The sequence below is a fragment of the Somniosus microcephalus genome, chromosome 9 (genome assembly GCF_052327205.1).
Source record: "Somniosus microcephalus isolate GS21.2 chromosome 9, FLI_Smic_1.0, whole genome shotgun sequence".
NCBI classification, from domain to species: Eukaryota; Metazoa; Chordata; class Chondrichthyes; order Squaliformes; family Somniosidae; genus Somniosus; species Somniosus microcephalus.
This window is the reverse complement of record NC_140995.1, coordinates 80,802,357-80,874,281: the sequence shown is the minus strand read 5'-3', so window position 1 is coordinate 80,874,281 and position 71,925 is coordinate 80,802,357. Positions and strand designations below refer to the sequence as shown.

The 71,925-nt window shown below is 45.0% G+C and overlaps 1 protein-coding gene across 4 annotated transcripts; it reads left to right on the top strand.

The window, feature by feature from the left end:
• The first annotated feature begins 24,636 nt into the window (after positions 1-24,636).
• LOC147112502 (peptidyl-prolyl cis-trans isomerase FKBP1B) lies at positions 24,637-53,809 on the top strand. Of its 4 annotated transcripts, none has more exons than XM_085996805.1 (5): positions 24,637-24,814; positions 25,453-25,500; positions 50,124-50,236; positions 50,863-51,020; positions 53,375-53,809. In XM_085996805.1, exons 1-4 carry the CDS (start codon positions 24,778-24,780, stop codon positions 50,989-50,991), a joined length of 327 nt encoding a protein of 108 aa, XP_085852931.1. In that variant the 5' UTR covers positions 24,637-24,777; the 3' UTR covers positions 50,992-51,020; positions 53,375-53,809. The 4 variants fall into 4 exon arrangements, with proteins under 4 accessions (XP_085852931.1, XP_085852930.1, XP_085852932.1 ...); XM_085996804.1 differs by lacking the exon at positions 53,375-53,809 and adding an exon at positions 52,578-53,068 and having other exon boundaries at positions 24,639-24,814; XM_085996806.1 differs by lacking the exon at positions 53,375-53,809 and adding an exon at positions 52,578-53,068 and having other exon boundaries at positions 24,663-24,727.
• Positions 53,810-71,925: the final 18,116 nt, after the last annotated feature.

Genomic DNA, 71,925 nt, shown 5'->3' with positions numbered 1-71,925 from the left:
ACCGGCCGCATGGAAGCCGCCGGAACGCAGGATACGTACGCCCGGGAAATGTAGAGGCGGTCGATTCTGGACCCTCCTCCTCCAGACCTCACGTAAGTGAAGGCGCTGGAGTCGGGATGAAGGTTTCGCCAGACGTCCACCAAGTCGAAGGACCCGACCAGGTCCCTCAACTTCTCCATCGCCGGCGGGCATCGCGGGGGACCCGTACGGTCCCTCGCCTCGAGGGTACAGTTAAAATCCCCCCCGAGGATGACGCACTCGCCCACGTCGATGGAGCCCAGAAGAGCGGACACTTCTTCAAAGAAGCGCACTTGCTGCGCACCGGCCTGAGGAGCATACACGTTCACTAGATGGAGCGGCACGCCCCCCAGGCGAACAGTGACCTGGAGCAAGCGGCCCGGCACGTGCTCCTTGACCCCCAAGATCTCCGGCTGAAAATGCAGGGCCAGCAAGATAGCCACCCCGCTGGAATTATTGGAGAGGTGACTCATGCTGACCCCTCCTTGCCACTCCAGGAGCCACGTGGCTTCGTCTCCCGGAACAGTGTGGGTTTCTTGCAGGAAGCACACCGCATACTTCCCGTCCCGAAGGACCGAGAAGTTATTGAATCTGCGGCGCGCCTCCCCGCTGCCGTTGATGTTGAGGCTGGCTATGGTTATCTTCATGTCAGAAGCATAGTGCAACCTCCACCTACAACTAACGGGGGGAGGAAGCGCGGCCGCTAGTCAGCCGCCACCTCCTCAGCAGCCCAGTGAGAAGTGTTCTGAGCCGACGCAGCTCAAGTGGGTTCACACCCTCGTCCGCATCCATGGTCTTAACGGCGGCGCGGACGGAATCAATGAGCAGCGCCAGCTCCGACCACCTGTCGAGGGCCAGCCGGACCTTCCCGCGCCGACCCAGGCACGTGGCCATAAAATCCCGGAGTTCCCTTGCGGGAATGAGGGGAGACTCGGCAAGGGGCACGAGGTCGTCCACCGCCTCGTCGGCGCCGGAGTCCGACTCGTCCTCCGTGCCCATCACCGAGTCCCCATCCTCCTCCAGGGGGTCATCACCAGCGGCCGACCCGCCCACCGCGCAGTGCGCAGCGGACGGCTCGGCCGCAACAGCCGGCCCCGCCTCCGCCCGGATCCCACCCCCAGGATCGGTGGCGGAGGAATTCTCCCTGGGCTCCTCCGGGGGCGCCGGGCCAGAAGACGGCGGCGGCGGTTCGGAGCCCCCCTCCGCCCCAGACGCCAGATCGAACGGAGAAATCGGGGAGAACACAAATCCGAACTCCCCCAGGACGTCCGGCGCCCGAGACACAGCCAGAGGGCCTTCCTCTTCCGCGCCACCGGCCTCTGACCCGGCAGATGGGACGTCTTTGGCTAAATCCTCGACCAGGCCGAGCAGCCCCTGGGAAATGACCGGGCCGCTTTGGGCGAGCTCACTTTCTTCGAACTCGCCCGACCCAGACCCCGACCCCAGGCCGCCCGACCCGTCGAGGGGTAACGGCATCGATAAATAGTCTATTTCAGCCGCGGGTTGATCCGCGACCCCCCCCACGGGCAGGGCCTCGTCCTCATCCCCGGGAGGCACGTGCTGCACAGACACATCTGCCTCAGCCTCCCGAGGGACAGGCGACCCCTGCCGATCGCCGGTGATGGTGGCAGCGGTGGGGGGGGCGCAGCACCCGCGGCGGGCGACGACTCCCCCTGTTCGGGGGGACCCTCCTCCTCCTCCCGGTCCTCCTCCTCATCCAGGGTGTCGCGCCTTCTTTTTAGCGCGGAGGGAGCGAGGGAGACCTCCATGTCTGCAAAGGCCTCCTCCTCAACTCCCTCCGGCGGAGCAGGTTTGTCGGGTTCCTCGGGCCCGAGCCCAGCCGCAGGTAATGGCAATACCGCTGCGGCGGTTGCGGCCACAGGCTCGGGCACGAGGCCCCTCCCGCTCGCATCTGCCCCGGTCAACTCCGCGAGGAGCGCGGGTGTAAGGGGCTCAAGGGTTCGCCATCCACGGGGGGACCCGCCCTAAGGTGTTTATTCTTTCCCCGCGCCTTTTTTCCGGCCGGACACGCTCCCTCCCCCCCGCCGGAGGCCTTGGTGGCATCGGCCCCCGACGTCAACTGCGCATCAGACGTACTTGACGCGCGGGCAGACCCGGGGGGAGGAGCAGCGGCGGCGCCAGCCTCGGCCGCACGAGATGATCCGGCGGCCTTGGAGGCAGGGCAGTTCCTCCTGATATGCCCCACCTCCTTGCAGGCGTGGCACCGCACACCGTCCAAAAGACGCGATAGGCGGTCCCCTCGTGGAGGACGACGAACGCTCCGTCAGTGTCCTCCTCCCGCGCCAGCTGGATAAACAGCTGGCGCCGGAAGGAGAAGACGTGGCGAAGGCTGGCCTCCCGGAAGCCGAGCGGGATAGGCGTGATCCCCGACCTCACCTCCCCAAGCTGACGCAAATGGGGAAGGAGGAGCTCACCGGGAACATAGGGCGGGACGTTAGAGATGACAATCCTCTGCGCGGTGGCCTCGAGAGGATCCACCGGCAGGAAGGTCCCGCCCACGGTGAGCCCCTTGGTGACGGCCAGGGACACCGCCCGCTCCGACCCCAGGAAGAACACAGCCTTCCCGTACATTTTCGAGGCCGCGACGATGGCTGAGGGGCCGACAACCCCAGCCATGGCTTTGACGCAGGCCTCGATGGTCATAGTGGGGTGAGTGTAGCTCTTCACCCCAAGCTTTTTCGTTATCAGTTTAAATGGTGACGGGGCAGCAGAAGCAGCGGGAGCAGCTGTGGCTGTGGCTGCTGCTCCCGCATAAGTCTTGCCTTGCCCCGCCACCGGCGATGATGTAGTCGCCATTCTGGGGTGCTTTAAGGGCTACACTCACCCCAAGTCACAGGCCTGAAGGTATTAATGGCCTCAGGTAATATATATATTTTTTTGTCCTCTATTGAGCAGAGGGAGCTGATTAAAATGAGGACACACCTCTCCCCTTACTGAATGAAATTGGGGGAGGGGCCCTCTCCCCTCTGCTCAATAGGCAATTAATAAAAGGTGATGGGACTGAGGTGCCTTAGAAAGACAGGCAGAGAGAGATAGAGAGAGAGAGAGAGAGAGAGAGGGGGGTAGGAAGGAGGGAGACCACAAGGGCAGTGTTGCCACTCAGGATGGTGGGTGGGTGTTGGCAGGGGGGCACTCTCTGATGTAGTTTAAAAGTCTTTGGTGATGGTCTTCTGGCAGGGGGAGAAGATGTCTTCACCTGGAAAAGCTGGAGAAGCCCAGGCTTAGTCCTGCAACAGGTCTTAATGATGTAATTAATGAAATTAGAGACTTCACCTGGTCAGCTCCAGCTCACCCAGGCAGGCAATTGTAGGGGTGCTAATTAGTGGTGTGTGTGGCCTAGCTTTTAACAAGAGTCACACACACACACACTACACCCCTTGATGGTCCGGCCTTGCTTCTTCTTTTCTCCCCCCACCTAAAATACAAAGTCTTGGGAGAGTGCCCCAAATAACACCCACCTGTAGATGTTTCAAACGAGATGAATCTTCCCTCCTTCCAAACAGTTGGTGGTTTTTTTCCGATGTTTCTCTCCCCTCTCTCCCGAAGTGGAGGCCAATTTGGGGAGGCAGTGATAGAAAAGGCCTCTCCCCGGTTGATGTTGATATAGGCCTCCTTTCTCCTTCTCCTCCTCTGCCCAATCTCTCCAGGCACCTCAGTTGTTTGAAGATGTTGGAGGAGGTGGAGGTGGTGATCTATCTTTCAGCTACTCCTCTTCCTGGTCAGGAGACCACCACTCTCCACTCTCTTGTTTTGGCAGCTCCTTCTCCTCTTGCTGCTTGAGACAGCCAGAAAAGCACACAAGTCTTTACTGGTTGGAGGTCGGGACTATCTGAGATACAATCTTACTACACAGTGCTTATATACCGGTGGTCACCACCGGTATTACGTATACAGCAGCCAGAGAAAGTAGTACATCTCTTAAGGTGGAACAGGCTTAAGTTCTCTTAAGGTGGAACAGGTTACATACACCACACCCTCAAACTCTCCTTCCAGGTGAAACAGCGATTTACTTGTACTTCTTTCAATTTAATATGCTATATTCACTGCTCACAATGCGGTCTCCTCTACATTGGGGCAATCAAACGCAGATTGGGTGACCGTTTTGCTGAACACCACCGTTCAGTCCGTAAGGGTGACCCCGAGCTTCTGGTCGCCTGTCACTTTAATTCACCGCCCCCTCCCACTCTGACCTCTCCATCCTCGGCCTCTTACACTGTTCCAATGAAGCTCAGCGGAAACTTGAGAAACAGCACCTCATCTTTTGATTAGGCACTTTATAGCCTTCTGGCCTCAACATCGAGTTCAACAATTTCCGTTCATAACCACTGCTCCCACTTGTTCGGACAGTGGGTGCTGGTAATGAGCCTGCTGTTGCCATTTACACCACCTCTAGACCCATCTTTTGTATCTTTACTTGTCCCATTACCATCTCCTTTTGCCTTGCACCATCATCCCTTTTGTCATTGAAATCTCTCCACCCTATCACAGGCCTTCCCTTTTGTTCTTTCTTCCCCCACCCCTTTCCCTGCCCCTGCACTTTAAAACCTGTTACATCTCTAACATTTTTCCGTTCTGACGAAAGGTCCCAGACCTGAAACATTAACTCTGTTTTCTCTCTCCACAGATGCTGCCTGGCCTGCTGAGAATTTCCAGCATTTTCTGTTTATATAGTAAGAAATTCTTGCAGTGTTATAACAGCAAGAGGGTGATCAAAGAGCAGAAACCCCCAAAACATGTGAACAGGATTCAAACCGATGTGAAACAAAAAATAGTAACCAGACTGAATGATTGCTTCCTGGAAGAAATTAGTAGCATCCTTACCATCAAACCTGAATGTAAGGACTTTGATGTCCTAACCATTTTGGGATATCTAAAGGGCAGCTAGTTAAGTACATGAGGGAGAAAGGAATTGAAGGATATGTTGATAGGGTTAGATGAAGAGGGGTAGGAGGAGGCTTGTGTGGTGCATAAACACTAGCATAGTTGACCAAATGGCCTGTTTTTGTGCTGTGCATTCTATTTTGTTTATAAAGGGTTATATTTACAAATTAAGGACAACAGAAGAAAATAGGAAATGCAGGAGGATTTTTTTTTACTAATTATGTGGAACAGATGACCAACACAGGAGGAGGAATAAGAAACAAGAAACCTTAACAGGATTCACGAAGGAACTAGAACGGTTCTTGTCAACAATTCGGATTCAGGGTTATTAGAAATGCATCAAAGGAATACTGTGGATAGGTGGGCTAGATGGACTTCTGTCTAAAACTGTTACTATGGGAGCGATTTTATCCCTGCCTGCCTGGTGGAAGCTGGGTGGACGGGCAGCTAAAATCTACTGGGAGACTTATCCACTGATGTCCCGCTCCCTTCCTGCAGCCTTCATTTTAACCTGCTCTTTTGATGTCATTCAGGCCCAACTGCTATTTTAACTGGTAGCCTGGGTGAGGTAACCATTGTGATTTAACTACCAGGTGAGGTTTGCAGGTAAAAGAGCCCAAAAAGGTACATTTTTTAACTTCTTTTTACTTTCCTTGTTGAATATACTTGTGATGCTGTGGCTAGTTGTGGTTTAACTACCAGGTGGGGCCAATTAGGGACCAAAAAGGAGACCTATACATGGAGGCAGAGGGTATGGCTGAGGAACTAAATTAGTAATTTGCATCTGTCTTCACCATGGAAGAGGATGCTGCCATAGACATAGTGAAGGAGGAGGTAGTGGAGATACTTGATAGGATAAAAATTGATAAAGAGGAGGCATTAGAAATGCTGGCTGTACTTAAAGTAGATAAGTCACCAGGAGCGGATGGGATGCATCCTAGGATGCTGAGGAAATTGAAGTAGGTACTGGCCATAATATTCCAATCCTCCTTAGATACGAAAGAGCGGATCTGGAGGGAGTACAGCAAGAGCGAGAGCAGCGCAGTTAAAAGGAGCGGCAGCAACTCAACAGAGGCAGTATTTGAAAAAGTGATGTCAGAGTAAAAAAGTGACATCGGCACAAGGGAAGGAGCTGATTGGTGAGTGGCTGCTGAGTGTATTTTTTTTTAAGTTTATCTCTGCTAAGTTAGTTAATAGCCTATTAAATAGAGGGAAAGAGCTGATTGGTGAGTAGCTGAGGAGTGTTTTTTGTTAAGTTTATTTCTGCTGGGTTAGTTCTTAGACTATTAAATAGAGGCATGGCAGGGCAGCTTAGTCCCGTGGAGTGCACATCCTGTGCCATGTGGGAAGTCCTGGATGCTTTGCATAGCCTGGATGACCACATGTGCGGGAAGTGTCGCCAACTACAGCAACTCGAGCTCCGGGTTTTGGAGCTTGAGCTGCGGCTGGAGTCACTGCGCTGCATCCATGAGGCTGACAGTTACGTGGATAGCACGTTTCTAGAGGTGGTCACTGTTAGATCCGTGGTTCAGTGGATAAATAATTACACGGATGCTGTACATAAACAAACAACAGGTCTTTACTGGAGGAGGGTCATCTCTAGACTGGGGTACAGAGGCATGCGCACAGCTTATATACCGGTGTGGTTACTGCCGGTACTACAGTATACAGGAGCTGTAAAAAGTAGTTCTGACTTAAAGCACATACACTACAATTCCTCCCTTTTTAGATTAATAATACCCCCTTAATATTCAAATAACAATTACATTTTTACATGTACATTTAATAACAAAAGTCCATTTATAGATTCAGTCTTTGGGGCGGCTTCCTGACCTTTTCGGGATAGCGCCTTTCCGGAGGTTCTTGTTCTTGGTGCAGAGGCGATTCTGACCCCTTTTCATCGGGTAGTTCATCGGGTTCCACTGCTACTGGGTCTGAAGTAGATGCTACCGGTATGTCGGGTTCATCCCCAGGTACTCGAGACATGGGGTCGACGCCTTCCTGTGACGCTAAGATCTGATCGACGTGGCGTCTCACAATGTTCTCCCCGACATCCACTGTGTACATTAATGGCCCCTGCCTTGTACATATCGTTCCGGGTTGCCACTTCTCTGTTCGATAGTCATGGGCCAAAACTGGTTGCCCTACATTGAAGCTCCTTGTCGGCTTCTCGTTGATGTGCTGGAATTGTTTGTCCTCAACATTTCTTCGCACATTTGGTCTGAGCAAGTCCAGACGAGATCTCAACCTTCGGTTAAAGAACATCATGGCCGGGGTCTGGTTGGTAACTGCATGTGTCGCGTTTCGGTAGGCTAATAAGAAATTGTCCATCTTATGCTGTAGTGGAATTTCCTCGTCACACATGGCATTTATCGCCTTCTTAAAGGTTTGTACGAACCTCTCAGCCAATCCATTGGTGGCTGGATGATACGGGCGGATGTGTAATGCCTTACCCCATTCCTTTTCATGAATTTTTGGAACTCGTCGGACACAAACTGTGGTCCATTATCAGAGCAGATCTGCTCTGGCAAACTGTTTCTGGCAAATATGGTCCGTAGGACTGCAATCGTTTTCTCTGTAGTGGTTGAAGACATCTTTATCACCTCAGGCCACTTTGAATGAGCATCCACTGCTATTAAGAACATTGAGTCCATGAATGGACCAGCAAAATCAATGTGCACCCGTTGCCATGGAGAGGAGGGCCACTCCCATGGGTGTAGAGGGGCATGTGGTGGTGCATTTTGGACCTTCTGGCATCCTAAGCAGCTCTTAGTTAGGTATTCAATTTGTTGATCGATTCCCGGCCACCACACATAAGCCCTAACAAGGCTTTTCATTTTCACTCCCCCCCAGATGACCTTCATGTAGCTCCTTTAGCACTCTCTCCCTTAACTTGGGTGGAATCACCGCTCTGGATCCACACATCACTGTCCCCTGGCATACTGACAGCTGTTCTCTTCTGGATGAGAATGCTGGCAACAGTGAGTCGCCATGTGTTGGCCATCCCCTCACCGTCAATTCATATACCCGTGACAGCGTCGGATCATTGCGGGTCTCCTTCTCTATATCCGCGTTTGTTACTGGCAATCGTTCAATTATCGACGAATAAAATATCTCGATAGGGTCCACTGCTGGTGCTTCCTCCACCGTAGGCAGTGGCAGGCGCGATAGCCCATCAGCGTTCCCATGCTGTTTCGTGCCTTTATATTCTATTTCATATTGATTTGCCCCTAAAAACAGGGACCATCTTTGTAACCGCTGTGCAGTCATTACTGGCACGCCCTTCTTAGGATTAAAGATGGAGACAAGTGGTTGGTGGTCAGTCAGCACGGTGAACTTCTGCCCATGCAGATAATGGTTGAATTTTTTTACTCCCCATACTAGGCTGAGGGCCGCCCTGTCAATCTGGGCGTAGTTGCGCTCGGCTGAGGTTAGTGACCGAGACGCAAAGGCCACTGGCCTCTCCTACCAGTCTGGGAATTTGTGCGACAGCACCGCTCCAATGCCGTAGGGTGATGCATCACATGCCAAACGAATTGGTAGTGCTGGGTTGAAATGGGTCAACACCTCCTTTGATGTGATCAATTCTTTACACTTCTGGAAAGCTCATCTACGTTCGTCATCCCACTTCCATGGTACCCCTGTTTGCAGTAGGGTGTTCAGCGGGTGTAGTACCGTCGACAAATTTGGTAAGAACTTGTGGTAATAGTTTACCAGCCTGAGGAATGACCTCAGTTGTGACACATTTTCCAGTGCTGGAGCCTTGACTACTGCCTCAATCTTGTCAGGGGACTTATGTAACCCCTCTTCATCGATGACGTGGCCGCAATACGAGATCTGTTTCTGGAAAAACTCGCACTTGTGGCGATTAGCTCGTAGCCCATATTCCTTTAATCTGGCGAGCACCTTCTCCAAGTTAGCGAGGTGATCACCGTCATTTTCGCCCGTGACCAAGATGTCGTCCAAATAACACTGGGTCCCTGGAATCCCTTGCAGTACCTGATCCATCGCCCTTTGCCAGATAGCCGGAGCCGAGGCTACTCCAAGCACCAGCCGGTTGTATTGATAGAGACCTTTATGGGTGTTGATCGTAAGGTAATGTTTCGAAGCTTCTTCTACCTCCATTTGCAAGTACGCCTGGGCTAGATCAATTTTGGTGAAGCGCTTACCACCAGATAGTGAGACGAAAATATCCTCAATTCGTGGAAGCGGATATTGCACCGTGTGAAGGACTGGGTTCACTGTCACCTTAAAATCCCCACAGATGCGGACCTTCTTTGGTTCCCCAGGCGTATTACTCAACGACCTCTTCATTACAGGGACGATGGGTGTAGCCCACTCGCTCCAGTCCACTTTGGACAGTACTCCTGAACGTTCCAACCCTTCCAGCTCTGCTTCAACCACTGGTCTGATCGCATAAGGCACTGGTCTGGCCTTCAGAAACTTTGGGCTTGCATTATCCTCTATTTTAATTGTTGCTGTTATTCCTTTTAGTGTTCCTAGTCCCTCCTGGGACACTTCTTCTGCGTCAGTTAGCATTTTTGACAGTCGTCCAGGTGTGACGTCGTCATCCTTTTTGGCCTCCACCTTCAGTGCCTGTATGGAATGCCAATTTAAATGTATCTTCTGGATCCACTCACATCCTAGCAGTGGTGGTCCTCCATTTGGCAATACATATATATCCATTTTAGGTATTTCCTGACCTTTATATGTCACTTTCACCCTTATTTTTCCTTTGGGGTAGACGTTTTGCCCCGTGTACGTCTTCAAGACAATCTCTGTAGCTTTCAAGGGTATGTGTGAAAATAGCCGCTTGTAGTCTCTTTGATTTATGACTGTTAGAGGTGACCCTGTGTCCAATTCGATTTCCACTTGGACTCCGTCTATCTTGAGTGTAACCCAGATAGTCTGGTGATCCTCTATTTCGGTTACATTATGTAGTTTCAGACAACCCAGCTCCTTGCTTCCGGAGTCTGTGTCACTTTTCTGTTCATCTGAACCACTGTCCTTCACCTGGTGTACCTTTTTGTACTTCTCCTGTGGAGATTTCTTACTGTTGGTTTTCTTCCCAGACCTGCAGACTCTTGCTATGTGTCCTGCTTTCCCACACTGTCTGCACACTTGGTCCTTGAACCAACAATCTTTCTGGTCATGTGTTGTTCTGCCGCAGCGATAGCACTTCCCTGTTCCATAGGTATTCTTGCGGTCTCCGTTGTATCTCTGCAGCGCCCCTTGCGGCTGCTTTGTGTGATACTGCCATATTGAAAGCTTTGTCCAGCGTAAGGTCCTTTTCTGATAGAAGCCGTTTCTGGGTTCCTTCACTTTGTAGCCCACACACAAACTTGTCCCTTAACGTGTCTGCTAGTCCTGCTCCAAACTGGCAGTATTTCGATAGCTTGCGCAGTTCCGTTAGGTACTCAGCATTGCTTTCGTCTTTGTGTTGGTTCCTTTTATGGAACTTAAATCGTTCTGCTATCAGCAGCGGTGTGGGGCTTAAGTGGTCCTGTAGGATTTCTACTATGCTTCCAAAATCCTTGTTTACCGGCTTCTCTGGGGTTATTAGATTTCGCAGTAACCCATAAGTTTTTGCACCCATGGAATTTAACAGAACCAGTGCTTTATTAGCATCTGGCACTTCATTCGCCCTGCAGTACACTTCAATACGTTCCACATATGTCGCCCAATCTTCGACTTCATCGTCGAACGTAAAGATACTGCCACTCTTCGGCATCCTTGGTTGTGCGTTAACTATCCCCAATGGCGCCTCCCGCGCTTCCCCTTCTTCTCCGCTGGCACAAAATGGCATCTCCCGCGCTTTACTTCCTTCCCGCGCTCGCCCGTCTTCTCCGCTGCGGCTTCGCAAAATGGCGTCTCCCGCGCTCTTCCTTCTTCTCCACAGCTCAATGGCGCCTCCCGCGCTCTCCCTGCTTCTCCGCGGCTCAATGGCGCCTCCCGCGCTCTCCCTGCTTCTCCGCAGCTCAATGGCGTCTCCCCTTGCTTCGCCCCGCGGACCCTGATCAGCCCGTGATCCCTGGCTGTGCTCTGCGTGTTCTTCTCTTGATATTTGTCGACGCCGCTCAGTCTAGAACCCGGCTGTTTCTTACCCTCTCTCTCTCCAGTTTGCAGTATTTTTCCTTGACGCCGCTCGGTGATCAATCCCCGGCTGCACCCTGCTCTCTTCACCCTCTTTCTTACCCCGTCGACGCTGCCCGGCTCTCTCTCTCTGCCGTCGGTCGACTCCAGCCGCCGCTGCTCGGGTAGGGTCTGCTCTGGACCTGTCGTCGGTCTCTTACTGCTCGTTGTGGCTGGGGAACCAAGCCCAGCTCTCCACAGCCTCCCCAGCGAAGTTGGATCTCTGCCTGACTGCTGGGCGGTTGCTCGCGGTTGACGCCCGTGTTCCTGGACTCAACTATTTTTTTTTTTTAATGTTGCAGGTAGATTCGCATCAACACTCGTCGCCACTGTTAGATCCGTGGTTCAGTGGATAAATAATTACACGGATGCTGTACATAAACAAACAACAGGTCTTTACTGGAGGAGGGTCATCTCTGGACTGGGGTACAGAGGCATGCGCACAGCTTATATACCGGTGTGGTTACTGCCGGTACTACAGTATACAGGAGCTGTAAAAAGTAGTTCTGACTTAAAGCACATACACTACAGTCACCCCGCAGCTTAAGAGTATGCAGGCAGAGAGGGAATGGGTGACCGCCAGACAGAAGAGGAGGACCAGGCATGTACTGCAGGAGTCCCCGGAGTGCATTGCACTCTCCAACCAGTATTCTATTCTGAGTACTGGTGAGGGTGATGGTTCCTCTGGGGAGAGCAGCCAGAGTCAAGTCCACGGTACCACTGGTGGCTCAGCTGCACAGCGGGGAGGAAAAAGATTGGAAGAGCAATAGTGGTAGGGGATTCGATAGTTAGGGGAGCAGACAGGCGTTTCTGCGGCCGTAGGCGTGACTCCAGGATGGTATGTTGCCTCCCTGGTGCCAGGGTCAAGGATGTCACTGAGCGGCTACAGGACACTCTGAGGGGGGAGGGTGAACAGCCAGAGGTCATTGTCCATATCAGTACCAACGACATAGGCAGAAAGAGAGATGAGGTCCTGCAGGCAGAGTTTAGGGAGCTAGGAGAGAATTTAAAAAGCTGGACCTCAAAAGGTAGTAATCTCCAGATTACTCCCGATGCCACATGCTAGTGAGTACAGGAATAGGAGAATAGAACAGATGAATGCATGGCTGGAGAGGTGGTGCAGGAGGGAGGGCTTTAGATTCCTGAGGCATTGGGACCGTTTCTGGGGAAGGTGGGACCTGTACAAGCCGGATGGGTTACACCTCAACAGAGCCGGGACCAATATTCTCGCGGGAAGGTTTGCTAGTGCTGTTGAGGAGGGTTTAAACTAGCTTGGCAGGGGGATGGACACCAGCATATAGGAGTAGAAAAGAGGAATAACGTGCATAAAAGAGTAAGTGTGTTGGACAGTACTAGAGAAGATAGTACTAGAGGCAGTAATAGTACCATATTAGATAGGAGCAAACTAAGAAAGACTACGAAAAATTTAAAAATGGGTTTAGAATGCATGTACGTAAATGCACAAAGTGTGGTGAATAAGGTTGGTGAGCTACAAGCACAATTAGCCTTGTGGCAATATGATGTTGTGGCAATAATGGAAACGTGGCTTAAAAATGGTGAGGACTGGGCACTTAATATTCAAGGGTACAAGGTGTTCAGAAAAAAGAGAGGGAAGGAAAAAAGGGAGGTGGGGTGGCGGTGCTGATTAAGGAAGACATTGTAGTGTTGGAAAGGGAGGATGTTCTTGAGGGGACAAGGACAGAATCCATTTGGTTAGAGTTGAGGAGCAAAAAGGGTATGATCACGCTATTGGGGGTATTCTATAGGCCTCCAAATAGTGAGAGGGAGGTATAGGAGCAAATCTGCAGGGAAATCGCAGAGGTATGCAAGAGCTATAGAGTGGTGATATTGTGGACTTTAATTACCCAAATATTGATTGGGATAATACTAGGGTAAAGGGAAAGGAATTTCTGAAATGTGTTCAGGAGAATTTCCTTGACCAATATGTTCTTGGTCCAACTAGGAAGGAGGCATTGCTGGATCTGGTGCTGGGGAATGAGGTGGGGCAGGTCGACCAAGTGTCTGTGGGAGAACGCTTGGGTACGATTGATCATCATATCATAAGATTTAGATTAGCAATGGAGAGGAGTAAGGAACAATCTAGAGTAGAACTTCTAAACTGGAATAGGGTTAGCTTCAATGGGATGCGAAAGGACCTAGCTAGGGTAAAATGGAACAAAAGACTGACAAGAAAAACTGTAATGGAACAATGGGTGATCTTTAAGGAGGAGATGTTCCAAGTACAGGCTAGGTACATTCCAACAAAAGGGAAGGGTAAGGGAACCAAAGCAAGGGCTACTTGGATGACGAGGGAGATAGAGAAGGTGATGAAACAAAAAAAGAGGGTGTATGATGCATGTCAGGTGAATTCTTCAAGGGAGAACCAGACCAATTACAGTAAGTTGAGAGGGGATGTGAAGATGAAAATAAGATTGGCAAAGAGAGAACATGAGAGAAGAATGGTGGTTAACATAAAAGGGAACCCAAAAATCTTCTACCGGCATGTAAACAGTAAGCGGGTAGTAAGAGGCGAGGTGGGGCCTATTAGAGTCAAAGAAGGTGATATATGCTTAGAGGTGCAGGGCAAGGCTAGAATACTCAATGAGTACTTTGTATCGGTGTTTACTAAGGAGGTGCATGCTGACAAAACATTGGTAGCAGTGGAAAAGGTAGAAGCAATGGAAGGGGTGAAAATTGATAGACAGGATGTACTAGAAAAGCTGGGTATGCTTAGAGTGGACAAGTCGCCTGGTCCAGATGGCTTGCATCCCAGGTTGCTAAGGGAATTGGGGGAGGAGATAGCAGAAGGGCTTGACATAATTTTCCAATCTTCCCTAAACGCGGGGGAGGTGCCTGAGGATTGGAAAGTGGCAAATGTGACTCCATTGTTCAAGAAAGGGTGCAAGGACAATCCTAGTAACTACAGGCCGGTCAGTTTAACATCAGTGGTGGGTAAAGTTTTAGAAACAATAATCAAGGAAAACTTTAATGGGCATTTGAAGAGGTTTAAGCTAATTAAGGAGAGCCAACATGGGTTAGTAAAAAGATCATGTTTGACTAATCTAATTGAATTTTTTGATGAAGTAACAGAGAGGATTGATGAAGGGAATGCAATGGATGTTGTCTACATGGATTTTTTGAAGGCCTTTGACAAAGCATCACATAGAAGGCTGGTTAACAAAATTGAAGCTCATGGAATAGGTGGGTCAGTGACAGCTTGGATAAGGAATTGGCTTAAGGACAGAAAACAGCGAGTTGTGGTAAGTGGCTGTTTTTCAGACTGAAGGTAGACAGTGGTGTTCCCCAAGGGTCAGTGCTGGAGCCACTGTTTTTTTTGATATATGTATAAATGACCTGGATATTGGAATACAGAGTAGAAATTCTAAATTTGCCGATGACACCAAACTTGGGGGTGTGGCAAACAGTGATGCTGATATCAATCGACTGCAACAGGACATAGAAAGGCTAGCAGAATGAGCAGACAAGTGGCAGATAGAATTTAATACAGAGAAGCGTGAGGTGATGCATTTTAGTAGAAGGAGCAGGGAGAGGCAATATACACTTAATGGCACAGTTTTAAAGAGTGTGCAGGGACAGAGGGACCTGGGAGTTAATGTGCATAGGTCCCTGAAGGTGGCAGGACATATTGAGAGAGTGGTTAACAAAGCATATGGGATCTTGGGCTTCATAAATAGAGGTATTGAGTACAAAAGTAGAGAAGTTATGCTGAACCTTTATAAAGCGCTGGTTAGGCCACAATTGGAGTATTGCGTCCAGTTCTTTGTCACCACACTTTAGGAAGGATGAGGGTGCAGAGGAGATTTACCAGAATGGTTCTGGGGATGGGGGTTCTTAGCTACAAGGACAGTTTGGAGAAGCTGGATTTGTTTTCATTACAGCAAAGGAGTTTGAGGGGTGATTTGATAGAGCTGTAAAAGATTATGATGGGTTTGGATAGGCTAGACGGGGAAAGGCTGTTCCCACTAGTTGATGGTAGAAGGACTAGGGGACGCAGATTTAAGGTTTTGGCCAAGAGATACAGGGGGGATGTGAGGAAAAACCTTTTTACACAGCGAGTGGTGATGACCTGGAATTCGCTGCCGACGGAAGTGGTGGAAGCGGAGACACTCAATATTTTCAAGGGGATACTGGATAGGCACTTGAGGGAAATAAACTTGCAGGGCTACGAGGATAGAGCGGGGGAATGGATTGCTCTACAGAGAGCCGGCACGGACTCAATGGGCTGAATGGCCTCCTTCTGTGCCGTTATAACTCTAAGACTATGACTTTATGACAGGGTGGTGCCAGAGGACTGGAGAATTGCAAATGTTACACCATTGTTCAAAAAAGGATGTACTCTTTTGTGCTAACAAAAACAAATAAACTGTAACTTAACTTAAAACATTAAACGAATCTTAATAATTTAAATTAAAATTCCATTACCAGTGGTGGTAATGCACTCCAGTCCCTGCAGTGCCCATTGGTCGTGGAAGGCCTCGAGCGTGCCAGTGCAAAAAAGGGTGTAAAGAAAAACCCACCAACTACAGGCCAGTCAGTTTGACCTCGATATTGGGGAAGCTTTTAGAAACAGTAATCAGGGTCAAAATTAACAGTCACTTGGACAAGTGTGGATTAATTAAGGAAAGCCAGCATGGATTTGTTAAAGGCAAATTATGTTTAACTAACTTGATTTAGTTCTTTGATGAGGTAACAAAGAGGGTTGTTGAGGGAAATGCAGTTGACGTAGTGTACATGGATTTCCAAAAGGTGTTTGACAAAGTGCCATATAATAGGCTTGGCAGTTGAAGCCCATGGAATAAATGGGACAGTGGCAGCATGGATACGGAATTGGCTAAGTGGTAGGAAACAGTGTACAGGGCACAATTTCAAAATTTGATGACACAAAACTTGGAAGTATAGTGAACAGTGAGGAGGAGAATGGTAGACTTCAGGAAGACATAGGCAGGCTGGTGAAATGGGCGGACACGTGGCAGATGAAATTTAATGCAGAAAAGTGTGAAGTGATACATTTTGGTAGAAAGAATGAGGAGAGGACATATAACCAGCCCCAACTGGAGTACTGTGTCCAATTCTGGGCACTACACTTTAGGAAGGATGTGAAGGCCTTAGAGAAGGTGCAGAAAAGATTTACGAGAATGATTCCAGTTACTTTGAAGAAGCTGGGGTTGTTCTTGGAGCAGAGAAGATTGAGAGGAGACTTGATAGAGGTGTTCAAAGTCATGAGGGGTCTGGACAGAGCAGATAGAGGGAAACTGTTCCCATTGGCAGAAGGGTTGAGAACCAGAGGACACAGATTTAAGGTGATTGGCAAAAGAATCAAAGGCGACGTAAGAAAAAATGTTTTTACGCAGCGAGTGGGTAAGATCTGGAATGCACTGCCTGAAGGGGTGGTGGAGGCAGATTCAATCACGGCTTTCAAAAGGGAATTGGATAAGTAGCTGAAGGAAAGAAATTTGCAGGGCTACAGGGAAAGGGCAGAAGAGTGGGACTTGCTGAGGTGGTCTTGAGGAGAGCCGGCATGGGCTCGACGGGTCGAATTGCCTTCTTCCGTGCTGTAACCATTCTATGATTCTAATCACCTGCTCTACATTATCCAGTGGGAGACTAGCTACAGAATTGCAAGTACAGTCAGCAAGTACAGCACTTTCACTTTCTTCAGCGGCAGTCTTCTGCCAAACTTTATCCCATGCTGATCTCCGCTTCACTTTATCCAATGCCAGTCTCTTGCTTTACTCTATCCAGCACTGATCTCCTGCTCTACTTTTTAGTCATTTAAGAACATCCTCCTCCCCCACTTGAGCCTCAAACATTGCTTTATACATGAGTATATACGGTAGTCATCTTCTTGTGGAATGCCCCAGGAATACAGAACTAAATGTTGGCAACTATCCTAATTGGAACCACTGGGAATCTGATCAGAATACTGGAAGAATAAATGTGGGCAAACCTTTCCCTTTACTATTTGGCAGATGATTAAAAATAGTCTTTGAATTGTTTTTCAGTGCTGGAGAAACTGGAGGAGGACTTGACATGCTGTAGGCTGTAGAAAGCTATTGGAACAGTGACAGCTTTTCTGTACAAATGTACTTAGAGTATATTTGTGGGGAAGCGGTGAGGGGTGGAAGAGGAGGATGCAATTAAATTTGCATAATGCATAGATTGGAGTTGACAGACACCTGGCTAGATAATTATCTGGAAATTCCTCAGTGGATAAATGTTATCCCATGGGCAAAGTGAGAGTAAAAGTGGAAGAAATGATGGTGTGACCAATTGCCCATCATTTACTCACTTGCGTATTCCCCAACATTCCTCCCTATTGTCTGGAATAACTGCAATCGTTAAGTTCCTGTGAAAGATAATTAAGCTTACCTTGATCAGAACTCCTGTGCTTTCAAGTTCCTACATATTTTATGTGGTCCCAGGCCATAGACCTCACTGAGTGGCAGTGCCTTAGGAAGCTGTACATGAGCAGGGAGACACTCACTGATTAGTACCCATATGAGGGGGCATTCCAGTATGGGCCAAACAGTTAATTGTAGTAGTGAGCTGCACACTACACAAAGTTGCCAATAGATAGAATCAGTACCCAGAAAAAAGTTGAGCATGAAGCAGAAGAGTTGCAATAGAATGTTTTTATTGTTGTAATAATGCAGGCAATAGTTTGTATGATGTAATGTGGTGCAGTCTGCTGCTTGTATGGTGTGATGTATCTTGTGACCTACTCCTCGATGTGTCTATGGAAGGAATAGGTCAGTTGGCAAGCTGTGATGTTTTCAACAGAGTCCCTTGGGATTGTGGTGGACCTGTGATCACCATGTGCCACTAACCCAGACATTCCTGTTGTGCCGTTCTGAATATTTGGACAGGTGTATTCAAGGGGATGGATGGATGTCCACTGTCACTTGTGTAGAGGTGTGTGATGGCACAGGATTAGAATTGGCTTGTTCCTGTGATACTGGATACACGTTACTGATCAAAGGCATCCACTGCTCCATGAGGTCTTGGAATTCCTAATAAATGATTTCCTCCAACTGTCTGCTTCGCACCAAGTCCCGTTCGCCCATCTCCCCTGTGCTCGCTGACCTACATTGGCTCTCAGTTAAGCAGCGCCTCGATTTCAAAATTTTCATCCTTGTTTCCATGGCCTCGCCCCTTCCTATCTCGTAATCTCCTTCAGCCCCACAACCGCCCCCTCCCCCCCCCCCCCCCCCAGATACCTGCGCTCCTCTAATTCTGCCCTCTTGAACATCCCTGATTATAATCGCTCAACCTTTGGTGACCGTGCCTTCTGTTGCCTAGGCCCTAAGCTCTGGAATTCCCTGCCTAAACCTCTCCGCCTCGCTACCTCTCTTTCCTCCTTTAAGACGCTCCTTAAAACCTACCTCTTTGACCAAGCTTTTGGTCACCTGCCCTAATTTATCCTTATGGTCTCGGTGTCAAATTTTTTGTCTTAATACACTCCTGTGCAGCACCTACGTTTAAAGGTGCTATATAAATACAAGTTGTTGTTGTTGTGAAAGGAATATACTTATAAATAATTGAATGTCTCAATGTAAAGGGAGTCTATGCTGGCTGCACATATATACCAAGGGTATGAATGGTTACATTTATAATGTCAGATTTTAAGAGTCCAGCCCTCAGCTGTGAGCCTAGTTCTGATCCAGAGACAACTGCACCAAAGCACTATGGGGCAGATTTTGCAATGCGTATGATGGCGTACTCTGAGAGTATGCCGCCATACCGCCTTCTAAAAGGACCGCAAGTTACAACTTGACAAATGATCCGCACCGACGGGGAAATACTCATTGCTGGCGCAGAGTAGGGCTAAATGCCCACGAACTGCCCAGCATTTATGGACAAAAATGTTATGGTTAGTGAAAGCAGGCACAGGAGCCTGTTTCACTGCGAAAGGAACCAACTTTCCATTCTTTTGCAGGTTATTTGTGATGATTAATGAAGCCGCATTATTGGTAAAAATAATAAGAGTTTGCATCCAGCCAAAATCATCTATGTAAAAGTTTGCAACCGTGTCAACAAGCTGTCTAAGCAGCCAATTACATTGCCTGGCTTCCTTTCTGTAAGAATTCTGCAATGAGAAGCTGCTTTTATCCGGACTTTAAAAAAATGTTACAGAGAGCGATATAAAGATTGGGACACTCACATGTGGATAAGGTAGAAGCTGAAAGATCATGAACAAACTTTTTTTATAAGTTTTTTTTTTAATTGTAATTTTTATCATAATGGAGAAATTTGACACTGCACAAATATAAAAATTAGTTTTCCAGGGCCAGAACTTTTGTTTACCAATCAATACACTGTTAAAACCCCAGTTACACAAGGCTTAATATACATTTAATGGGGTATTTAACAGTGTTACCACTGCGGAAAAGCCCAAGTTTTGATCAGTTTCACTGATTACTGGCTTGGAGGAGTGGGGGGGGCTCCACAGCACAGCCAGCATCTGAGCAGTAAATAACTGACTGCAACTTCAGGATTTCTGCGTTTAGATGCGCATGTGCTAAATCCTGAAGTTGTGGTCAGTTTCAAAGGGGTAATAACGGTGAACGCTGGTAGTTTGCCATCATTAACCACTGCAAATTCCGCCCCATAATTTTTATATAATGAGGCATTGTGTTTTACATGGTATAATGCTCCTGTCCTAATAAAACAACAGATCCTTCAACTCCCTGTGAGTAATACCATGGCTGATCCCTGAGTAATTAGTTAGGTACAGAACTGGATTGAACTAATTATCAGACACAGCAATGGAAGTTTTGTGCTTTTTGTAAAGTAGAAATAAAGGTGGCACTGGGATGAAAAACACATAAGAACATAAGAAATAGGAGCAGGAGTCGGCCATTCGGCGCCTCGAGCCTGCTCCGCCATTCAATAAGATCATGGCTGATCTTCCTCAACTCCACTTTTCTGCCCTACCTCCATATCCCTTGATTCCCTTAATATCCAAAAATCTATCGATCTCTGTCTTGAATATACTCAACGACTGAGCCTCCACAACCCTCTGGGGTAGAGAATTCCGAAGATTCACCACCCTCTGAGTGAAGAAATTTCTCCTCATCTCAGTCCTAAATGTCTGACCCCTTATTTTGAGACTGTGACCCCTGGTTCTAGGCTCTCCAGCCAGGGGAAACATCCTCTCTGCATCTACCCTGTCAAGCCCTGTAAGAATTTTGTATGTTTCAATGAGATCACCTCTCATTCTTCTAAACTCTAGAGAATATAGGCCTAGTCTACTCAATCTCTCCTCATAGGACAATCCCCCCATCCCAGGAACCAGTCTGGTGAACCTTTGTTGCATTCCCTCTATGGCAAGTATATCCTTCCTTAGGTAAGGAGACCAAAACTGTACACAATACACCAGGTGTGGTTTCACCAAGGCCCTATATAATTGCAGTAAGCTACTAAGTATATTGTGAATAGCAGATATCATTACAGATGTGATTGGAATTCTTTGCTTAGAATCATAGAATCATTACAGCACGTAAGAAGGCCATTTGGCCCGTTGAGCCTTTGCCGACTCTCAGCTAGTCCCATTTCCCCTGCCCTTTCCCCGTAGCCCTACCAATTTTTTTCCTTCAGATACTTATCCAACTCCCTTTTGAAAGGTAAGATTGAGTCTGCCTCCACTACCCTTTCAGGCAGTGCATTCCAGATCTTAACCACTCGCTGTGTAAAAAAGTTTTTTCTTACGTCACCTTTGGTTCTTTTGCCAATCACCTTAAATCTGTGTCCTCTGGTTCTCGACCCTTCTGCCAATGGGAACAGTTTCTCTCTATCTGTCCAGACCCCTCATGATTTTGAACACCTCTATCAAATCTCCTCTCAATCTTCTCTGCTCCAAGGAGAACAACCCCAGCTTCTCCAGTCTATCAACGTAACTGAAGTCCCTCGTTCCTGGAATCGTTCTCGTAAATCTTTTCTGCACCTTCTCTAAGACCTTCACATCCTTCCTAAAGTGTGGTGCCCAGAATTGGACACAGTACTCCAGTTGGGGCTGAACCAGTGTTTTATACAGGTTCATCATAATTTCCACACTTTTGTATTCTATACCTCTACTTATGAAGCCCAGGATCCCGTAAGCTTTAATAACTGCTTTCTCAACCTGCCCTGCCACCTTCAACGATTTGTGCACACATACTCTCAGGTCTCTCTGTTCTTGCGCCCCCTTTAGGATTGTACCATTTAGTTTATATGTCCTCTCATTCTTTCTAATAAAATGTATCACTTTGCACTTTTCTGCGTTAAATTTCATCTGCCACGTGTCTGCCCATTTCACCAGCCTGTCTATGTCTTCCTGAAGTCTATCACTCTCCTCCTCACTGTTCACTATACTTCCAAGTTTAGTGTCATCTGCAAATTTTGAAATTGTGCCCTGTACACCCACGTCCAAGTCATTAATATATATCAGGAAAAGCAGTGGCCCTAGAACCATTGATGACTTGGATATGAATGTAAAAGGTATGATCAGTAAGTTCGCGGATGATACAAAAATTGGTAGGGTGGTAAATAGCGAGGAGGGTAGCCTCAGTCTGCAGGACGATATAGATGGGTTGGTCAGATGGGCGGAACAGTGGCAAATGGAATTTAACCCGGAAAAGTGCGAGGTGATGCACTTTGGGGGGACTAACAAGGCAAGGGAATACACAATGAATGGTAAGACCCTAGGCAAGACGGAGGGTCAGAGGGATCTGGGTGTGCAAGTACACAGATCCCTGAAGGCGGCGGAACAGGTGGACAAGGTGGTAAAAAAGGCATATGGGATACTTGCCTTCATTAGCCGAGGCATTGAATATAAGAGCAAGGAGGTTATGATGGAGCTGTATAAAACACTGGTTAGGCCACAGCTGGAATACTGTGTGCAGTTCTGGTCGCCACACTACAGGAAGGATGTGATCGCGTTGGAGAGGGTGCAGAGGAGGTTCACCAGGATGTTACCAGGGCTGGAGCGCTTCAGCTATGAAGAGAGACTGGGCAGATTGGGTTTGTTTTCCTTGGAGCAGAGGAGGCTGAGGGGGGACATGATTGAGGTGTACAAAATTATGAGGGGCATAGATAGGATGGATGCTGAGGAGCTTTTTCCCTTAGTAGAGGGGTCAATAACTAGGGGGCATAGATTCAAGGTAAAGGGCGGGAGGTTTAGAGGGGATTTGAGAAAGAACTTTTTCACCCAGAGGGTGGTTGGAGTCTGGAACTCACTGCCTGAAAGGGTTGTGGAGGCAGGAACCCTCACAACATTTAAGAAGCATTTGGATGAGCACTTGAAATGCCACAGCATACAAGGCTACGGACCAAATGCTGGAATATGGGATTAGATTAGACAGGGCTTGATGGCCGGCGCGGACACGATGGGCCGAAGGGCCTCTATCCGTGCTGTATAACTCTATGACTCTATGACTCTATAACCGACCCCTGAGGATAGTCAGCATGGCTTTGTCAGAGGGCGATCATGTCTAACCAATTTGATTGAATTTTTTGAGGGGGTGACTAGGTGTGTGGATGAGGGTAGTGCAGTTGAGGGTAGTGCAGTTGATGTAGTCTACATAGACTTCAGTAAGGCTTTTGACAAAGTCCCACATGGGAAACTGGTCAAGAAGGTAAGAGCCCATGGGATCAAGGGCAATTTGGCACATTGGATCCAAAATTGGCTTAGTGGCAGGAGGCAGAGGGTGATGGTCGAAGGTTGTTTTTGTGACTGGAAGCCTGTGTCCAGTGGTGTACCACAGGGATCGGTGCTGGGTCCTTTGCTGTTTGTAGTGTACATTAATGATTCAGATATGAATGTAGGTGGTATGATCAGTAAGTTTGCAGATGACACAAAAATTGGTGGAGTGGTAAATAGCGAGGAGGGAAGCCTCAGGCTACAGGATGATATAGGTGGGTTGGTTAGATGGGCAGAACAGTGGCAAATGGAATTTAACCCTGAAAAGTGTGAGGTGATGCATTTTGGGAGGACTAACAGGGCAAGGGAATACACAATGAATGGTAGGACCCTAGGAAGGACAGAGGATCCTTGGTGTGCATGTACATAGATCCCTGAAGGCAGCAGGACAGGTAGATAAGGCGGTTAAAAAGGCATATGGGATACTTGCCTTCATTAGCTGAGGCATAGAATATAAGAGCATGGAGGTTATGATGGAGCTGTACAAAACGCTAGTTAGGCCACAGCTGGAATACTATGTGCAGTTCTGGTCGCCACATGATAGGAAGGATGTGATTGCATTGGAGAGGATGCAGAGGAGATTCATCAGGATGTTACCTGGGCTGGAGTGCTTCAGCTATGAAGAGAGACTGGACAGGCTGGGGTTGTTTTCCTTAGAGCAGAGAAGGCTGAGGAGGGACCTGATTGAGGTGTACAAAATTATGAGGGGCATAGATAGGGTAGATAGAAAGGAACTTTTCCACTTAATAGAGGTGTCAATAACCAGGGGGCATAGTTTCAAGGTAAGGGGCAGGAGGTTTAGAGGTGATTTGAGGAAAAACTTTTTCACCCAGAGGGTGGTTGGAATCTGGAACTCACTGCCTGAAAGGGTGATAGAAGCAAGAACCCTCACAGCATTCAAGAAGCATTTAGATGAGCACTTGAAATGCCATAGCACACAAGGCTACAGACCAAGTGCTGGAAAATGGGATTAGAATAGACAGGGCTTGATGGCCGGCGCGGATACGATGGGCCAAAGGGCCTCTTTCTGTGCTGTATAACTCTATGACTATGACTCTACCACCACTATATACCTTCCTCCAGTTCGAAAAACAACTGTTCACCACTTGTGACAGAGATCCAAAATGTACCTCAACAGTAACTGACAGGGTTAATGCTGGGAAAATGTTCCCCCTGGCTGGGGAATCTAGAACACGGGGTCACAGTCTCAGAATAAGGGGTTGGCCATTTAGGACTGAGATGAGGATTAATTTCTTCACTCTATGGGTTGTGAATCTTTGGAATTCTCTACCCCAGAGAGCTGTGGATGCTCAGTCGTTGAGTATATTCAAGACAGAGGTCGATTAATTTTTGGGAATTAAGGGATATGGGGATAGTGCGGGAAGTTGGAGTTGAGGTAGCAGATCAGCCATGATCTTGTTGAATGGTGGAGCAGGCTCGAATGGCCTACTCCAGCTCCTATTTCTTATGTTCTTATGTAATACCTCACGATTGGGGGGGAGGCGGGGGAAGTAGCACTAGGGTGAACTGAATTGTTTGTATGTATATATGTAAATGTGTGTGTATATACACTGCATTCTATTGTGTCACGTACGGTATTCAGTACCCCCTACAAAGGTCTCAGGGTGGCAATGTTCCATAACTTTAAAATAAGCCCTCCTCTCTCTCACTCCACTAATGAAGTGCCTGACTGCAACTACAACCTAACTTCCGCTGCGAGCGCCATCGCAGCTTGTTTGGGGTGGGTGGGTGGGGGGGGGGGAAGAGACTTTCTCCATTTGCTCGCTGCTGATTGGCCCGCAGGCGCCACCGACCGTCCAATGCCGTCCGGGGAGGCGCGGGCGCCGGGTGATTGACGGCTGGCGGCGACGTCACGCGCTCATTGACGGGCTGGGCTGGTGCGTGGCTCGAGCCGCGCTGGGCGAGGAGACGCTGCTGCAGCCTGCACTGGAGATTGTGGCAGTTTCCTTGGCGAAAGTACATTTATATATAGATATATATTTTTTAAATTACTATTGTTTTTAAGAATGGGTGTCGAAATCGAGACAATATCTCCAGGAGACGGTAATTCTTCTTCTTCCCAAGGGATTTATTGTGTTTAACTGGCTTTACATGGCAGCAGCCTTGTCTTTAGCAGTCTAGACAAATTTGGTAGCAATGCAGTGTGTGTAGATTTTTAAATGGCATTTGCTGACAGCTGCGTAAAGGCCAGTACTGTACTGTAAAGGAGAGATAACCGGGCGACTGCGGGATTTCACTCTACTTAGATTTTCATTAGTATTTCTTCTGTTCGTATCCGTGGTAAAGGGAAATGATTAGGCGTGTTCATATGAATACTGATTCTATAAAACGTGTGCCTGAAAAGGTATTTAAACTTTAGTTCCAGCAGCAAAAATTAAATCCTGAAAGGCCTAAAGCTAACCACTCATTGTGAAACAGTCATAAAATGCAAAATCGTGTATCAATTATAAAAACGGCGGCCACATTTCAGCAACTAATTTGGCACTCCATTCTGAAAGTTAACGTGGTTTTGTGCTATTCTCTAAAGCCATTATAAAAAAAATTAATTAATTGGAATATCGTACAGTTGCACTGGTACACCTGTACTTAATCTAGTTGTGCAATCTATTACAAAGAATTGTGGCTTTCCTTACTCATAATGAACACTAAATATAATATACTAATTTCATGTTTTTTTTTAGGCAGGACATTTCCAAAAAAGGGACAGACATGTGTTGTTCACTATATAGGTAATGTATATTATAAATCATACATTTCAGTTTGATAAGAAAAGAATGTCACCAGTGGGAGGGAATGGGCATTGCAGCTTTCTGAAGGTAGGATCTATGATGGTGTTTTTGGAGCCCTGTCCTATTTCAGTATAGAATTGTCGGACCCTGTCTTGTATTTGCAGTCTCTCCCACACACAGTTCTTGATTTTGCCCATGTCACATGGCAAAGTGCTGAAAAGCAGCCAGGTGCTTTCCCTCCAGGAGGAAGAGAAAATTGTACAAAAAGTTGCTCTCAGCTGAACTAGTGCACCTCTTGGCTGCTGATTTCAGAATGGCTGGCAGATTCCCAGGAGAAGTTCACTCATCCAACCAGAGATAGTGCATGGTATGAGGCGATGCAACAAAGGAGAAAATGCCTTAAGAGAAAGGCAGTCTTGTAAATATATACAGGCAACAGCTACATTACTTAGCAAACTATTGATACCACAGGTATTGCATTTTTCCAAATAACTGTGAAAGTGTTGTGTATAATTCAAATTCTAAATTATTTTGTGTGTCTCAATGCAGTTGAGATGCTAAGCAGAGCTTTGTCTCAAGGTAAAATAAGGCTGCCAATCGGTGTGATTTTTAAAGATATAATCTGAGTACTGACTGCTACAGTGCTGCTTCTTGTACGTGTAAAATAACTTTGAAATTGATAGCTAAAATAGCTAACTAAATGGATTAGTTGATTAAAACAAATGAATATACAACATAATGTAAAATTCAAATAATTATTTCCTATTAATCCACCATACAGTAATTCAGCGCTGAAACATTTATAACACTATTGCAGTACTTTCACAACAGGGGCATAATGGCTTATTATGTGACTATTATACAATTGTTTGATGCACCTGTAGGGTGTGTTGGACTTCTTGCATGTATATTTCTTGGTGTAATACAAAGTTCTTCTACGTCGGCTTAGATATGTTGACAAATGGGATCGTTCCAGCATATTTTTAGCATTCTGCTTTTCAGATGTAAGGTATTAATAACCTTGGAAGGGCTTCTTCATTTGTTTTGGAAAGATGGTCTTATCAAGTAAGCTACTACTTTCTTATAAGCTATAAAACTGATGATTACTGTGTTGCCTGGCTCACTTCTCTTTCTTTACTCACTTTTGCTACCAGACCTTAAATCTTGGAGGACTTTGGTCAAAAGTATCTTGCCCTTGTCAAATTCCATTACCCTGCCCTTTTATTTATAGAATTGAAAAATAAATGATAAATAAAAAGACAATGTAACTCTAGACCATCTGTAAAGTGTCAGAAGCATTTCCCAGCATCTCCATTTTGTATACAAATCTCAAATCGGGTTAGCTCCAAGATGACATACTTGGAGATGGGTGATTTTGAACCAAGTTGATCCTTGGAGTAGACTTGGTAATCGCTTACCTGAGTCAGGTAGGTCTCCAGCCTGGCTCATTAATGGGACCTGGATGGGAAAATCTGTTACTAGGTGTTGGCATTCTTCCCATTCAGTTTGTATAATGCTGCAAGCTAACACTTGATAGGCCCAAGTAAGTTGTGCAGTTTTAGCTGGTTAAACTCTAGTAGTACCCCTATGCATTTTGGGAGTTTTAGCCCTAACTCTTGCTAACCTGGGTTTAAAATCCCACAAATGAGAGAAATTGTCAGTTAATTTGTCTTTAGTGATGTTGATTGAGGGAGGAAAGTTGCTCTGCTTCGAACAGTGCCACTGTTAACATCTCGCCCAAAAGACAGCACCTCTGGTATTGAAACACTACCTCAGTATTGCAATGAAATTGTGCGCTGAAGTCCTTTCACTGAGGCAAGAGTACAACTGATCTAAGCGAACACTTGAGTAAATTGGTCACAATGCACATCTTCTTTTGCTTTCTTTTGTTTTTCTCTTTTTGTAGTGATGTCAGTCTTGCCCGAGACAAGAAGTAGTTGTTCTGAATTCTTACCTGTTATCATTGCTGCCATGTGTGTGAGCATCTAGTGAGGGCAGGACCAGCTTAGGCTCCAATGTCACTTGGGACTGAATAGCTTTCTGCCATTCATTGTCATGTCTCCCTTGAGTAATGGCCATTTGGGTGAGGTAACAGAGGGTCTGGCACCTGTAGAAGCTACTCCTGCAAGGAATCATTGTGTTTGTGGAGTGTGGCAGAGGTAGAGGGGAGGGGGTGTGGCAGAGGCGGGGTGGCAGGGGCGGGGGGGACCCGCGGGGGAGGGGGGCCGCGGGGAGGGGTGTGGGGCCGCGGGGGTGGGAGGGATGGGGGGGAGGGGCCGGTGGGAGGGATGGGGGGGAGGGGCCGAGGGGAGGGGGCCGCGGGGAGGGGAGGGGTGTGGGGCCGCGGGGAGGGGAGGGGAGGGGGCCGCAGGGAGGGGGTGGGGCGGCGGGGAGGGGAGGGGGTGGGATGGGGCCGTGGGGAGGGGGAGGGGCCGGGGTGGGGTGGGGCCGTGGGGAGGGGGTGGGGCCAGGGGGAGGGGGTGGGGCCGAGGGGAGGGGAGCGGGCCGCGGGGAGGGGGTGGGGCCGAGGGGAGCGATGGGGGGATGGGGGGCCGCGGGGAGGGCGGGGGAGGGGGTGGGGCCGCGGGGAGGGCGGGGGAGGGGGTGGGGCCGCGGGGAGGGCGGGGGGGCGGGGGAGGGGCCGCGGGGGGGAGGGGGTGGGGAGGGCGGGGGGGCGGGGGAGGGGCCGCGGGGGGGAGGGGGTGGGGCCGCGGGGAAGGGCCGCGGGGGGGGAGGGGGTGGGGCCGCGGGGGGGGAGGGGGTGGGGCCGCGGGGGGGGAGGGGGTGGGGCCGCGGGGAGGGGAGGGGGAGAGGCCAGGGGGAGGGGGTGGGGGCGGGGCCGCAGGAGGGGAGCGGGCCGCGGGGAGGGATGGGGGGCCGAGGGGAGGGATGGGGATGGGGGGGCTGGGGGGGGGGTGGGGCCGCGGGGAGGGCGGGGAGGGGGTGGGGCCGCGGGAAGGGCAGGGGAGGGGTGGGGCCGCGGGGAGGGCAGGGGCGGGGGTGTGGCTGAGGGGAGGGGGTGGGGCCGAGGGGAGGGGGCCACGGGGAGGGGAGGGGGTGGGGCCGAGGGGAGGGGGCCGAGGGGAGGGGGTGGGGCCACGGGGAGGGGAGGGGGTGGGGCCGCGGGGAGGGGGTGGGGCCGATGGGAGGGGGCCGCGGGGAGGGGGGGTGGGGCCGAGGGGGTGGGGCCGCGGGGAGGGGGTGGGGGTGGGGCCGATGGGAGGGGGCCGCGGGGAGGGGGGGTGGGGCCGAGGGGAGGGGGCCGCGGGGAGGGGAGGGGGTGGGGGCGCGTGGAGGGGGTGGGGCCGGAGGGGAGGGGAGGGGGTGGGGCTGCGGGGAGGGGAGGTGGGAGGTGGAGGGGAGGGGGTGGGGCCGGAGGGGAGGGGAGGGGGTGGGGCTGCGGGGAGGGGAGGTGGGAGGTGGAGGGGAGGGGGTGGGGCTGCGGGGCGGGGGGGCCGCGAGAGGGGGGGTGGGGAGGGTGAGGGCCGCGAGGGGGGGGGGAGGGCCGTGGGGTGGGGCCGCGGGGAGGGGGTGAGGGTGAGGCCAAGGGGAGGGGGTGAGGCCGAGGGTGGGGGCAAGGGGGCGAGGGGAGGCGGGAGGAGGGGAGGGGGCGGGGGAGAGGTGGGGAGGGAGGGGACCAGGGGAGGCGGGGGAGGGCGTGGGGGCGGAGGGGAGGGGGGAAGGGGCGAGGGGAGGGGGGCGAGGGGAGGGGGCCGGAGGCGAGGAGAGGGGGCGAGGGGGCCGGGGCCGGAGGGGGGGGGGGAGGGGGCCGAGGCGCAGGGAGGGGGCGGCGCGGTGAGGGGGTAGGGGCGGGGCAGAGGGGAGGGGAGGGGGCGGGGCAGAGGGGAGGGAGGGGTGGGGCGGGGGTGGGGGAGAGGGTGGCAGAGGCGAGGGGAGGGGGGTTGGGGCAGAGGCGAGGCGCGAGGGGGGGGTGGGGCAGAGGCGCGAGGGGGGGTGGGGCAGAGGCGCGGGGAGGGGGTGGGGCAGAGGCACGGGGAGGGGGTGGGGGGAGGGGGTGGGGCAGAGGCACGGGGAGGGGGTGGGGGGGAGGGGGTGGGGCAGAGGCACGGGGAGGGGGTGGGGGGGAGGGGGTGGGGCAGAGGCACGGGGAGGGGGTGGGGGGAGGGGGTGAGGCGGAGGGGGTGGGGTAGGGCAGAGGCCCGAGGAGGGGACGGGGTGGGGCGAGGGGGTGGGGCAGAGGTGCGGGGAGGGGAGGGGGTGGGGCAGATGCGCGGGGTGGGGAGGGGAGGGGGGTGGGGCAGAGGGGGGGGTCAGAGGCGCGGGGCGGGGATGGGGTGGGGCAGAGGCGCGGGGAGGGGATGGGCAGAGGCGCGGGGAGGGGATGGGCAGAGGCGCGGGGAGGGGGTGAGGCAGAGGTGCGGCGGGGGGGAGGGGAGTGGGGCAGAGGCACGGAGGGGAGGGGAGTGGGGCAGAGGCATGGGTGGGGCAGAGGCTCCGGGGGTGGGGGGTGCAGAGGCACCGGAGAGGGGGGCGGGGTGGAGGCACGGGGGGGTTGGGGGTGGAGGCACGTGGAGGTGGAGGCACGGGGGGGTGTGGGGGCGGAGGCATGGGGTGTGTGTGGGGGCGGGGTGGAGGCACGGGGAGAGGGTGGGAGCAGGTCAGAGGCACGGTGAGGGGGCAGGGGCCGGAGACACGGGGAGGGGCAGCGGCACGGGGAGGGGGTGGGTCAGAGGCACGGAGGGGCAGAGGCGAGGGGGTGGGGCAGAGGCACGGGGAGGTGGTGGGGCAGAGGCCCAGGGAGGGGGTGGGGGAGGGGGTGGGGCAGAGGCATGGGGAGGGGGTGGGGCGGAGGGGGAAGGGCAGGGGCACGGGGAGAGGAAAAACTGTCAAGTACCTTTTTGATCTCTTTGCCACTGTCTCCTATGTTTTATAACTCAGTAATTCTTCTGTTTATCATGTATGCCACACTTTCTTATATCTGTCAAATTTCTGGTGCATACATGTCAATTCTCTTCTGTATTATTAAACCATTTCATCTGCTGTTGCTGCTCTTGCATTCTGAATCTCTACTTAATGATTCCCGATGCCAATGTCAACCAGTACTTCCGAAACTTCATATTCCCTGGCTATCTTAATGGTTCAGTGGAAAAATGTTGTGGTAGTGACTGTACAGATGAGGAAGGTTCCCATATTTTAATCCTGGGCTCTGTTGAGCTAGCGGATCTTGGCCAGAACAGCAGTGGAAGCACTATATCTACGGAAGCACTACAGCTGCTTTTAATTGATTTGGAGCATTATCCACTACTGACAGTTTTCCTGCAATCGACTGTGCTCCTCAAAGTAAACTGACAGAACTGTGCTGAGCAAAGAACCACTTTTTCTTCGACTTCCATATTTTCTGTCAAAACTACAACCTCCTCCTCCTCTGCCTGCCAGCTAATGCACTGAGACAGTGTCGTATGATATCTTACTTGCGTTATGATACAAAACAACATTATAATATGGCCATCCTGTCCCATGGGACGGGCTCAGCATCAATTTTCAGACCTCCTGAATCCAATTTTTGCTCGTAGGCCCACCATTCTAAAATACGTTGTATTGTACTGTGCCATTGGAGAATTCAGAAACCGGAAACCTGGTCTTTCGTCATGCACAAGACTAGACCTGTTTTGTAAATCAGTGTGCACCTGGCTTACAGAGGCACATGTCAGTGTGCAGTACAGAGGAGTGTTTGGCATTGCTCTCTGAAAACCAGGCTTTTAACATAAGACTTTTAGCCTCAGTGCCCTGGGCTAGGAAGAAAAAAATTCAACTAGGGCTCCATTCTTTTTATCTGTTTATTGACATGCTTAAAAAGTGTGTCTGTGAGCACTGTACGAGGATAGGATGAAGCTCCGCTGTGATTTTCTCCACAGTTGAATAGCATATCTAGAATTACACATGTGGAATGGCCATTTTGGTGCAATAGTGAAGTGCTGTTGGTGATGGTGGAATTGTATCCTATTGTGTATCACTGGCTTCAGGAAGTGGGGGAAAAACAAACCACGTCGACCAAAAATCTTCACTTGAAAATTGTGGCATGCTTAAACATTGCCCATTTTGTTTATCTTGAAACACTTGAGTTAGCTTGAATACCTTGGTGTAAGTTGGACACCTGTTCATGGACCATTCCAACATATATGATTAATTGTGTTGATCCTTCAAGTCATGATGGCCTAACACTAATATAGTACTCAATCAAGAGGATAGACCGTGACCTGCTCTCAGACTTGTGCCAATGCTATTCTGGAGCTAGTTGCTATGAAAGTTCCAAGCCTTGGCCCTAAAGGGAATTGCTTGAGCTGCATTCTGCCCCTCCTCCAATGGTAGGTTCAAAATTTAGAACTTGCCATGTTTTGAATTAGGATTTTTGAAAGCTATCCTAGGCCAAAAAGTAGTCTTAAAAAATGTTGTCTTAATTTAAAAATTCTTTTAATTATTCTGCCTTTTCCATATTTTTCAATACCTATTCTTTTTGTCTCATTTATTTTATTCTTATGCCTATGTTTACCTTATGTTTTTCATGAGTTCCTTTTATGCAAAGTCCATCGTGTTTTATTTAACTTTCTTTTCATTTGTTTTTTACTTTTAGCACTCTACTTCCCTTTTTATGTGCTTCCTGCCATTTGTGTTTTATTTTTTCCTGTTGTCTATAATTTAGGTGCTCTCATTTTTTCCTAAAGCTATGTACCCGATCAGATTTTCTTTGTATTTTTCATTTAATTTATTCACTGAGATGGCAGGGGATTATTGGGGTCAGGCATTAATATTGAAAAATATGCACTGAAGAATCTCTATGAATTCCAAGCTTTATGTGGTGCATATTTTAGAGCACTCTATATTCATATACTTGTTCGGGTTTTTTTTTGATAACATTAGATCGAATTTGAAGTAATGGCCAAAATTTTCCCAAGCACTAATAAACTAGGTATAGCAATGAGACCAAGTAGAATTGCACTCATATTTCCCCTTTTAAGGGAACATTTCCTCCTGCCCTGCCCATTCATTCCAGAAGTCCTTTTGAGACAAGAAACTCATCATGTGTTGAATTTTATGGAGAATCTGAATCTGCACTATATAGCAGAGTTCACCAATACATGGGTCTCCAGTACTTATGATTTTGGGGTGTTCAGATTCAAATATCAATGACCTTGAATCAAATACAGGATATTTACTAAATTACTTAGTGCTACAACCTTACACACTTAATCCTTCATGCTCACTCACGTTCAAGAGTCATATATAGTACTGTAGATACACTGCAGTAAAGAAAGCAATAACTCCATCCTTAATCTCTTTCCCATATCAGGTAAAATACTGAGATGTCTGAGAAAAAATGTTACACTGAGCTTTATAAGTAGTTCCTTGCTTTGAACAAAAACAGATTTAACATGAAGAGTACTTGTAACTACTGGACTATTTATAAGATAATGATTTCCTACTTCAGTGTAATTTCAACTTGTAATACAGTTTCTATTGAAAATCTCCATAAAACTATTAGGCAAAGCAGGTATGCACATTTTTGTAACTATCACTGCTCACCATGTTTTTAATGTACTTTTGTCCAACTTTCATTCCCATCTTGGAAGCAGTGATTCTGGTACCATAGTTGCTGGTTGCAATCTGGTGCCTCATCAAAATGGTTATTCCTCGTGTGAGCCTCAGAAGGCTTTTGGACAAGTGACTTTCAGCAGGATTCATTGGATAGCGATCAGGAATGGGAAATCTAATGTATCCCCCTCTTCCTAGGGGCCTGTTGTAGCATCCTAACTGCTGTTCTGGCCAAGATAGCTAACTCATGACAGACTCTGGATCAAACTTGGGACTTTCTATTCTGTATGACTTCTTGCTACGTCAGACAATGCCTTTACCCACTAGGCCATCAGGGAAGCTGCTTAATGTACATTTTAATATGCTTCTCTATTTAACATAAATGTTTGTCGTCTTCCTTTGTTGGATTCAGATGTTTGCTTTGTTCTCTGCCTGACTATAATCAGAAATAGTTCAGAGTAACCTTTCCCCACTGTGATATTTTAATACTTTATCAGGCTTTGTCATGCAGTATGCAATTCATAAAATATAATCTTTGGTAGTCATTCAGATATGTGCCTGACTCTGTATAGAATAGTACAGCACTTAGCTGTAATCTCAATCACTTATTAGATTTTCACCAAGCTTGGATATTGACTTTCTGTCATCAGATTCTGGCTTCCTTTTGAAACTGGGATGTTGGAAACTGTATCTGTACCTACATGTACCTTGAGCAAGTGATCAGTAATGTTTCGAACCAATCAGTTAAGCAGTTATTCATCAGATTTGATCACTCGCTTTCAGTTGTTATCCCATCTCCATAAATACTGATTGTTATTTAGTAGCACTTTATTGGATAGTTAACATAATTAATCAGTGATTTTGTTTTGTAACACTTCAGTTACCACCAAAAATGGCCATAATAGAAGCTCTTGAATCAATCCCTTCATCTACAAGCAATAGAGACCCACCTCTAATTTTCAATAGTAGCAGTTTTTCACAGTATTACATAAGCTGTTTCCTCTTTCAGATTTTGAGTTTTTATAAAGTGGGTAGAATGGAAATTTGTTTGTAAATGCCATCCTTTGATAGTGTACTGGTTAATGCATTTTATAAAATATTCCCTTGTGCACTATTTAAAGGCAGTCATTAACCCATATAAAATAAATGGCTAAAATCCTGTACAAAGGACTTTAATGAGAACATGTTAAACAGCTACCAAAATAACTAAATCCAACAAAGTCACCTCATTGGGTTAAAAATCAGATTTAGTGACTTCAGCCATTCATCTTTAGTTGCCTTTTGAAAATGATGCCTAAAGGGGAACTGCCTGCTATTAACCCCAAGACAATTAGCAGGTAGAAGGAATGACTCTCATTGGGCCACCTGGGTTTGCATTTGTTTTTGCCACTCACCCACTGTTTTACTACAAGGCATATAGATTGATTCTAAGCAAAATAAAACCAATTACTGTTATGGCAGTTCCTTGGGAATATTCAATAATTTATACTGTAAAGGTATTTTAATACTATGTACAGTGAAGTGTTATCTTAGATTTTTAATTCACAATATAAGGATTGTTCTTGGTACTTGGGAAGAATGTATTTGGGAAGAATTAAATATATACAGTACATAGTTACTGAATTGGGAAGACAGTAATTTCTCTTTACTGCAAGTACAATTACCATTATCTGTTTGAATAATTAGGGATTAATTGTAGACAGAAGACATTTGTGTGGAGGTGGCCTTCGAGATGAGTGTTCTAGTCAAAGTATAATTTTTTTTGCTTATATATGTTTCATTATTCAGCTCCACTGTTCTGTGAGGCAAGCCAGTTTACCTACAGAAGCTGCTGTTTGCTAATGTAACTAGACAAAACTGGTCTCTTTTAGTATCACTAATTTTATGTTTGGTGCAATGTGAGAACCAAATACTGTATAATATGTTGTGTTTTAACTTGGAGTAACGTAGGCCCATATTTTCCTCAGTGTGTAAACTAAATCAGTTTACTTTAATAAATTCCCTTACTGTGTGATCCCCTGAAAGTGTTTTCTTCCTGTTTGTTAAATACTGATATGTAAGTAATAAATATAGAAGCAAAACAAATTTGTAAAATGTTTGTTAATGCCAGTAATGTGTTGAACTTTTTTTGCATAGAAACAGTTGGGACTTTCCACAAATGAGTCTTACAAACAGTTCACGTCTTGTCAGATCCGACACCAATATTTAGAGGTTCAGTTATCCGAAGTTTTCTCCCTCTCTAAGGCTGAGGGGAGAAAAATCAATTTATTAAACCATCTTTATAAACCAATAAATTTTTTAAAACTTTTCTCTTTAATGAGCATTTAGTTCAACAATTTATGTTCAACAATTTATCTTCAAATGTACACAGATATTTAAAAATCTCCCAACAATTAAAACCTGAAGGAATGAGACTCCACATACTAAGTTAATTTTCCATGCCAGAGAGGTTGACTGGCAGTAATTATGACGTAGTGGAGAATAGATGGTGAATACTGCAGATAGGAGGCTACCTCCTTTCAAAGCACTGCAAGGTTGTTATACCTATCAGGAAAGGATGACCAGGTTGGGCCTCTCTTCTCTTGAAGAAAAGAGAAGGCTGAGAGGTGACCTAATAGAGGTCTTTAAAATTATGAAATGTTTTGACAGTGTTTCCAGTTGTTGGGAAGAGCAAAACCAGAGGCCATCAATATAAGATAGTCACCTAGAAATCAAATGGGGAATTCAGAAGAAACTTCTTTACCTAGAGAGTGGTGAGAATGTGGAACTCGCTACCACAGGGAGTGGTTGAGGTGAATTGTATAGATGCATTTAAGGGGAAGCTAGATAAGTATGAGGGAGAAGGGAAGAGAGGATTATGCTGATAATAGATGAGGAAAGATGGTAGGAAGCTCGAGTGGAGCATAAACGGTGGCATGGACTGGTTGCGCCAAATGGCCTGTTTCTGTGCTGTATATCTATGTTATAAAAAAAAAAAAAAAAAAAAATCATTTCCATTATAATGTCAGTACAGGGCTATGTCTAACATCGGACGACGACGACTGCAATGTTTTAAGAAATCAGATTTAAAAATACAAGGGCAAACTTGGCAAGATGCGCTACTGATTTGAGGCCTTGCTGAAACTGGTGTATGGGAATCCGAAATAGCCCCATCAACCCATACTTCCTTCTATTGAGGTTCTGTATGAGGAAAGGCCTGCTGCATTTGTGGTTCCATTTCTGCATGACCATGGAGCTATCCTCAAGTTGTGGTCTTCTCCTCAAGTCCTTTCATGCTCTGGGTTTCTGAGCTGATATTGATAATGCTCAGCAATCAAGATAGCCTTGACTTGAACTCGGCTAGTGGGCCACTGAAAAGATCCTGAATAGATATTAATTGTCGTGCATGTAGCTATGGTCTGAAAATCAGGGTTGCCAGATGTTATGTGCAGCATTGTCTGTGCAGTCTGTTTTCCTCACTATCTTTATTGTCTGTTCAAAAATTCTGGTGATTAAACAGCTCATTAACTGTTTGCAAAGTATAAAAATGAGCTCAGTGGAGGTATTGGCTGATTGGTTGGGCAAGATTATCAAACTAGTGAGGCATGAATATGACGAGGAAACCCAGATGTACCTGCCAGTTTGATATACAGGTCCTGCTCAAAGCAAAAGCATTGAACCTAAAAAGTAGAAAATAATGGCCAATAGGTTAAATCAAATGTAGTAGGCATTTTCAAAATGTAATATAAGTTACAAATGTCTTGTCTATAATGGTTGCTGTCTAAAACAGGGACGTGTAGGAGTCTTCATTATATTAGGGTCCATCGTTGACTTTGAGAGTTCCCTGTGAGAGTTACTGAAATTCCTAAATGATTGATGCAGGGCTCCTGCATGCACTGATGACCATGTTTGCATAGGAATACAAGTATCAAGTAATGATAAAGGTAGAAAAAAGTGAGTGTTGAATATATATAAAATAATGATATGCTTGAGGTAACAGCAGGAAAACGATCTGGGGATTTTGGTGGATAGGTTGTTCAAACTGTCAGTTCAGTTTATGAAGAAAGTAAATAACATGTTGGATGCATAACTAAGGCTAACTTAACAACTTGTATTTAGATAACAACTTTAACATCATAAAATCTCTTGAGGCACTTCACAGAAGCTTTACAAACAACATTTGACACCAAGCCACATGAGATATTTGGGCAGATTACCAAAAGCTTGGTCAAAGAGGTCGGTATTAAGGAGCGTCTGAAAGGAGGTAGCGTGGCAGAGAGTTTATGGTAAGAAATCCCAGAGCTTGGCAGCTGAAGGCACGGCTACCAATGGTGGAGCAATTAAAATCGGGGATGCTCGAGGCTAGAATTAGAGGAGCGCAGATATCTCGGCAGGTTGTGGTGCTGGAGGAGATTACAGAGATAGTCTAAAGAGATTATGTTGAATTCGGAAGTTATCTGGTCTTGGTGAGACTGCATCTGAAGTTCTTTGTTTATTTGTGGTCTCTTTTATTACAGGATAGATGTAGAATTATTGGAGAGAGTTCAGAGGATATCCATGAGGAAAGCTTATCTATCTTTTGACTTTATGGAGAAGACGAGGCTTGGTAGCAACTTAATAGAGGTATTAAGATTTTTAAAGGAATTAACATAGAAACATAGAAGATAGGAGCAGGAGTAGGCCATTCGGCCCCTTGAGCCTGCTCCGCCATTCAATGCGATCATGGCTGATCATCCAAATTCAGTACCCTGTCCCTGCTTTCTCCCCATATCCCTTGAATTGAGAATTTGGATCCAAAATTATTGTTCTGTTGGGGCCAGGATTCACGGACTAGGCAGCACTGTTCTAAGTTAAGGGGGTCAAAAGCAAATGTAAGTTTTATTTTAGTAAGAGGGTGATAGAATTGTGGAGTGGATTACCAGCGCAGGCGATGGAACACATAGTCCTGGGAAGTTTTAAAAACTGATGGGATGATTTTCTGTTGGGAAAGAGATGCCGGGTTATTAGTTCCAGATTTATGGTAAAGAAATAAAGTTTGGAAGAATAGGCTAAATGGACTTCAGCTGCTCAAAAAATTACTATTTATATAGGCTTGTAATTTGCAGTCGGCGATTGCCACTGACCTTGAAGAAAGCTGCCCAGAGATTTTGCGATCTCTGTGGCGAAAACTTGAGGTTTCTCGACGTGAAATTAATTGTAGGTATTCTGTGATGAGTGTCTCACCTCCTGACTCCCCAAAGCCTTTCCACCATCTACAAGGCACAAGTAAGGAATTTTTCATGCTCTGGGTTACTGGATGAGTGCAGCTCCAACAACACTCAAGCTCGACACCATCCAGGATAAAGCAGCCCGCTTGATTAGTACCCCATCCACCACCTTAAACATTCACTCCCTCCACCACCGGCATACCGTGGCTGCAGTGTGTACCATCTGCAAGATGCACTGCAGCAACTCGCCAAGGCTTCTTCGGCAACACCTCCCAAACCCGCGACCTCTTCCACCTAGAAGGACAAGGGCAGCAGGTGCATGGGAACACCACCACTTTCAAGTTCCCCTCCAAGTCACACACCATCCTGACTTAGAAGTATATCGCCGATCCTTCATCACGCTGGGCCAAAATCCTGGAACTCCCTACCAAACCGCACTGTGGGAGTACCATCACCACACGGACTGCAGCAGTTCAAGAAGGCGGCTCACCCCCACTTTCTCAAGGGCAGTTGGGGATGGGCAATAAATGCTGGCCTTGCCAGTGATGCTCACATCCCAGGAACGAATAAAAAAAATTTTTTAATTGTAACGCTGTAACGGGATTCCTAGTATAGTGCAGCAGTGATATCATCAAGCAGCCAATCACATTGAAGAATTCTCAGACAGCAAACCAGGAAATGAAAAGCACTAATTATCTGCACTTTTACATTTTTTTTTTTTACAAAGAGCGAAATAAAGATTGGGATATATACATGGGGTTAAGGCAGAAGCTGAAATATCATCAACAAGCTTTATTTTTTTTTAAATCTAGTAATTTTTATCTTAATTGAGAAATTTGATATTCCACAAATAAAAATTAGTTTTTCAGGGCCAGAATGGTGGTTTAGCAGTCAGCACACTGTTAAAACCCCAGTTACACCTATTCCAATAAGGCTTAACATTTAATGGGGTGTTTAACAGCGATATTAACATGGAAAAGCTCAAGTTTTCATCAGTTTCACTGATTGCCGGCTATGGGGCTTGTGGGGGGTGGGGTGTCCACAGCGCAGCCTGTGTCAAGCAGTGAATGACTAACAGCAACTTCAGGATTTTCCACATTTAGATGCACACGCTACATCACAAGTCCGTTTCAGAGGGGTAATGACGATGAATGCCCACCACAAAATCAGGGACATACATACAGCACAGACGGGGGTGTTTCATGCCCGTGTCTACTCTTTGAAAGAGCTATCCTATTACAGGTACACTATCCCTTATCCGAAAGCCTTGGGACCAGCTGAGTTTCGGTTTTCAGAATTTTTCAGATTTCAGAAGGTATTATAAGACTGGGAAATTTGTATTTAATATAAATTGTAAAAGTTCAGGCTACCTCTTGTGACTGTTCCGTGTCTCATTCCCTTTCCTGCTTCTCTGGAAAGCCGGATATCGGTTGACTCCTACTAAGCTGGCCCGCAAATCAAGTCGGGGGGTGAGAAAAGAATATCGGACGGGCCGCGGTGCGGTGGGGGGGGGCGGAGAAAAGAATATCGGGTCGGGTCGGGAGAAAAGAATATCGGACGGGCCGCGGTTCAGTTCGGGGGGTGGGGGGGGGGTGGGGGGAAGAGAAAAGAATATCGGACGGGCCGCTGTATTATTGGGTTCACTCTCCCGGTACCTCCTTCACACTGCCTGGCTCGGCCTGCAATCTCCTACCCAGGAGGGAACTCTGTGACCCTCTGCCCTGCTCAGCGTAAGTCGTGCGCTACTCTGGTCATTTCGTGCGCACGACTTACGCTGAACAAAAAAACTTTCGGTTTTTAGAGGTTTTCGGTTTTCGGAAGTTCGGATAAAGGATAGTCTACCTGTATTCCCATTCCCCTGCCCTTTTCCCATATTTGGATTGTATTTATCCAATTCCCTTTTGAAAGTTATTATTGAATCTGCTTCCACCACCATTTCAGGCTCATAACTCGTTGCAGGAAAAATAAAGTTCTCCTCATCTTGCCTTTGGTTCTTTTGGATAACGGAGGACTCTGCATTAGTTCACTTTGCATGTTTCGAATATTTTGTTTTGTATAATCTATTTTGAAATATTTAAATATTGCTGATTAACTGGGTTGAAGTACAAATAATATATTGCAAATTAGTATTGTTTACAGGTGAGCTTATAGAATGTCTGATACAAGCATTCCATTTCTTGGCAAACAAAAATATATCTATCATGGTAAAAAATGTCTTATTTTAATAACATTGCCCATCTCTGGACAATAAAGAAATAGAAAGTCAATATGGGCTAAAGAGTGTAAAGGTACAATGTGTTCTAATTAATTTGTTATCCTTCACACACACCAGAGAAAAGCTAAAGCAGGAGAAAATCATAGGGATATTTCCTTTTAAGTCATTTGCATGTCTTGATGGATGATGTATGACCACCCTCTTCCATGCATTGTATATAATTCCTGCCCTTGGGCACTTAAAGCCCCTCAGTTCTTTTCCCATTACCTCTGCTTCTACTCAACTTCACAGAAATATCTTTGTAGAGACAGACTAAAAGTTTCTAAACATTTGTCAGTTGAATCCACTAGACCCAACTTATTTTTCAAACTAAAAATTGCTGTCCATAGCTGACTTATTGGCATCTGTTATTAAGAACATAAAACTGTTTTTCTGGGCCGAGGACACACGAACTTTAGGTGACTTACAACTGGATAAGTACCTGATTAGGAATTGGTTTGAAGTTGTTAATTTTTTCCACAATGCCAAGTGTGTTGGATAATTGAGGATCTGCTAGTACCTGTAGTCATTTTTTGCCTGCTTGGAATGTTTTGTGTAAGTTTTTGCACACTGTTTGAATTGAAATTTTATTGAATCGTAACTTGATTGTGTTGTGGTTGTGGCACATCTTACAAATTTAGCATTCTAAATAAGTCCATAGAACTTCGGGCACAAACGTTCATTTCTTGGTAAACAAAATATATTTATCAGGATTAAACTGTCTTGTACAGATAAGGATCATTTAGCATCAGCCACTATGAAGTCTCTGGGCAAGTTCCTGAGTGGTTGGACAGAAATAAGTGGAACTCATACTGAGTTCTGGATGCACACACAACTTCTGGAGGGTGAAATTATTCCATGTTGGAGCAAGTGCACATTAAATGTGTGTTAATAATATAGTAATTTGGTGAGTTAATATAAATGGATATTTGCTCATGCTCATAAAGTTCCTCTGGGGAGTAATCTGGTTTGATGCACCTTAGACACAGGCCCAGTGTTAACTTTTTTTGGCTTGTAGAGCACCAATAAAAAGTAAACATGCAAATCTGCTCAAGCTTGCTTTCCTGCTCTCATCAGTTTAAAACACACAAGCTGTAAAAGTGATTAAAGTTAAGGTAGGTGAGCGAGTCAGCACAGATGCAGTATGGAGCCTCGGATATTGAGGAGAAACTGGACTGTTTCAGTCCAATCAGCAAGTCTCGCTATGCTCAGCATGTTGGGCCATGAGAGAATAGGTGGAGCCCCAGAGGAAGCTCTGAAACGTACAAGGCTATAGTAGGAGGACCACCAGGATCCATTACTACTCAAGGTAGCATGCCGACGCTGCAGCCAGGCAGCAGAGCTACCTGCAATGACAGAGCAACTACAGCACTTTGTTTAAGGTAGTGGTGAAAATAAAGCACTTGGCATTATTGCTACAGGCAACAACAGGATCAGCCAGTTTATGGTTTTCTGCTGCTTAACCAGGACCAAAGATGCCCACTTTCAACATGCTGTACAGTTGAAAAGAGAGACTTGCATTTATGTAGCGCCTTTCATGGCCTCAGGACGTCCCAAACGCTTTACAGCCTTTGAAGTGTAGTCACTGTTGTAATGTAGGAGACTTATAGTTACATTAAATTCAGTACAGGGTAAGGCAGGAACAGGAGAGGCAAATGTGTTTTTTTAAAGATTTGGCAGAATCCATTCAAACTCGATGGTGTTCATCAAAAGAAAAGCACACCTCAATAAATATTCAAATAATCTGCGCTCACCGCCAAATCATTCATGTGATAATCCAGGGAATCCCCATGACACCTATATCCCAAGAGAATCATGGGTTCCCCACTTACTCCAGGGTGATGATACGTTGTCTCTTGGAGATGTGGGTTACCTGCTCAAAATGTGGCTCATTACACTGAGGAGAATGCTGAGTGAACAGATGCAGAGCTGCCACTTTTTTTTAAAAAGCAGGAAGTCACACAACACCAGGTTGTAGTCCAACAGCTTTATTTGAAATCACAAGCTTTCGGAGCGCTGCTCCTTCGTCAGGTGAAGAAGGAGCAGCGCTCCAAAAGCTTGTGATTTCAAATAAAGCTGTTGGACTATAACCTGGTGTTGTGTGACTTCCCACATTTGTCCACCCCAGTCCAACACCGGCATCTCCACATCATTAAAAAAAAAAGCAATTGCTGAGGAGTTTCTTGTTCGGTGAGGCTTACCTTTGTTTCATTGGAAAAAAATTTTTAACCAAAGTTTATTTATTGCTGCTGTTTCTGTGGAAGAAATTAGGTAGGAGAAAGCTGAATTAATCATGTGCAATCCCAGTGTTTTTTGCTTCCAGCAACCACAACACAAGATGTCTGTCCTTGTTATGGTTGCTGCTTCTTGCTGTATGCTGTTTTATTGCATAATATACCAGAGGGTGGGGAAGAATTCCATTCTCCTGTCTTTTGGTGTTTGTTTCCCTTTATATCTGTCGTATGGCATTTTTGGGAAAAATGTTTAATGAAAATTTATTAAGTTGCATCAATAAAGGAATTCAACCTGCCACTTTAGGGCCATTTCCTTAATTCTTTTATCTAGTGATTGGGTTTGTGCATGGTGTGGGAAAGGACGGATGTCATCTCCATGACCAGTGCTACTCACTATTGTAAATAGTGGGTTATAATTTTGTATGGTATTCTGCTTGTTCCCTTCCTTCACTGAAGATACTTTACCTAACCAGTGTTTAGGTACTTATCTATTGTAGCACATAGCCATTTCATATCTTCAAAAACAAACGAGAGAAAAGATTACATAGAATAAGAATAGTAGAGATAGCCTATTAAATGTTTATTTGACATTTAAAAAAAAAAAACTACTGCTCACAATAGCAGTGTATACTAAACATACAATCTGCTTACACTTTACTGGATTTTTTTTTACAAATGTGTAATAGCAAATCAACAACACCCTTCATGCAGTTTACTATAGAAATGTGGGAAGGTCAAATAACAATGGTATTGTGAGGAAAAAACCTTGGCTTTCTATTATCACTATTGGAGATATTTTTGAATTCACTAATACATTCATTTTTCTATCAAAATAAAGTTACTGACATTAAGACTACAGCTGAAATAATTTTTAAAAACTATTTATCTATAATTCTTGTGTTTAATGCGCCCTTAAATCCTGTCACTTTTATTTTGTCACACTATTGCTGTAATGATTCAGTTTCCCTTTTATTTTAATGGTGCTGATTCAGTCCTCCGAGCTGGAGTTCTCAGCTATTACATTTGCCTGTCATTGGCCGGAGTGGATCATGTGATGTGCACCTTGACACCCCAAGTCTTGGCCCCATTGTAGCTCAGAAAGCCTTGATGTACCACCTGACTCTGGGTGTGTTTTCACAGCTTTGCTTCTTCTATATGTGGAATTTTGTTTCATTTTTTTCTACCCTGTTGACTTCTTTAAAGGCTAAACTATTTTTCAAGACCCATTGCCTGCTCTCTTTTGATTTCTTCACCATTTCCCCCCCAATTGTCTGTTGCTCTTTGCTTTAGCCTGCAATTGTTAAAGCCCCCATTCCCTGCTGTTTCCCCCCTCCTGACTATCTCTCTTTAACGCCCCTTTGTTTCCTGGTTCAGTCTTTATCTTAAGGTTCCATTGCTAGTTTTTTTTTTGAGTTCAGTGTCCCATTTTCTTTTTCAAATGGGGGGGAAATTAGAGTCAGTATTGCAGACATAGTTGGAGTAAGCTGAAGACACTTTTATTAGGCCCCTCCCCCTCAAACTATTGCAGCCTGCCTGCCCAATGTTAGCAGACAATGTACCCCCCCCACCAGTGCCTCCTGGAACCCTCTCCCCAGCCCTTGCAGATCCTGGCATCTCGCTCAGCATACCTCTCCCACTGCAATGAAATTGAGATGGCCTTTCCCAGATTCCGAGACACCAATCCCACCACTAACAGACCAAAAGTACTACTACCCAATACTCCCATTTCCCAGGATACCCCCACTTCAATGCTCCCATAGACCAGAAATGCCCTCTCCACTGTCTCCCTCCCCCTGCCCACTCCCCAGTACTCTCAGATCCTAAGAAAATAGAAGAAAGGAGCAGGAGTAGGCCATTCGGCCCTTCGAGCCTGTTCCGCCATTCAATGAGATCATGGCTGATCATCCAAACTCAGTACCCTGTCCCTGCTTTCTCCCCATATCCCTTGATCCCTTTAGCCTTAAGAAATATATCTAACTCCTTCTTGAATATATTTAATTAATTGGCCTCAACTGCCTTCTGTGGTAGAGAATTCCACAGGTTCACCACTCTGGGTGAAGAAATTCCTCCTCATCTCAGTCCTAAATGGCTTACCTCTTCTCCTTCGACTGTGACCCCTGGTTCTGGACTCCCCCGCCATCGGGAACATCCTTCCTGCATCTAGACTGTCTAGTCCTGTTAGAATTTTATAAGTTTCAATGAGATCCCCTCTCATTCTTCTAAACTCCAGCGAATATAAGCCTAATCGACCCAATCTCTCTTCATATGTCATTCCTGCCATCCCAGGTATCAGTCTGGTGAATCTTCGCTGCACTCTCTCCATGGCAAGAACATCCTTCCTCAGATAAGGTGACCAAAACTGCACACAATACTCAAGGTGTGGTCTCACCAAGGTCCTGTTCAACTGCAGGAAAGATCCTTGCTCCTGTACTCTAATCCTCTCGCTGTGAAGGCCAACATACCATTTAACCGCCTGCTGCACCTGCATGCTTACCTTCAGCGACTGGTGCACAAGGACACACAGGTCTTATTGCACTTCCCCTTTTCCCAATCTATTGCCGTTCAGATAATAATCTGTCTTCCTGTTTTTGCCACCGAAGTGGATAAGACTGCAGCACTGCTCACAAAATCTGGAACCCTCTCTTCTCCAGTACTCTGATACTGGGAACTTCCCATCCTCACCCAGTTGTCCCACATGCAGGAACCTGCCATCCCTCAGTATTACCATGGTGCAGCACGGTGGCATAGTGGTTAGCACTGTTGCCTCACAGCGCCAGGGACCCGGGTTCGAATCCGGCTCGGGTGATTGTGTGGAGTTTGCACATTGTCCCCGTGTTTGCGTGGGTTTCCTCAGGGTGCTCCGGTTTCCTCCCACAGTCCAAAAGATGTGCGGGTTAGGTTGATTGGCTATGATAAATTGAACCTTAGTGTTAGGGGGATTAAATACGTGGGGTTACGGGGATAGGGTGGGATATGTGTAAGGGTTACGGGGATCGGGTGGGATATGTGTCGGTGCAGGCTCGATGGGCCGAAATGGCCTCTATCTGCACTGTGGGGTTTCTGTGAAACCCCAACTCTGACACTCCAGTCTACAAAAGTATTTCCAAGCTCCAGCACCCTGCCCCAATCTTACCAATCTCACACATACCCTTCAGTGCTACCTAAACCTAGGACTTTTCTCTCTCCTCCATCACCGCACCCACCCTTCTACCACCTTCCAGTTCTACTTCATGTCACGTACCTACCTGCAACCTGTTACATTTTCCCTATCATCTTCCTCTTAATCCTTCAAAAAGATTTAAAAAAAGAAAGACTTGCATTTATATAGCACCTTTCACGACCACCGGACGTCTCAAAGCGCTTTACAGCCAATGAAGTACTTTTGAAGTGTAGTCACTGTTGTAATATGGGGGGGAAAAAAGCTTGTTATAAGCGATTAAAAAAAAAAATTAAATAACTAAAACCGCCTATAATAATCAAAACTACTTACATTTTTCATGTAGAACACCAAATAAAAATCCCAGAATTCCATTTAATAAAAATGATTGTCAATCACTAAGTCACTGCCACTCAGAACATTTCAATTTAGCAGACATCACAACCCTCTTTTATAAAACAAACATCCTCTGACTGACCCTGAGCAACGCCACCAGAGATCTGTGAAGAAACTGATAGAATCGTGTCTTTTCTGCTGCAATTTTAACCTTGCAGTTCAAATTACAGATGTAAAAGTAACTAAAATGCTCTCTATATACTTTTGATTTGAGTACAAAAATGTTTTCATTGCATTTTTTATTTTATTTCCCTTTCTAGAATAGACAGCTACTTCAGGACACCTGCCCATGTTATTCCCTTTGATCAAGCACTGTCTTTTCCATATCCAGCTATCTCTGGTTTGTGTAATGAATACCCTTCTCTCCAACAGACTAATAATTGGATTGGAGATTTTATCTTGGAGCTGGTGCCATAACAGAAGAAACAGGATTTGCTTTAGTTAATTTGCACTGATATTGCTGAGGTCATTTTGAGTTGCTGATTACTTTGCCCCTCACACAGATGTCGTGTGGTTTTATTTTTCACATCCATCAGTACAAGGGCTTTCTGTGGAAAATTTCCCAAGAATATTTATTTTTTATTTTTAATTCCCAAGAATAATTTTACTCCCAAGTGACACCATGTTTTTCACAATGAAAAGAAGGAAGTTCTTCAAGCACACCCAGGATAATGTTTAAAACAATATTTCTTGTATAAACACACTTTCACCTTCCTCTTCGTACTTACTGTATACAGAATTTATTTCTAAATAAAAACTGCTCGTGGCAAGTTGAGCTGAAAACGGACTGTTTACAGAAGCATCTCTGTTTATGGGTACCAGGCACACACAGCCTTTAGGCAAATGCAGGTGTTTACATTAATTTTCAAAGAAAGAAATGACCCCTGTCTACTTCAGTATAAAATCCAATAAAGTTGGATTGGCATGTTTTAAATAAAAGACATTTTGAAAAGTAAGTAACAGTAATTGACCTTCAGTGGGAACTGCAGGAATTGTTCTTCCCATTCTCTTGGCCATAACCATACAATTTATTCATATTTTCTCTGAAATGCACAAATTGAAAAGTGCATTATTGCTGATTGTTTGCACCTGACTCTTCTGCTGAATAAGGGAAAAGCAGAGGCAAAGATTGCTATTAGTTTGGAAACAAATGTAGAATGTAATTCAGCAGTGACATGCTTAAAGTGAAATGAATACATTTTTAATAAAATATTTGAAAAGGCAGTTTAGAGAAATGTTTGTCAGCAAGATCAATATCACTGCAGCAGTGTTGGCTTGCTGTAGGTTGTCATGTCATAAGAATTGTTTTACCCAATTTTCCTTCCCTATTTTGTATCTGGAAATAAATTCATAAAATGGCAGATTAATTAATTGCGATGTAGTCACAAAATCTGAAGTGGCCAAAGTTGCACCACAGAGTACCAGTATATGAGGTCTGTGCTGGAAATTCACCACATGACGGGCTCTCGGTTGTGGCCAACTTGTGGTGGCAACACCAATTTTCATGAGAGTTGAAAAATAAAGTTGATTCGTGGCAAGTTACGAAGCAATATATCCCAGGGATGTTGTGTATGATGTAGCAGAATTTTTTTTCAAAAGGAAATCATTTTTTTTTAAATGATGAATAAATCTCCGGATTTTTCAGAACATTTGGCAAATTGGGAATATCATTTGTCTTTGTCTAAGCTGAGTTTTGGAGGAATCTTTTATGCACAATCCAATATTTATCAACATACTTCTCTAGTTACACAACGTCTAACTGATTCATTAGTTTCTTACTATTCAAATACACTGTAAAACTAATTGGTTTCAGGCTACAAATATTTTGCATTGCAGAAGATAGTCATTTTTTTCCTGAATGTTACCATTTCAGTGAAATGTGTTAAGAACAAGCTAATTTAATATAATTGTCATTATAATTATAAAATTAAATGGCAGTGCCAGTTACTAATAGTGAATTTATTTTTTATTGGTAAAATAATCCATTTTGTTGTGTTTCCATTCATGATGTAATCTGTGAAAACATTTTTACTTTCTCTCATGCTCTAAATGACTTGCAACGTAAAATGGGTATTTATAGAATGCCTTTTGAAAGATTTGTTCCCAAAGCATATGCAGAGTACACTGCCATAAGGATTTGTTTAATACAGGATTCATGGTGACGTTTATTTTCTGTGAATTTATGGAGCCTTTGAATGGTATCTAACGCACACTCAGACAACCAAAGGCAAAACTATGACCTAGATTTGATGGCCAGCTCTGCAGAAATAGGTCAGCATTTTGCAGTTCCTCGATAATGTATTTTTGTACGATGCTTGAGAAACATGTTGATTTTCATGCTAAATTTATTACTTATGCACATTCTTCTGTAATTTGCATAGTCACAATCTATTTAAATTAGTATTTGAAACATTGGCACACAAGTAATGAGAGTACTAATGATACAAAACAACTTGCTGCTAGAATGTTATAGCAGTTGAGATTTGTTTGTGACTAGTTGGTGCTCCGTTCTGGTGAAGTTTCAATGTCCTGTAATTACATTCTGTGTACATAGAACTGATGGTGTCTTCCCTATGGGCTCTTGGGGGCAGGGGGGAAATAAATCACATTTTAATGAGATGTGCTTTGAAAATATTTGCATTTATTAGCATAAATCACTAATGGCAAAGCTACATTTTTGTATAATTACACTTTTAAAATGGTGTGCTTTTTGCTCAGTTTTATTTCAACAGTGTTGTCATTCAAATACAAGTTGCATAGGAATGAGCCTGTTCCAACTTGTAAATTTAACAATAGCACCGTACTTATGTCATCAAAATGTAGAATTTTATAATTTGACTCTCGTCCTGTTTGTAAAAGACTATATTGGGGCTGGTATTATGCAATGGGATATTAAGTAAATTTACCATTTGTCTGAAACTACTCTTTTTGCTATTCTGGTAAGGTCATTAACCTGTTTAAAATAATTGTTAATGTTTTTGCTAAAACTATGGAGCAAGGAATTTCAAACAATGTATTAAACATTCATACACTAGTAACCCACAGCATAATATTAGGACAATTGAGAGTAACCATCTTATTTTTGACATAACCTCAATGAGATTTTCTTTTTTAAAAAGGAAAATTAAGTCAAAGATGAGAATAACAATTCGACCTATCTAAGCTAGCCTCTCTGTTACACTCGAGTCACCCAGCCAAGCATCCAACTGTATTTTAAATGTTCTGTCTTTGACTCTATAATTTGACTGACTGTTCCAAACATTTATCACCTTTTGAGTAAACATTTGTTTCTAATCTGTTTTACATTTCATTAATTTAAACTTATGTCATCTTGTCCTACTCAGTTAACTTACTTTATTCTGGGTCCACCTTCTCTGCATCACGTAATAATTTGTATACACATTATATGGCAAATAAAAGGCCACCCTTATATGACACCAAATCTGTTAAACTCTCATACATATACAGTTTCAAAATTGTCTTTTTTGGGTGAAAACTTTGAACCAGAAGTATAGGACAATGGTTTTTGAGCAAAGGTTTATTGAAAAAGAAAATCATGTGATTCTAGGAGATCCAAGGTTATGTGATGGTATAAAATAAAAGAATTACTTCTAAATAAATTTTCACTCCATACAGAAGGTTTGGGGTATCAACTTGTTTGTGTAGAGCAAGCTCATTATAAGGAAATACATTTTTCCAAAAGTATTTTGACATCGGCAATTGTACAGCATTATGATGCCTGGGTTTGTCATTTTAGTTAGAGAAAGTAGTCTTGAACTATCAGTTTTGTTTTTTTTGTTCTTCTGTCTGTCATTGCTTCAAAGAGAATTTTGTGGTATTTGCAGGAATGCTGCAGAATGGAAAGAAGTTTGATTCTTCCAGAGACAGGAACAAGCCTTTCAAGTTCAAGATTGGCAGACAGGAAGTAATTAAAGGCTGGGAAGAAGGTGTAGCACAGGTATTTATTGCTTGGTTCTATACTTAAAGATTTATATTCTATCAGAAATATTTTTTAGACTGTTGTGTTATGGTAGCTGCAGCTTATAACTTTAATATACCTCTCTATAGGCTGTATAATAATAAAAATATTTTTCATGGGTTGTGTGAGATCAGTCAAACTCTACATGGTATCAGCTATGATTATGTATATTTCTAGCACATTAAATAATAGCTTTAACCATGAACATCCAATTTAAAGGAGCAGTAAAATCAAATGTGAAGTTTGGATAAAAGGGTTGGTTGGTTACAATGACTGTGTGGGCAGAAGGCTCACGAATCAAAGGGCCTTTCCGAGAGGCCAGCACAGTTAAAAGTGCAGTCTGATCTAGTATTTTCAAAGAGGATGATGAAAGTGCATTGAAATGGTAGATGCAGTTTGCTGTGGGTCAACGGAGCTTTGACAGCAGGGAATAACCAACTAAAAAATTAAACGTCAGTGTCTATCTTTAGGTTGGAGGAATCAGTTTTTCAATTTGTGACTTATATTTTATCATTATGTAAACAAATAGAAGGAAAACATTGTTTTAAATGAATGGAAACTAATGAATACAAATATAATCAATGTGAATTGTATTTCAATAACAGATGAGTTTGGGGCAAAGGGCAAAACTGACCTGTACCCCTGACATGGCATACGGTGCAACAGGCCATCCCGGAGTCATCCCAGGAAATGCCACCCTTATCTTTGATGTAGAGCTGCTGAAGTTGGAGTGAAGACGACCTTAATTGATATTAGTTGCAAGGTACAGAAGCTTGCTTAAGACCACTACAGGTTTTTGTAGAAAAAATTGTCTTTTGAGAGGATTGAACTGAAACTTTAAGGAATTATAACCTTAATCCATGTGTCACAATACTTTAAAATATGCCACGGCAGCAGCCTGAGCGGAGAGGATCAGGGTTACAAAGCACACATTTAGGACAAGCACCAGGAGGTACTTACACAGAGGCTGATAACAGCTGCAATGGCTTGCTAGGAAAAATGCTTGAGGCCAGGACATTGGATTAATTTAAGAAGTGGCTTGATTTTTTAATTCAAAGACAAGAGGGGTTGGTACTTTGGAAGGATTAGGTCAAGTGGGCTGAAGGGCCAACTTCATCTGAACCTATCTTGTGAACCAAGATAATTTGAGGTTGGGATTAATCTCATGACCCTCTGGACTGGAAGCTTGACACTTCCATTAGAGCTACTGGTGGATCCAAAATGCTGAAGGTCCCCTATTTTTCTTTATTCCCCATCTTGAATAACAGCTACAAGGGATAGAATACTTCACATAAGTGCAATTCTATGATATCCTTTCTGTGGTAAATAAATGCATTATTACATTACTGAATTTCTACAAAAATTAGTGCGTGATTAGGACATTTGGAAGAGGATCTTGACTGTGAGCAAACTTTAATTGTAGTAATACAGAACCAGTGCCTGCAAACTTCACTATGATAAGTGCAAAAAAACAAAATTTTTTTGTACATATGCAGTGGTACATGCCTATTGGTTTGGTAAAAGTATGTTGGTACAAATTTTTACTTGCTCTTTAAACAGCCAATAATCATGAATTAATAAAAGAAATGAGTAAAGTAGTAACGAATTCATACTTTGCTCTTTCACATCAATTTCCCAATAAATTCAATCCAAGTTGGCTGTGGACCAATTGAGCATATTCGGTGAAATTAAGAACCTCAAATTAATGAGGAATTTAATACTAGTCTGTAGTTCATCCCTGTAATCTGTTACTTTAATTAATATCTACATCCCTTCCCCTGTCCACTTTCATTGTGCACCATAGTGAGATAATAGTCATTACTGGCCTACTCTCCCATACAATCATGGGGTGTGTGGCTTCATTAGCATAAGAGAACAGTTGACCTATTTCATTGCAGATTCAGAATTTACAGGAATGCTTTTTTTTTTTAATTGCAAGTTAAGAACATAAGAAATAGGAGCAGGAGTAGGTCATTTGGCGCCTTGAGCCTGCTCCGCCATTCAGTATGATCATGGCTGATCTTCGACCTCAACTCCACTTTCCTGCACTATCCCCATACCCTTGATTCCATTAGTTCTGACTAATAGTACATAGTTAAACTCCCTGATTTTCAGCTGAAAGTGCACAGGCACGAGATAGCATGCTTTGTTGACTACTCCATCTTGATTGCTCAATTAACCATTGTTTACCAGTAAGATTATAGTCATTTTGCTTTGAATAAAACATTGGTATCCTGATGATAGAAAACTTGTAAAAATAAATGAACAAGAGTTCATTGACTTGTATTTAAATTGTAATTTTATTTTTCTCTTTTTAAAGGGATGGCATAGGGAGTCCTGGGTTTCAATACTGTGGAATAGATCTTCAGTGGCTCTCAGAAGCCAGTTAGAAGAGCTTTTGTGATATTGATTAAAAAGACCCAATCCTACCTAACTACCTACATCCTGTTTGTTTTGCTCTTGATACTTGGAAATGTTAGTTTTGACTGCCAGTGTTGTTGATTTGTAGATCCTGTGCTTATGGGATTCATATTTCATTTTTTTGGTTTCTGGTCTGTTTAATTGCATGCACTATTTAATGAATTTAAATAATTTCTCATTATTTGATAACGTTGACCTGACTGGGGTCTAACCTAATTTTTGAATAACAAAGACCTTAAGAAAGGCATACAAAGATTTTATGGAATTAAAATAAATGGGCATTCATAAGAAACTACAGGACCTGTGTTGCCAGTCTTACACTGAAGCAAGAACTGATGTAAAACCTAATTGCTTGTTTAAATAAAAAAAACTTTATGTTCACCTTAAAAATATAGTCCCAGCTAATTGTATGGTTTTCTTTTTCATCTGTTGGGACAATTATCGTTATTGTTGATTTTAATCTTAAATTTTGGCAACACCCCATGAGCCATAAGCTTTGTAATGCAACGTGTACAGACAAATCTAGAACAAAGCAGAAAAATGTAGCATTGCAAACTGATTTTACAAAACAACTGGGTAGCTTAAGTAGTTAAGTACATGATTATCAACCAGAAGTTGGTAAGTTTAAATGTCAGGGCAACATGCTACACAGATTCTGTGCTTTAGTCAAATTGAGTGTTGTGTGTTCTCATTTAGGCTGTTGAATGGAATGCCATGTAATAGTGATATCACACAATGACGAGTCTGAAATGCAGACAAAATGACTTGCTCTACTTCGTATCAACAAATTTTAAAATATGACCTGCTCGCCTTGAATCTTGTCTCTGGAAAGCAGAGCCTCAACCATTTCACTTTCCTGACCTAAGGAAGTTGCATGGAAACAAGTACCACATTGAAAGGAGGAGAGGATTACGAAAACTGGAGAAACAAATGTACATTTAAAGTAGCTTGTTTCACTTTGCAGTTTTTCTTTTTTTTTTTTAAATGTTAATACAGATGAGCAATTGTTGGATTATACTTAACATTTCAAAGCATGAAAATTATGAAAACTTTGAAAATGACTTGCAATTTCATCAGTTTGGATGTTTGCAAAATGTGTTTATAATGAACAATTAAAAAAAAAAAAAAGTATTTATATACATACATTATCAAATGACATCTCAAAACTTTTGATGACATGGATATAATCAAATGGATCTTTTAAAGAAACAATTTTATTAACATTGAGTTATTGACTTTGGATGTTAATATGTGGGCAAATAAAACTTAATAGGAATTCCCATTATGATGAAAGCAGAGCTTTTTGGTCTTGTCAAATAAGAACAAACTTTGACTTATTTAGCAGCTTATCACTTCCTCGGGATATCCCAAAGCCCTTTGTAACCAATTATTTACTTTTGAAGTATGTCACTGTTGCAATGTAGGCAAATGCAGCAGCCAAGTTGCACATAGCAAGATCTCAAACAGCAAATTAAATTAATCTGTTTTTGGTAATGTTGGTCAGGAAACCCTCCATGCTCTTGGAATGCTCCTATGGGAATTTGTCTTAAACATCTATCGAAACATACAGACAAGCAACATCTCATCCGAAAGACAGCACTCTGATAATGCAGTACTTAATACTGCACTGAAGTGTCGGCCTAGATTATATGTTCAACTGTTGGTGTTTGGGTTGAGCCCACAACCTTCTAACTGAGGCGAGAGTATCGCCTGAGCCGAACTGACACTTTGATCAGTTGGTCGCACTTTCCTTAAGACACTTAAGGATTTTTAAGATAAATGTGATTTTATAATTGGTTCTAGCTAGCCTGATCTGAAACAGAGTCCCTTTTTCTCTCGGGGGAATAGAAAATGCAGAAAACTGAACTGACATCCCTTTTTGGACTTCAAGAAAGATTCTGTGCATGGAGTTGACTTTGCTATGGTTTATTTCAACAAGCCAGGTTGATTGCATTCTGGCTATATGACAGATCAGAAAATTGACCTCCATGCTAATCAAATTATACATAGTTAAAGCATTAATGGATATGTGAGGCCTATTCAAGGTGTGAATATCTGCCTATCAATAATTCTATGCATTAACTTAATTGACTGGAAATTCTTTATTCACAAGCTTCCGGACTGGAATAAATGCTGGCGATTTCTTTTGTTTCTGGTGTTAATTTGGTCTAATGGAATGCTGGGCTCTGTGTTGGCAGAGTTTTTATAATATTACATAATAAAGGTCTTTGCTTCACCCATAAAACAAATACATTCTAGTAAAGGTATATTAATCCTTTATGGACTGATTTTATCTTTGTTTCCTAAGCATTTGTGCCATCAGTAACTTGTGTATCCTATTGCTTCTGTGCGTCATCTTATAACTAAATCTGACACCTAGTTTTAGCCTGAATGTAGTGGTCCGACAGTGTGATATGTAACACTTTTCAGAGTGGAAGGAGAAGATGGTGAGTATTCTGTGGTGCATTTTTCAGTAGTGAAGCGGTAATTGTTAGTCCTTGGTTCGCGCTCTCACTCCTGGTACATAGAAGGGCACAGGTCCTATTTCATAAGAGAATCTGTCTCTGATTTTTCAACCTAAACTTTAAATTGCTATCCATCAACAATATGTACCAAATTTGCCAATATTTAACTCCTGAGTCTAGCGCTTGATCATTTAATTCCCAAATAAGTGTAGTTTATTAATGGCCCTTGGCATAATGTGTAGCTGTTCCTAAATTATAATATACTTGTGTGTGTGTATATAGCACTGCTCATGTAAAAGAACACTTGAGTTGCCTTTAAGTGGATGATGTACATGCCAAGCAGGAAGTAAATTAATTTGGGGGAGGAGGGAGGGAATGGGTCAGGAGACCAGATAGAGGGGCTGGAAATAAACCTATTTAATGTTGTAAGACTGGGCAGATGTTCCTCTTGTTATGCCTGGCTGTAATAGATTGCTTGGATGCAGCGCAGAGGAAAATCTGGTGAGATGGATCTCAAGCTGGGAATGGAGCCTGTGTGATTACATCCATTTAAATTAATAGATGAAAATTTGGGTAGATTGCATTACAGGTATGCATTTCTCCTTCGCCCTCTCCCCCCAACCCCCCCCGCCCGATTTTTCTTCTACGCATTGTGTCCAGTCAATCCAATTCGCCCAAGCTTGGTAAAAGGAGAATCAAGTGTAAAGCATCCAGTATCCTTGGTGCAACTACTAAAATAATATTCTGCTGAAGCTTAATGGGGTAAATTTCCATCTGGAGGTAATTTTGAATGGTGACATTCAGCCCAGGCATTAGGTTATGTTTGGGTACTATTTCCAGCTGTTTACAAAGTCTGATTTGGTTAGTAAATCTTTTATGCCAGTGGTGTAAAAGCAACAGTTGAGACAATTTTTTTTGTGGGGTTGGGGAAGGAGAGCGGCAGATCAGATTTATTTAAGTCGCACTGCAAATTATTATAGCATATTCAGGCGGAGTTGTGAAGTCCGTATAATGGAAGTCTATTTATTATACTTACCAGCTGATCTTCTCTGGCACTGTTCAGGGGCAGTCTTGGATTTAGAGCATAGTTGTAATATTTAGCCTTTGTTTAAGGCTGCTGCTCGGGTACTCTCTATAGGGATGCTTTCTAAATAGATCGTGGGATCAGTTGGAGGCTAATTATTGTTGGACATTTCTCTGGAGTGGCAACTGCTTCACTTCTCTCCTGGTTATCTCAAAGTCACAAACACAACAGGAAATAACAATCTTTTTTTGTATTTTTTAAGATTGTTCAGTTGTGATTTATTGATGTTTTATACCAAGTGTGACGGATGCTCTCAACTTTAAAAACTGTGTAAACTAGTGTGTTATTTGTGTATGTATTTTTGGTATAATGTCTAGCACATACGTTGTTCAATCTCACATTGCCATTATTCCTTTGTTTATACCAATTTCTTACAGCTGACTGGATCAGATTTCATAATCATAAAGCATCTACAACTCAGCCTAGGGAATGTACAAATCAAAAGCACAAAGTGAGCAGCAAAAATACCACCGAGGAACAAGTCAGGAGCAGAAAATAGTTCACTTTATAAAAAAAAAAGTTCCTAGAGATGTAGTTCACTCCATAAATTTTGTGAAGTTGGTTTCAGCTTCCATCAAATGGTAAAGGGATTCAATAGGGTAGAAACAAGGAAACTATTTCCTCTGGTGGGGGAATCCAGAACAAGAGGGCATAGTCTTAAAATTAGATCTAGGTCGTTTAGGAGTAAAATCGAGAAGCACTTTTTCCACACCAAGGGTAGCAGAAATCTGGAACTCCCCACCCCCCCCCCCCCGCCAAGGTGCTGGATGCTGGTTTAAATGAGATTTTCAAGACGACAGGTCAAGTAGATTTCTGTAGGGTAAGGATATCCAAGTGATGTGGAATGAAAGTGGGTAATTGGAGTCGAGGTACGGATCATCCATGATCTAATTGAATGGCGGAACAGGCTCAAGGGGTTGAAAGGTTTACTTGTGTTCGCATGTCCCATCTGGAATATTTTTCCTTCAGATGAAAATTTACTGGTAAAAGTAACACAAAACATCCAATTCTGAATAAAATGCTTATTCTTGCTCAGGGTTCCCTGTATGTTATTGTAGATAACTGGAAGACTCTTTTCTCCGAGACCTACTCTGGGTAGCCTGAGTCTCAACTTGGAGTTCTTAACGGGAGCTTGGATTACTATCTTGAGTTTTTCTAACCATTTTTTTCTTCTGCAAATGTCTTGGTTGCCTGAAGTCCATTGTAATCATAGCAAGATTCTCCCCTCTTCATTTTGGCATTGGAATGCAGATCAAGGTTATGTTCCATAATGAACACCAAATATTGGAGGGAGGCATTATATCACAGACCAGGATTTTGTTTCTCATAATTGGCATCTGCCAAGGCTTGTTTATAAGCCCTGACCCCTTGTTCCCTCCCCTGTCCAGCAATGGACTTCAGTGAGGTAAACCATTAATTTTTGGACATCATCTGAGAAAATTGATGTAAACTGTTACATAAAAGGGTTTGTTTTCATTTGTGCAATTTATGCCAATGTGTTTATATACTGTTCTAGGGACACATTCTTCCTACTCATCCAGTCACACTCCTCATTCTCACCTAGGAATGTAACTTGTGGTTTGCTTTTTACTCGATGTGCAAATCTGGGTTACTAAACCTTATCAGCAATTGAACACTATCACTTTGTCCTCAGCCCCTACATCTCCTATTTCCTAATTTTATGTTCTTGCATCATTTTACTGGAGTAAAGAACAGTGAGGCCACATAACTGATGCAACTGGAGAGGATCAAGAATGACTCTGATCAGATTGAATTTGACCAGGCTACGAAGGTTTGCTGTTCCCCCGCTTCAAACACTTCCTGGCTCGCTTGCCCATCCACCATGAATGATTCTTGCCTGTCCCAAGTACTTACTGATCCACTTACTCATTTAGCCCAATCTAACTCTCTAACCTCCTCCAGCCCTACAAGCCTTCCTGGTCTCGCCACTCCTCCAATTCTGGCCTCTTCTGCATCCCCAATTTTAATCATTCCTCCATTAGTGGCAATGCTTTCAACTGCCTTGGCTCTAAGCTCTGGAATGCCTTCCCTTAGGAATCTATCTGCCTTTCTACCTCTTTCACCTTTTAAGATGCTCCTTAAAACCTACCTCTTTGACCAAGTTTTGGTCACCTGTCCTGATGGCTCCTTCTGTGGCCCAGTGTCATAGAAACATAGAAGATAGGAGTAGGCTATTCGGCCCTTCGAGCCTGCTCTGCCATTCAATGAGATCATGGCTGATCATCCAAATTCAGTACCCTGTCCCTGCCTTCTCCCCATATCCCTTGATCCCTTTAGCCTTAAGAAATATATCCAACTCTTTCTTGAATATATTTAGTGAACTGGCCTCCACCGCCCTCTGTGGCAGAGAATTCCACAGGTTCACCACTCTCTGGGTGAAGAAATTCCTCCTCATTTCAGTCCTAAATGGCTTACCCCTTATCCTTAGACTATGACCCCTGGTTCTGGACTCCCCGGCCATCAGAAACATCCTTCCTGCATCTAGTCTGTCCAGGCCTGACAGAATTTTATAGGTTTCGATGGGATCCCCTCTCAATCTTCTAAACTCCAGTGAGTATAAGCCCAATCGACACAATCTCTCCTCATACGTCATTCCTGCCATCCCAGGTATCAGCCTGGTGAATCTTCGCTGCACTCCTTCCATGGCAAGAATGTCCTTCCTCAGGTAAGGCGATCAAAAATGCACACAATACTCAAGGTGCGGTCTCACCAAGGCCATGTACAACTGTATCCATGGTGTGGAGATGCCGGAGTTGGACTGGGGTGGACAAATGTAAAAAGTCACACAACACCAGGTTATAGTCCAACAGCTTTATTTGAAATCACAAGCTTTCGGAGCGCTGCTCCTTCTTCAGGTGAAGTGGAGAAATGCATAAAGACACAGCTTATATAGTCAGAGAATCATGTCAGATGTTTACAGGTAACCTTTCCAACTGCCATTAATCACACCTCGGCAGAGAGATAATCACAGCAGTCAAAGGTGTGAATGGTGTCCAAACAGGTCAGTCAGGGAAACATTACATCAAAGAACAATGAGGTGGGGTCACAAGGGGTCAAATATTGCAGATGCTGGGGTCTGTATGAAAAACAAAAAAACAGACAAAAAACTTTTTTTTTTTTTTTTTTGGCTGGAAATCACAGCAGGTCTCATCTCTGTTGAGGCCGTCCTCATGGGTGCGGAACTTGGCTATCAGTTTCTGCTCGACGATTTTGCGTTGTCGTGTGTCTCGAAGGCCACCTTGGAGAATGCTTACCCGAAGATCGGAGGCTGAATGTCCTTGACTGCTGAAGTGACACGCTTCGAGACACACGACAACGCAAAATCGTCGAGCAGAAACTGATAGCCAAGTTCCGCACCCATGAGGACGGCCTCAACAGAGATCTTGGGTTCATGTCACGCTACATGTAACCCCACCTGATGCAGGGTCATCCAGACTCGAGTCGACATTGGCTTGTTCTCTCTACACGGATGCGGCCGGACCTGCTGTGATTTCCAGCCAAAAAAAAAATAAATTTTTTTTGTTTTTCATACAGACCCCAGCATCTGCAATATTTGACCCCTTGTGACCCCACCTCATTGTTCTTTGATGTAATGTTTCCCTGACTGATCTGTTTGGACACCATTCACACCTTTGACTGCTGTGATTATCTCTCTGCCGAGGTGTGATTAATGGCAGTTGGAAAGGTTACCTGTAAACATCTGACATGATTCTCTGACTATATAAGCTGTGTCTTTATGCATTTCTCCACTTCACCTGAAGAAGGAGCAGCGCTCCGAAAGCTTGTGATTTCAAATAAAGCTGTTGGACTATAACCTGGTGTTGTGTGACTTTTTACAACTGTAGCCAGACATCCTTGTTCCTGTACTCCAACCCTCTTGCTACGAAGGCCAACATACCATTTGCCGCCTTAACCGCCTGCTGCACCTGCATGCTTACCTTCAGCGACTGGTGCACAAGGACACCCAGGTCTCTCTGCACTTCCCCTTCTCCCAATCTATTGCCATTCAAATAATCTGCCTTCCTGTTTTTGCCACCAAAGTGGATAACCTCACATTTATCCACATTATAGTGCATTTGCCATGTTTCTACCCAGTCACCCAACCTGTCCAAATCGTACTGGAGTTTCATGACATCCTCCTCACAGCATACCCTCCCACCCAGCTTTGTGTCATCTGCAAATTTGGAGATATTACATCCAATTTCCTCATCCAGATCATTAATATATATTGTGAACAGCTGGGGTCCTAGGACCGATCCTTGCGGTACCCCACTAGTCACTGCCTGCCACTCGGAAAAAGACCGGTTTATTCCAACTCTTTGCTTTCTGTCCGCCAACCATTTCTCTATCCAAGTCAATACCTTGCCCCCAATCCCATGTGCCTTAATTTTGCACGCTAATCTCTTATGCGGGACCTTATCGAAAGCCTTCTGAAAGTCCAAATACACCACATCCACTGGTTCTCCCTTATCTATTTTACCAGTTACATCCTCAAAAAATTCCAGTAGATTAGTCAAGCATGATTCACCATGTTGACTTTGTCCGATCCTGTCACTGCTTTCCAAGTGCTCTGCTATTACATCTTTTATAATGGACTCTAGCATTTTCCCTTTTCTCTACCACCTTTTTTGAATAGCGGGGTAACATTAGCTACCCTCCAATCCGTGGGTACTGTTCCAGAGTCTATCGAGTTCTGGAAGATGACCAGCAATGCATCTACTATTTCTAGGGCCACTTCCTTACGTACCCTGGGATGTAGACCATCAGGTCCTGGGGATTTATCGGCCTTCAGTTCCATCAATTTTCCTAACACCATTTCCCTACAAATACTGATTTCTTTCAGTTCCACCCTTTCATCAGACCCTATGTTCCCCGGCATCTCTGGGAGGTTATTTGTGTCCTCCTTTGTGAAGACGGAACCAAAATATGTATTTAGTTGATCCCCCATTTCTTTGTTCCCCATTATAAATCCCCCTGATTCTGACTGCAAGGGACCTACGTTTGACTTCACCAATCTTTTTCTCTTCACATATCTATAAAAGCTTTTACAGTCAGTTTTTATGTTCCCTGCAAGCTTACTCTCATATTCTATTTTCCCTTTCTTAATTAATCCCTTTGTCCTCCTTTGTTGAATCCTAAACTGCTCCCAATCCTCAGGATTATTGCTTTTTCTGGCCAATTTATATGTCCTCTCCTTGGATCTTATGCTTTCCCTAATTTCCCTTGTTAGCCACGGTTGAGTTACCTTTTTTGTTTTATTTTTATGCCAAACTGGGATGAGCAAATTCTGTAGCTCGTCCATTCGGTCTTTGAATGTTTGCCATTGCCTATCCACCGTCAACCCTTTGAGTGCCATTCCCCAATCAATCCTACCCAACTCGCTCCTCAGACCATCGTAGTTTCCTTTATTTAAATTGAGGACCCTAGTCTCTGAGTCAACTACTTCATTCTCCATCTTAATGAAGAATTCGATCATATTATGATCGCTCTGACCCAAGGGGCCTTGTACAAGAAGATTGCTAATTAATCCTTTCTCGTTACATAATACCCAGTCTAAGATGGCCTGATCTCTGGTTGGTTCCCCGCCATATTGGTCCAGGAAACCATCTCGTAAACACTCCAGGAATTCCTCCTCCGTAGTATTGTTACTAATTTGGTTGGCCCAATCTATATGTAGATTAAAGTCACCCATGATGACTGCTGTGCCCTTATTGCACGCTTCTTTAATTTCCCTTTTAATGCCATCCCCAACCTCCGCCTTACTGTTTGGAGGTCTATATACCACTCCCACTAACATTTTTTCCCCCTTAGTATTTCTCAATTCTACCCATACAGATTCCACATCATCAGAGCTAATATCCTTCATTACAATTTTGTTAATCCCTTCTTTAACCAGTAATGCTACCCCACCTCCCTTTCCTTTTTGCCTATCTTTCCTGAATATCGAATACCCCTGGATGTTGAGTTCCCAGTCTTGGCCATCCTTGAGCCACGTTTCCGTAATCCCAACCAAATCTTATTCGCTTACCTCTATTTGCGCAGCCAATTCATCCACCTTATTACAAATGCTCCTCGCATTAAGACACAAAGCCTTCAGGCTTGTTTTTTTAATGCTGTTAGACCTATTAGAATTATTATTTACTGTGGCCACGTTTGATTTAAACCGTTGATTTCTCTGACTGCCACTTTTGTTTTTCTCCTTCCTATCTTTTGCTTTTATCCTTGTTTCCCTTTCCTCTGTCTCCCTGCTCAGGTTCCCAACCCCCTGCCATTTTAGTTTAAACCTTCCCCCACAGCACTAGCAAACACTCCCCCTAGGACAGCGGTTCCAGCCCTGCCCAGGTGCAAACCGTCCGGTTTGAACTGGTCCCACCTCTCCCAGAACCGGTTCCAATGTCCCAGGAACTTGAATCCCTCCCCCTTGCACCATTCCTCTAGCCACGTATTCACAGAATCACAGAATCCCCACAGTGCAGATAGAGGCCATTTCGGCCCATCGAGCCTGCACCGACACATATCCCACCCTATCCCCGTAACCCCACGCATTTAATCCCCTAACACTAAGGGTCAATTTATCATAGGAAACCGGAGCACCCGGAGAAAACCCACGCAGACACAGGGAGAATGTGCAAACTCCACACAGACAGTCGCCCGAGGCCAGATTTGAACCCGGGTCCCTGGCGCTGTGAGGCAACAGTGCTAACCACTATGCCACCGTGCCAGTATTCATCTGAAGTATCCTTCTATTTCTACTCTGACTAGCACGTGGCACTGGTAGCAATCCTGAGATTACTACCTTTGAGGTCCTGTTTTTTAATTTATGTCCTAACTCCCTATATTCCGCTTTTAGGACCTCATCCCGCTTTTTACCTCTATCGTTGGTGCCTATATGCACCACGATGACTGGCTGTTCACCCTCCCCTTCCAAGATGTTCTGCAGCCGCTCTGAGACATCCTTGACCCTTGCACCAGGGAGGCAACACACCATCCTTGAGTCTCATTTGCGGCCGCAGAAACGCCTGTCTATTCCCCTTACAATTGAATCCCCTATTACTGTAGCTCTACCCCTCTTTTTCCTCCCATTCTGTGCAGCAGAGCCACCCCTGGTGCCAGGAAGTTGGCTGCTGCTGCCTTCCTCTGATAAGCCATCCCCCCCAGCAGTACCCAAAGTGGTGTATCTGTTGGAGAGGGGGATGTCCACAGGGGACCCCTGCACTACCTGCCTGCGCCTAGTACTCTGCCTGTTGGTCACCCGTTCCCTTTCTTCCTGTCCAACCTCTACCTGCGGTGTGTCCAACTCCGTAAATGTGCTATTCACAATGTCCTGAGCATCGTGAACGCTCCAGTATGCATCCAATCGCAGCTCCAGTGCCGCAATGCGGTCTGTCAGTAGCTGCAGCTGGATGCACTTCCTACACATGATGTTGTCAGGGACACAGGAAGTGTCCCTGAGTTCCCACATATTGCAGGAGGAGCATATCACGGGGCCCGGCTGTCCTGCCATGACTTACCCTTTAATTAATTGGATTTAACTTAAATTAATCAATCCCACTATTACACTACAGTTAATTGGTTTACCAACAGTCCCCGCTACGCCAGAGAGACCTTAGAAACTATAAACCAGAGTTAAAGTTTAAAAAAAAGAGAAATACTCACCAACCAATCACTTACCTGCTTCCTGGTGACGTCACACTTTGATTACTTTTTGTTGCCTAATCCATCTGCCAATTTTGTTGCATTGCTATTCCCCAGAGCAGTGTCAACAATGTTTTTATTGCTTTTGTTAAGCACCTTGGGACGTTTTGCTATGTTAAATGCGCTCTATAAATGTAAGTTGTTGAAGTGCTTCCTGGACTGCCCACTCCAAGGATTCCTTGGGTTCACCTGCCCCCTCAGACTGATTGGTTCTTGGTCCACGTGCCCGCCCAGCCCAAATGATACATGGCTTACCTCACAGTTTATCTTCTTCCTGATTCATTAAATCATGACAAAGTAGAACTAGAATTGAAAGAGAAAGAAGGGGAGAGAGACTTTCTTGCAGACTTAGCAGTACCAGTATCCTTAGAGGGGCACAAAAGGCTGACATTTTTTGGTGGGACTTGGCCCAAAAAAATATTTGAGAAGTACTGAATTAGATGGATTTATTTCTGTAGTCTAGAGTGAATATGTCCTGAGTGAGCCAGGGTTGAAGGCAGCTTTAAAATATAAAAACCAAAACAATTTGCTCTGCAGTATCAGGATTTTGCAACGGGAAATGTAATGGTGCTGACTTCTCTCCAACACCTCTGACCAATTCTCTCAGCCTTTTCACCATGTCTTGCCTGTTGCCTAACCCTTCTGCCAATTTTGTTGCATTGCCATTCCCCAGAGCCCCCAAAAGTACTGCTAAATGCTAGTTAGCCCCAAATCCTACAATCGTATTGCATGTTCTTGGACCCCAGTGCTGCCATAAGTCATTTCTAATGATACTGTATGCCCCTTCCACTACTTCCTATGCTATGGCCCCTACCAGCCACCCCTTCTGATGCTCCAGTCCCAACATATTCCTGCTGCAGTCTCTAGTCTCACTTGGCCTGACCCTCAACCCCATTTTCCCTCTCAATTGCCTATGTTCATCTCGTCACATCCCCACCGCCAACCTAGCATATATTGCTTGCCATCTCCATGTGTACCTTAGACTGGAGAGGAGGAGAGATTTTCAGAAAATTGAACCAAATAATGAAAAGAGTGGGAGTGATACAGCTACCACAATTAGAAAAGTCCATGACAGCTAAGGGACAGAGATGTGGAAGACAAATACTTTGAAACAAGAATTAGAGTGGGAAAGAAGCAGTGAAGCAGTTGTGGGGCAATGCTATGAAAAATCAACTGTAGTATAATGTAAATTTTCCAATTGGGCATTACAGTTAGGTGGTGCATTATTAGTTGATACTCCCTGATTTTGCAAAATCAGCTTTGTTTACATAGTGTAGATGAAATCGGAGCCTGCCTGGCAGTCACAGAGGATGGGGCTTGCCTGGTATTTGGAGACTGGGGCCTGTGTGGTCCTAGAGTATGCTATTCCTAGAATCCCTATGGAAAGGCCCTGAAGAAAATTGTGACTGGCTGCATTCTAGGGTAATATCAATGCATCTTCTGGTTTCACATCACTGATGAGCCCAAGTGCTCTAACAATGGTGAACAAAACCAATTGCATTATATTGAGGATGTTTTATTCTAAGACTGCACAATGCCATGGATATTGTGGCCTGCTTAAACAAAACCAAATCCTCCTGCGCAAGAGGCGGGAATGTCAAAGGGGCTGTTGAAAGGCCAGTGTCTGCCTCATATGTTTGAAATGTCTCCTGGTCTGCTATTGGAGACCACCCTACATTATTTGCAGTGACTCAGTGAAAACCTTGTGGAAGATCAAGTAATGGGTACTGTGTCTTTCTGCTGATTGGCAACACACTATGGACATCACTCCCTGGCTAGCAATTGCTCAATGGATGTAGCTGACTCTCCCTCCTATGCAGGAAATATATTTTACACTTATTATAGACTGCTGAGACTCTTGGGTTGATATTTCTGTATCAGAGATGAACTAGAATAGGTTCATAATTGTTTTCTCTAGTTGCAATTTTTTTTAGGGAGGGCAGAATAAATCACCTTGGTGTGCTTTGGACTGTTGAGCATTGAAGCTGATGTATCATGTCCTTTTTGAGATTGTTGCCTGTTGTCTCCAAATCTACAGCCTTCATCAAATTTTAGGAATGTTATCCTTTCAAAATCATGACCCATCCATGATGTTGTCCCTGTGGAGTAGTTAGGATTAACTGTCAAAGAAAGTGACTGTACTTTGAACTGTTCAAAATAAACAATTCAAATTCTGCAAAATGCCAGTGTGTCTGACTCCATTCCATTTCATGCCCTTACTGCTTCTGCTATAATTGGGATGGACCATGTCATGATTAGCATGTGGAGTAAACTACTTGCCAGTAGGTTAAAATGCAATGTTTCTGCTTCGGTGATGAGTGAAATGCCATAATGCCTGCAAATTGGAATATTACCACAAAGACCTCATCCTAGAATATTATTCTTGGCAAAATTGAAGCCCATGGGAATAAAGGGGCAGTGGCAGCATAGATACAAAATTAGATGCGAGACAGAAAGCAGAGAGTAGTAGCGATCTGTTGTTTTTCAGACTGGGGGAATGGGGGGGGTGGGGGAAGTATACAGTGGTGTTCCCTGTTATTGATATACATTAATGATCTGGACTTGGGTATAGGGGGCATAATTTCAAAGTTTCCAGATGACACAAAGCTTGAAAATGTAGTAAACAGTGAGTAGGAAAGTAATTAGGCCTCAGCTAGAGTACTGCGTGCAATTCTGGTCACCACATTACAGGAAAGATGTGATTGCACTAGAGAGGGTACAGAGGAGATTTACAAGGATGTTGCTGGGAGTAGAGAATCTTAGCTATGAGGAATGACTGGATAGGCTGGGTCTGTTTTCCTTGGAACAGAGGAGGCTGAGGGGAGACCTTATTGAGGTGTATAAAATTATGAGGGGAATCGATAAAGTGGATAGAAAGGACCTATTTTCCTTAGCAGAGGGGTCAAAAACCAAGGGGCACAGATTTAAAGTAATTGGGGGAAGGTTTAGAGGGGATTTGAGAGGAAATTTCTTCACCCAGATGGTTGAGAGAGTCTGGAACTCACTGCCTGAAAGGGTGGTAGAGGCAGGAACCCTAACCACATTTAAAAAGTACTTAGATGTGCACTTGGGATGCTCTAACCTGCAGGGCTATGGACCAAGAGCTGGGAAGTGGGATTGGGCTGGATAGCTCTTTGTTGGCCGGCACGGACACGATAGGCTGAAATAGCCTCCTTCTGTGCTGTAACTTTCTATGATTCTATAAGACTTCAGGAAGACATAGACCAGTGAAAGGGACAGACACATTTCAGATTAAATTTAATGCAGAGAAGTGGTGCATTTTGGAAGAAAAAAAGACGAGAGGCAGTATAAACTATCTGAGAGCTGGAGGTGCAGGGAAAGTTGGGAGCTTACGGGGGTGGGGGGGGTGCGGTTGGGAGCTCATGGAGGGGAGGCCTCGTGTGGGGTCTCCGATCGCGGGGGGTGGTTTATGCAGGGATGCTGGATCCAGGGGGTAAGTGTTAAGGCACTTATCTCCTGGATCCAGCAGTCACAATTCACAATTCACAATTCAAATCGCTTTATTGGCATGATAAGTTACATCTTATGTTGCCAAAGCATCAAAATACATTTATGGTTTAGCACATAAACGCAGTTCTATTCATACAGTGTATAAACAGGTATACCCCTGAGTGTATAAATATACATTCGCATTGTTTATATATATTCTTTTCTTAGTTTACTGGTTGTCCCTCTGTTCATGGCAAGCTGTAACATAGTGTGCCGCCAGTGTTACACAGCTTCTCTCCTCTCCCAGTAGGAATGGGAGTTTTTGGTTGTCATTCAGATTTCTGAAATCAGGGCATATTTGTGAGAAATTTTGGTAGAAATTCTCCCTGATGCCCTGATATTTTCCGCAGGCTGTGAGGAAGTGCATCTCTGTCTCCACTACTCCCTGACTGCAGTGAGAGCATATCCTGTCTTCTCTTGGTAGCCTGGTCTGCCTGTGTCTGCCTTTTTCAATCACTAGGCTATGTTCGCTAAGTCTGTACCTTGTCAAGGTTCTTCTCAGTTTGTTATCCTTTACCATGGTCAGGTAATCAGCTATGTTGTATTGTCTGTTTAGGGCCAAGTAGCAATTGAGTTTGCTTTGGGTTTTTGTTGTTTCTGCCCAATATGTCAGATATTTTTCCTTTTGCTTAGCAACGATTGTGTTGGGTCGAATTCTTTGTGTTACCCTGTCACTGTCCTGGGGCTGGTTATTGTTAGTATTGTTAGTAGTTACTTCACTGAGTCCCAGGACTAGTTGACTGAGGGTATTCTTCTTTATGGTCAGTTCTTGGCATTTCAGGGCGTCGTAGTGATAGCATTGGGGATTGCTCATTTGTAGGTGATTCCAAAATTTGGTGGCTCTTTTTTGGATAGTGATTATTAATGGATATTGGCCTAGTTCCGCCCTGCATGCATTCATTGCCTTCCATTAGCTGGTGGGTTTCACGAGGCCTGCAAAACCTGACCAGCCACTGTTAAATTTTAAATGGTGGTTAAATCTGAGGTATGCTAGCCTAATAATAATATTTAAATGGGCGACCCACCTCCTAGCAGCAGGTTGGCTGCCCACCCCTTGGTTAAAAATGGAAGTGGGCGGGTTGGAGGTGGGATCTGGTCGGGATACAGATTTTTAACACTTTAACCTCCCATCTGACCCCAACCCACCTGTTTTTTTGGGGTTTAAAATTCCCCCCATAAGTGTACCAAAGCAAGGAAGTTATGCTAAATATTTATAAATCACTGGTTAGACCTCAGCTAGTGTATTGTCTAATTCTAGTCAGAAAGGATGCCAATGCCTTGGCGAGAGTGCCGAGGAGATTTACTAGAATGGTACCAGGGATGCAGGGTTTCTGTTATCTGGAGAAGCTGGGATTGTTCTTCTCAGAGCAGAGAATGTTGAGGGGAAATGTTTTAAGTTGTTCAAAATTATGGGGGGTTTTGATAGAGTAGATACCGAGAAAATGTTTCCACTGGCAGGAGGGTTGGTAATCGGAAGATATAGATTTAAAATATTGGCAAAAAAGACAGGGTGATGAGAATTTTTTTTACTCCGAGTTATGATCCGGAATGCATTGCCTGAAAGGATGGTGGAAGCAGATTCAACAGTAACTTTGAAAAGGAATTGGATCTCTACTTAAAAAGGAATCATTTGCAGGGTTATGGGGAAAGAACAGGAGAGTGGGACTAGTTGGTCGCTCTTTCAGAGAGCCGGCACAGGCAGGATGGGGTAAATGGTTCCCTACAAAATCCAAATTTACATAGGCAGTTTCCATTATAAATCTGGACATAGGAATTTATAATGCATATATAAACATAAGGACAGAATGTATGACTTTAAAATGGGAACTGAATTATGTTTGAGTCCTCTGGTCTAATTATTTCCTGGCCTCTAACCTCGTTTGACTTGAAGACTACACTTGGTCTTGACTCCCCGTGTGTAATGCCACAGCAGATTAACTAATATTTTATTGAACAATCTTACATGGGACATGCATTTCCTAATAACAAACCTTACTTTTTGTCCTGATTTTTGGTCATGCTTTTCTGTTAACATTTACCATTGTGAATTGCTATGTCAACATTTCCAATTTAATTTTGCTATCTCAAATGTAGTTGCAGACTTTGGCCAATAAGTGGTTCTATGGAATGAGTTTCTGAAGACTTGCCATCTTATGTATATGTGTGTATGTGTATGTATATGTATATATAGCTGGAGTGCCCGGCGGTGCCGAGGGTTTTTTGAGGGCATGTTATGAAAAAAGAAATAATTTATATATATATATATATATAGATGAGTTTCTCTGTCTGTGTGGGAAGGAGAGAGAGAGGAAAAGAGAGAGAGAGGGGGAAAGAGAGAGAGGGGGAAAGAGAGAGAGAGGGAAGGAGAGGGGGAAGGAAGGAGAGAGAGAGAGGGAAGGAGAGAGAGAGAGAGGGAAGGAGAGAGAGAGAGAGAGAGAGAGAGGGGGAAGGAGAGAGAGAGAGGGGGAAGGAGAGAGAGAGGGAAGGAAGGAGAGAGAGAGGGGGAAGGAAGGAGAGAGAGAGAGAGGGGGAAGGAAGGAGAGAGAGAGAGGGGGAAGGAAGGAGAGAGAGAGAGGGGGAAGGAGAGAGAGAGAGAGGGGGAAGGAGAGAGAGGGAGAGGGGGAAGGAGAGAGAGAGAGAGCGGGAAGGAGAGAGAGAGAGCGGGAAGGAGAGAGAGAGAGCGGGAAGGAGAGAGAGAGAGCGGGAAGGAGAGAGAGAGCGGGAAGGAGAGAGAGAGCGGGAAGGAAGGAGAGAGAGAGAGGGAAGGAGAGAGAGAGGGAAGGAGAGAGAGAGAGGGAAGGAAGGAGAGAGAGAAGGAAGGAGAGAGAGAGAGAGGGAAGGAAAGAGAGAGAGAGAGAGGGAAGGAGAGAGAGGGAAGGAGAGAGAGAGATAGCGGGAAGGAGAGAGAGAGATAGCGGGAAGGAGAGAGAGAGAGAGCGGGAAGGAGAGAGAGAGAGGGAAGGAAGGAGAGAGAGAGAGAGAGAGGGAAGGAGAGAGAGAGATAGCGGGAAGGAGAGAGAGAGAGCGGGAAGGAGAGAGAGAGAGCGGGAAGGAGAGAGAGAGAGAGCGGGAAGGAGAGAGAGAGAGAGCGGGAAGGAGAGAGAGAGAGAGCGGGAAGGAGAGAGAGGGAAGGAGAGAGAGAGAGAAGGAGAGAGAGGGAAGGAGAGAGAGAGAGAGGGAAGGAGAGAGAGAGAGAGAGAGGGAAGGAGAGAGAGAGAGAGGGCAGGAGAGAGAGAGAGAGGGAAGGAGAGAGAGAGAGAGAGAGGAAAGGAGAAAGGGAAGGAGAGAGAGAGAGAGAGCAGAGAGAGAGAGAGAGGAAAGGAGAGAGGGAAGGAGAGAGAGAGAGAGGGAAGGAGAGAGAGAGCAGGAAGGAGAGAACGGAAAGGAGAGAGTGAGAGAGAGCAGGAAGGAGAGAGAGAGCGGGAAGGAGAGAGAGAGAGAGGGAAGGAAAGAGAGAGAGGGAAGGAGAGAGAGAGAGAGAGGGAAGGAGAGAGAGAGAGAGGGGGAAGGAGAGAGAGAGAGAGGGAAGGAAAGAGAGAGAGGGAAGGAGAGAGAAAGAGAGGGAAGGAGAGAGAGAGAGGGGGAAGGAGAGAGAGAGAGAGGGGGAAGGAGAGAGAGAGAGAGGGGGAAGGAGAGAGAGAGAGAGCGGGAAGGAGAGAGAGAGAGGGAAGGAAGGAGAGAGAGAGAGAGAGGGAAGGAGAGAGAGAGATAGCGGGAAGGAGAGAGAGAGAGCGGGAAGGAGAGAGAGAGAGAGCGGGAAGGAGAGAGAGAGAGAGCGGGAAGGAGAGAGAGAGAGAGCGGGAAGGAGAGAGAGAGAGAGCGGGAAGGAGAGAGAGGGAAGGAGAGAGAGAGAGAAGGAGAGAGAGGGAAGGAGAGAGAGAGAGGGGGAAGGAGAGAGAGAGAGAGAGAGGGAAGGAGAGAGAGAGAGAGGGCAGGAGAGAGAGAGAGAGGGAAGGAGAGAGAGAGAGAGAGAGGAAAGGAGAGAGGGAAGGAGAGAGAGAGAGAGAGAGGGGAGAGAGAGAGAGAGAGGAAAGGAGAGAGGGAAGGAAAGAGAGAGAGAGAGGGAAGGAGAGAGAGAGAGCGGGAAGGAGAGAGCGGGAAGGAGAGAGTGAGAGAGAGCAGGAAGGAGAGAGAGAGTGGGAAGGAGAGAGAGAGAGAGGGAAGGAAAGAGAGAGGGAAGGAAAGAGAGAGAGGGAAGGAGAGAGAAAGAGAGGGAAGGAGAGAGAGAGGGGGGAAGGAGAGAGAGAGAGAGGGGGGAAGGAGAGAGAGAGAGAGGGAAGGAGAGAGAGAGAGAGAGGGAAGGAGAGAGAGAGAGAGAGGGAAGGAAGGAGAGAGAGAGAGAGAGGGAAGGAAGGGGAGAGAGAGAGAGAGAGAGGGAAGGAGAGAGAGAGAGAGGGAAGGAGAGAGAGAGAGAGGGAAGGAAGGAGAGAGAGAGAGGGAAGGAAGGAGAGAGGGGGAGAGGGAAGGAAAGA

Bases quoted from the DNA above. Each gene is read 5' to 3' on its own strand.
- LOC147112502 (XM_085996805.1), top strand. From the start codon at position 24,778: ATGGGTGTCGAAATCGAGACAATATCTCCAGGAGACG. The intron at 25,501-50,123 runs GTAATGTATATT...TGGTATTTGCAG, and splicing joins ATGTGTTGTTCACTATATAG to GAATGCTGCAGAATGGAAAG. The intron at 50,237-50,862 runs GTATTTATTGCT...TTTCAATAACAG, and splicing joins GGGAAGAAGGTGTAGCACAG to ATGAGTTTGGGGCAAAGGGC.